General features: G+C 27.1%; 1 protein-coding gene across 1 annotated transcript; it reads left to right on the top strand.

Moving 5' to 3' along the window:
* The first annotated feature begins 11,681 nt into the window (after positions 1-11,681).
* Positions 11,682-44,841, top strand: LOC129956959 (SET and MYND domain-containing protein 4-like). The gene is made up of 19 exons (XM_056069018.1): positions 11,682-11,853; positions 12,328-12,469; positions 13,673-13,786; positions 16,741-16,864; positions 17,403-17,459; positions 18,033-18,087; positions 19,432-19,558; positions 20,797-20,921; positions 24,071-24,176; positions 31,561-31,621; positions 31,725-31,870; positions 33,792-34,207; positions 36,152-36,225; positions 36,308-36,426; positions 38,811-38,918; positions 39,008-39,074; positions 40,717-40,830; positions 42,400-42,571; positions 44,364-44,841. Exons 1-19 carry the CDS (start codon positions 11,714-11,716, stop codon positions 44,497-44,499), a joined length of 2,403 nt encoding a protein of 800 aa, XP_055924993.1. The 5' UTR covers positions 11,682-11,713; the 3' UTR covers positions 44,500-44,841.
* The last annotated feature ends 26,230 nt before the right edge of the window (positions 44,842-71,071 follow it).

The following is a 71,071-nucleotide window of genomic DNA, read 5'->3' as shown; positions in this document are numbered from 1 at the left end:
ATTGTAATATTTGTAATATACAGATCTATTAAAAAATACATATCATTTCTAGGCCAGATTTCAGAAGTACAACTAAAATGTACTCTTATTTTATTTTTAAGATTTAAATCTGTTCGGATATCATGACTTTTTTACTAGTTTCTTAATAAATATATTAAGTTTGAGTTACTTTCATTGTGTTGTTGAAAATATAAGTTTCTTAGTCAACATTTTTTTTTTTTTTTTAATTTTTCTCATAAATGTCGAATTAGTTGCTTTTTTCCCCCTTCAATGTTTACTTTTATTCTGTCATCTAACCAAGGCAAAAATGAAGACATTTTACTGATAAAAGGAACACTTTAACTAATGTTTCTGCCTCTAGTACAGTGAGCTGTGCAAAGTTATCAGAAAATTTAGCATTTTCTCAATGTCATTTTCATTCCCATGCTGGTTTTGATTTCACCATTTTTGGAGGTTTGTGGAATATATGTTTAAATTGCATCGCCTATCTTTGCTCATTGCACTGTGCCTTAAATATTTTCTTTTAAATAATGTAACATTTTACACAACTATAAATTAAAATTTATAGTCATCACAAATATGTATTTTTTATTGCTCTGTATATTTGCTAATAATTCAGTACTTTTGATAACTTATCTGCTCAATAAATTCCAGCATTTAATAATAATTGCATCAAACTGTAAATAAATTTTTAGATTTATGACTAACTTGTAGATTGTTCCAGATTTAGATGGCTTGATTAAACTGCTTCTTTAATTTTAAATAATGAACAGTTAAAAAGTTTTGTATTAATTTGATGAAGTTAAATTACCTTTTCACACCCATATTATTATTGGTTGTTAACCCTTCGTTAGTCGTGGACAGTTTCTCAGATTAGCTTGGGCATGTCCCCACCTCCTCTTTTTGCAAATTGAGTACCTGCTGTGCAGGCTCTTTTTGCTATCTTTATTTATCTTGCTCTAAAGTGGAGCTCAGACTGTATTTGTGTTCAGATTTCTATAACTGGGGTGGAGATGTCTTTTAAATACAGCCTTTGATAGATTGTCCTTCCTAATTAATGGAATAGAATGGATCTAAAAAGAGAAAAGATTATTTAAGTTTTAGCTTCAGTCTCCACCTCCTAAAGCCAAAAACCACAATTCTGATCTCCCAGATCTGCACCCTAAGTCATGATTCCCCTCCCCCAAGCACTTTTTTTATTATTTATATTTTTTAAGATGATTGCTATTATAATTACTTGTACAAATTTGATTTAATATAGTGAATGAATTCGCTTTTTAAATGGTGATTGTTTCTCTAAAATTCACATGATTCAGGCTGGTACTTTTTTCTGTAATTTTACAATATCATCTAAAAAAGTACAATCTTTGAATGAGACTTGTTTTAAAAAAATCTTAAAGCGGTTCTACCAGATTTTATGAATAAAATAATGCATAAAAATGTATATATTTAATGATAAAAGTTAAAGATTAAAACATTACATATGGAAAAAAAAATTATCTGAGATCAGCACATTTCATTTAAGACATATATTAGCCACGTCTGATGAAGGGTTAAAATAATTTTTTTTTAAATAAAAAAATGGAATCTTTTTGCCATTCCTTTTATTTTGAGGTTAATATCAATGTTCCCGTGTTTTGTACTGATTCATGTAAGTTTACGCCCTTTGGATAAGCTAGGTCGGTGTGGAAAATATATTCCTATGTTTTGATTTTGGGATCTAATAACTCTCTCTGAGCATTTAATAAAAATATTATATATTTTTAAACCAAAGTATATAAATTATATATTTCATTGCTTAAATCTAAAATAGTTATCTCATTTCTGCCTTTCATAGCATTGCATGTTTTGAAAGTGAAAATGTTTTGTATGAACAAATTAAAACACAGAATCTGAAGTATTAATAGTTTTCAAATAGCATATGGTATATACAGTTTAACCAATCTTATTACATAGTTTATCTGTATTTCTAAAAGATTGGAAATACTCATTGTAAATAGTTTATTCTTGCCTTAATCTTTTAGCTCTTGCCTTGATCATATCATTATGCTTCTTGTCTGTTAATTTTATAATAACTTTAAAACTGTTAAAATAATTCAGAGTATATAGAACTAGTACTAGTACCTGAAAAAATTTCGAACATAATGCTGTTTCTCTCTATCCTTAGATTATTGCAAATTAATATGTTGCAACATTCATATTTTGTATAATTACACATGTGAAAATAAATGAAAAGTTTGAGAAGCTTTTCCTCCTCTACGTGCTTTTTCAAAATCTTATCTAATAATTTATTGTTAAATATAAAACAATTCCAAGTGCTAGGGGATCTATGGCTTCTGTGATGTTATTGTGCTTGGTAGAATTTTGAGATTTCATTATGTATGTCAGAAAAAATATGGTATAAAATCATAGTGATATATAATTAAATTAAACAAAAGCAACATACCAAATAATGTCATGTTATGAATTTTCTAAGTATGCATAATACTCAAAATTACTATATTTTTCTGTAGAAATAAGTTAATAGATTCAACATTTACTGTATGGTCTTGAGTAATGTCCTGCAGTATAATTTTTACAATAATGCAATGATTTTTACACTAATGACTAAGTGTGCCCAACCCATTTTTATATGTTCATATACTTCAGCATTACACTGAACCCAATTATGCAATAAACTTGTTGGATTCTAGTATTATAATGCTTTAAGATCGTCTGAGATATTACTCAGATGTATTGTGGATTATTTCATGATCAGTTTTTACATTTAAATTCATAATTTCATAAATTTTTAATCTTTGTAATTACATTGTATATTTGTTTTATAATTGCTATTATTATTAATTAATTGTCTACAAAAAACGTATCTTATATTTTGTTTGAAAAAAATCAAACCCCTTTCTCCTTATTTTCTATGATTTATTCTTAAAGCTATTAAAAGCATTTCAAAAACAAAATTTTATGTACGATTATTGTAAGAGAACATAAAAATAAAATTTTTGCAGTGTCATCTCATTTAACTTTTAAACAAAACTTGCTATATGTCAAAATTTAGAAAATATTTGCAATGTAACTTGAAAAATTGCATAATAATCTTTGTTTCAAAATGAAAAGTAAGGAATTAAAATAATATTTATCGCAAGATGATTTAAAATCTTGATTGTCCCCTTTTCAATTTAGAGTTCCTGGTGCACAGCTGACTTTTAATTTACCCGTGATTACATTACAATTAAATTATGCGTCAGACTCCTCCCTGTGCACTTTCGAATGTAAATCTTATTTCCATTAATATCATATATCCATAAAAATTTAATTACTATACAACAGAGTTTCACAACCTTTTTAACTGTAAGCTTGTCCTGTCATCCTTGCTCCCCATATTCCCTGTCAAACAACATATTAATGCAATAATAATACTTAAATACTGAGAAATTTTTATTTTTACTGGTTATGCAAAAGTGGTGTTTCTTGCTAATTATACACAATCAGAATTAAATTTATGAATATATAGGCATATTTAAAGAGACTCTTGAGGGTGTTTGGTAACACTTAATAATTTAAAATTCAGATCGGAGGATGGCAAATACCTCTCAAGTCTGAACTTATTCTAAAAAAATCTGCTTCTTTCTTTATTTTTTTTTAAGTTAATGTAGGATGGAAGCAATCTTTACTATTATAATGCTTGTGAATTGTGTCAGAATAGTGTAATTTTCAATAGTTCCAAGATATTCTTTTTTTTATATTTCTTTTTATGATCAATGTATTAATCAGTGCCCAATACATATTTTTTTCTGTGTACCCATTGAGACCTTTTTATGTACTGCTGAAGATATGCATGCCACAGGTTCTATAATACTGTTGTATGCTAAATTTCTTTGCATATTTCTTAAGTTTCACTTCATAACATGGCATCATTAACTATTTTATACCATATTTATCTGAAATTTAGTCTTTAAATATTAGAGAAATCTCAAAAACTCTAACCTGTAGAATAATGTTTCTAAAATCATGATTCCATTTTCTTTTCAGTTGGTGAAGTTTTCTTTTCAGTATTTATTAATCTTGTGCCTGTTTGAAAAATTGATATTTAAAAAACAAACAAACTTCATAATGATGAAAGCAAAATCCTTTTTTTTTTTATGTATGTTTGAAAAGCTGAAATGGATTACTAATTTTTCTAGTAGTGCCAAATTCCATGTTTTGGTAATGTTTTCCTATAGCAATACATATGCAGCTAATTAGAAGAAAAGTGCTCTGTATATTTAAGAAGATATTACTATTCAAGTTCCTAAAAAATAAATGCCCTTCCATTTGATGTTCTGAATAAGTATTTGCCAATCTTCAGAGCTCTTTTCTTTATGTTAAATCCTGAATAATTTTCACAATTTGGTTTGAAACAATATCAATATAATATCTATGTCTATATGAAGTTTTATATGCAGAATGAAATGAAAAGTTATTTCAATTCAATTTCTTTTATTTCCTTATTCATTACTAAAGTTTAAAAAAGTGTTTATTAAACATAGTTCTCGCTGGCACAGATTTTATAGCTAAAAAAATGAATTGTATATCTGAAGTTTTGAAAAGCAATGTTTTTAATCTATTTTTTTCAATCAAGGTTTTCTTTATAAAAATATGGTTTGATAATCAGCAATCTTGGTGGCAGCTAATTTCTAAATTTTCTATTTAATTGTAGTTATTCTTATAACTTATAAATGTAATGGTTTTTGTGTTTTTCGAAACTATTAATTTTTAGTTAAAGGGTCTTTAAAAACAGTTTAGACTGAATTTTGATCCATTGCATTTAGAATGTGAAAATTTTGAAAAAAGATATTAAGGATGCAAGACAATTTCTTTCGATTCATATCAAACTTTCAAAATTCGTAACAAATGTTTTTATGCTTTTTACATAAATAACCATGATTAATTGTGTGGTTAAATGGGCTAATTAATTCCTTGACTGTGTTTTTTTCCTATCATCTAGTTATCTTATACTTTATATTCAGAGATGAGTTTGTTGTATTAATTCAGCTAAGATTTCATGAGACATTTTAGTTCCTTGTGAATTCCACATAATTTTTGTATTCAATTACAAATTTATGTTGTTAATATTTTCTTAATTAATTATTTGATGCAAGAGTGAAACTACCATAATTAAAGGCTACCATAATTAAAGTTTAATATTTGCTTATCCTTATTGTGTAATTAACTCATTCAGGGAAGATGTTTTATAAACTCAGCTTTAATTTATTATGAGAATTTATGGATCTGATTTATTTGAGTAATTTATAAATATATGTTTTGCAGTATCATAACTGGAGTTTTATCACCATTAAATTGTATATAGTGAATTTTTCTTAAAAGTGCAAATTCAGTTCATTGTAAATTTATTATAATTTCACGTAAAAGTTCAGTTATGAATTTTTATATGTATGTACAAAAGAAAAAACGTTGTTACATGATTTAAAATAAAATCCAACTATTTCTTTATGTATTAAATTATCCAGAGTGTGTCTTTTATAATATTTTTTTTTAAAGCTTTGGATATATGGTGCTTAAATTTTTGTTGTTCAGCTTTGTAAGATGCTTTGTTTGTGTTAAAAATCTTGGCAGCTTGTTTAAGGGGATTGAGGGAGTATTTTTTAAACTTTCCCTGGCCTTTTATTATTATTTTTTTTCATATATATTTTAACAATTTGTTAACGTTTAAAAATTATGTGTTGTATGAAACATTTTTTTTTCAGGAAATGAGTCTCGATTATGTATGCAGTTGTTTCTATAGAAATGATCTTACCAGTATTATACACTTATGTATTCTTATGTGTAAAATAATCAGTGTTAGTTGAAACTGTTATATTTTGGAAAATTGTTATAAATTTTTTTAGAACACAAAATATTGTGGTTTTATTTAAACATGAATCACACGTCATTCAGATAAAATTCACTTGAATCAAATAAGAGTAAAAAATTATAATTTTCATATTTTCTTGTGCATTGAATATCACTTACAATATAACAGATTTACCAACGATATATTTTAAAATAAAGAAAATCTGCATTTTACAGTTAACCTTTTATTTACTGAAATATTTCAAAATCATTGTTTTAATTTTAGTTTTGCAACATTTGTTATCTTTCGGTTCAAAATTAGCTCAGAAAAGAGGAAATTTTTTTAAATATAATTAATTAATTTATAATTAAATAATTTTAATTTCTGTCTTTCGCTGGTAGCTGCTTGTTATTAAAGCGACACGTGTTCTTTTGAATACTGCCATTAAAATTGTCACAATATTACGATATCAACCCGATTTAAATGGTACTGTGCAGGTTGAGGTTCGAACTCGCAACGTTAAGGTTCATAGCCGAGTAACAAAGCCACTAGACAAAAGTGTACACTCTTCTCCGGAAGTTGTTAACTGGCTTATAATGTTACCACCACAACAGTCCCCCACCAGTGAGTCGGTAGAGTTTATCGCGCCAGTTATGGCGAGCGACGAACGTTGTAATTGCGCCAAGTGTTATGGCGAGCGTGTGTGAGTGGTTGCTGCCGGTAGATGGAGCCACGACAACTGAATGAAGGATGCGATTGTTCAGAACCAGGGTCACCAATGTGCAGGTTGAGGTTCGAACTCGCAACGTTAGGGTTCGTAGCCGAGTAACAAAGCCACTAGACAAAAGTGTACACTCTTCTTCGGAAGTTGTTAACTGGCTTATAATGTTACCACCACAGTACTTAAAAATACCGTTGGTAAAGAAAGGTTTAAAATCAAAATCTTGTTTACGATTTATGGTTTTAGTTAATAAATTATTGCATAACAGTTTTAAAAAGTTCCTAAAGCACATATACTTACAAATTTTATGTGTGTAGAAACATATAATTGTGTTTGAAAAACGTGACCAAAATTGACGGCCACCGTTTCAAATCGCAACATTCGGCTTAATTTTTATAGTTTTAGTTATTAATTTTGGAAATTTTTAATTGTGTTTCATTTATTGGCGATTTGTTAACACCTCATATATTTAGGTTCTGACTTCTTTTATTCAAACTGTAATCTTCAGGTTTACTTGTGACGGTACATTTCTCCCCAATTTCTCATTATTGCATCAATGCAAGAACAGTGGCTGCTCGCTAAAGGAGGTGATTTCACTGTCACATAATGCATTTCAATTGCCTCGCCAGTATTATTTGGGACTCCAATTTTATATCTGGCTGGAGGACATTGCAGCCCAAAATTCTTTTCTAGTGAGTGACTTTTCACACTAGATGATCTTGAGTATAGTAGATGGAGACATCAAAGTTACGATCATACATATCCGGAAATTGAAATTCACGTTTATTATTTTTAATTGCTTTTTAGACATCATAATTTTTAATTAATTTTTAGACATCATTAATTGCTTTTTAGACTTTAAGCTTGTAATTTTACGATTTTTTCATTTCACTTTTGAGTTCGTTTGTATTTCTCGTTGTTGTGTTTGAAAGCAGGTCTTTTAATTGGAATGGATTCTAGAACCTTATATTACACTGAGACAGCTTTTCTTGTGATGATTTTGTATTTGGAGGAAAAAAAAAAAAAAAAAAAAAAACATGATTACAAAAATGGGACAGAAACATACTTACGCACATTAAAATGAATGGCTTCTAAATGCTACTTACTGCCCATTACCTTTATTACGCTGTTGTATAACATTTTTATGCATCTTTTCAGAATAAGGATTACAAAGAACCGAACTTTGTGGAATTAGGTAAGTTAAGACAGATTTTTTCCCCTTCCGAAAACCATTAGCGCCTTATTAAGGTTGCAAATATCATTACAAGAATTCACCTAGGAAAAAACTGGCTCTAAAATATGAATTGAAAAAGTTTAAGAATTAGATAAATGTTATCTAATCAATTCAGGAAAAAGCTTCCCGTGGCTTTTCAAAAATTACGATAAATCAATGTTTCAGGAAATATACACAGTTTGTGATTTATTTACTACAATGATGCATTTAAATTGTTATTGTTCTCGAATTGTTAAAAAAAATTATTTTTTCTATGCTGCTCATATTATAGCATAATTCTATTTTCTTAAAATGACTCAGACGATTAATGAAATTGGCTAATCTACGGGGATGGAAGTATTGTAAAATTAAGTTTTACCAGAGGAAGGTGGAAAGTCAAAGAGAAGGTTAAAAAATTCTAAAAAATATATATAACATGTAGCGAGAACATGCACAGCTTTGGTAATTCTGCCAGGAAAGTCGAATCACACAAGTAAAAGTTAAAAGATTTGTGAATAGCTTAGCATCCATTTCGGGTATAAATTCAGAATTGGCAATATATTCGATTTTCCTCACCAATCAATTATAAGTTTAGTCTTTGAGACTTGCGGGTTTTAAATACAGGTGAAACGGCAACTCCTTATCTGTCGTAGGGGCCGGCTGAAAGCTCTGTCTCTCTCTCTCGTCCTTTCTTTCGGAGATAGGAAACGGATTTCGAAAAGAAACTTGTTCTTTGATGAAGAAATATTTTGTGTGATATGAGGTCTTTAGACAGCACGCAATGAGATAACATAAGCAGTCATATTGACCTCGTCATTGTAAGGCGGGAGTCGTATAACGATGAGAGACAAGAGGATGTGTTTAGTCAGAGCCGGCCTTCTCTATAAATGGACCTGGGCACAAGAAACTATTTTGGGCCCTAAACTTTTTGTAAAGTAAAAAAAAAGTACAAACACGAACATATATTACTATTGCAAGTTTATTTAATGCGTGATTTTATTGTTGCTTTTAATTTTTTTCAGATTACAGTTCTTTTTTTCAATTTCCTTTTCGATGCTTCATATAACAAGTGCGTTTAAGCCTTCTGTACACGATGCTTGATCGAAGACAATTCTTTATTAATTTGCTGAAAGAGTGCTTAGCACTCTCTGTAATGAATGAAATAATTTATTTAGAAAAATATGAATTAATTTGAAATACTTTTAAATCTTTCTATTTGTGCTATAATGGTATCAATTATGCTGTTAAAAAAATACCGTCTAAATTCCTCAATCGGGTTTTCTAACTTTAACTTGCTATTTCGGAATATAATCTTTTTTTTCTTTTTCAGAAAAATGTTCTGAAATATTCAAATTACACACTATCACTTTCGCTTCGTCTACAAATGTATTAAATTTAGGAAGTTTTAATTTTATTAACTAAAATTAAATCAGTCAAGAACAACTGCTTTTGATCGAAATAATTTATTGATATTGATAAATTTGGACAATATTTCAAACCATACTATTAAACATAAAATAAATGGCACTTCTGGCATTGAATCCCACATACTTTTATTTTCGGGAGGGGCATTTGCATCAATAAATTCTTTTAGTACATTACAAATTTTTTAAAACTGTGTATACACTGTTTATACCGAATCTGTTTTGGTTTCCCAACGAGTGTCACAAAATGGTTGAAGAGTAATTTTTTGTAGAATTTCCCGCCGTTTGTAGTCACAGGAAACAAGCAATATAAATGTTGCAATATTTAAAAAAAAAAAAATTACAATATGCGTCACTGGAAGTGGCATCACATATTAATAAATTAAAAGAATGTAATTGGGAAGGCATATAAACTGCATTGGGTTCAGAGCAGTTATTCTAGATTGTATACCATATATTTTCCTTTTATGCTGTTACTGTTGTCGCATGCCTGGTCTCTACAATTCACAATATCTAAATCAAGCTTATTTAATCTTTTCAATAGAATTTTTTCAATCCTTCTCCAATCACATCAGTTATTTCTATAAACCCTGTAAACGACTCATTTATATCTTTTTCTTCAAAATTTGTATACCTAACAATGACTGAAAATTGTTCCTTATGGGAAATATCAGGAGTACCTTTAGATACTATAGTACGTGGATTCTTTTATACCGTCTAATTTTATTAATTCATTTCTTAACGCAGAAATAATTTGTTCTTGTGATATATGCGTTAAATGATGCGCAATTCTATTTTTTGAATCTTTTATTCTGTTTACATGATCCACTGGCACAGAATCGTATTTATTTAATAATTCGATAAATTAAAATAATTTCCATAATTAGGGCATTCCTATTATTTCTTAGGTTTCTAGAAGTGGAAGATATATATACAATATTAACTATTTTATAATATGAATTTTCAAACACTATATGCAGTCTTACTTAATAAGTGAGGTAAATTATTGCATTAGGTTTGTAATATGTTGTATACTTGCATTGGGCAATACAATACAATTGGGCAATACAATCCATATACAATAATATATTTTTAAAGTTAAATTACTTCTTCTCTTCTTTCCATTCCGCAATTATCAAAATATTTTAGTTTTTTATCATTTTGGGGCCCCTTAATCCCAGGACCCCGGTGCATAGCATCTCCGCATCCCCCGGTACTGTGGTTAGTGGTACAGTAGATGTAAATACTAAAGGTATTGTTGCTGACAGGTTTCAATTAAGAAATTCCCATTTGCAGAAAAATTTAAAGATATTTTTGATAATCATTGTGAAAGTAAAATAAATGTAATTCCCAATATACACTAGTTTGCAAAAAGTAAGTCAACGATTGCAAAAAGTAAAAGAACGTTTTTATAATGTAATGTTGTCTTGAAGCGTTTCATATCGATTCCGCTCATTCCATAAGAACCTTAAAGTATGTAAATAGGAGAAAAGCGAAAAAAAAAAAAATATTGAAAAGTTAATTGTAAACACAAATGATCAGAAGAAACTTCTGTATAAGCGGTGGCTGGCAAAAAAAGTCCAGTGTTTAGTTGGAAATATGACTATTTCATGTCTGCGTTGCGGGATTTAGTCCAAACTAAGAATGAAATTGCCATTGAACTGTTGAGGTATCTAGACCCATTCATTTTATACTGCCAATAATAGCTACGGAATTATTTCTAGAGGTTGATGATGTGCTTTCAAACATCCCCGAAGAATGTATCTTATGTTTTCGGTTGAATATAAATCTGTGGACTTTGCAAGCTAACCCATTTCTTGAATACAGGCATTCTCCAATTGTTTTGATCAGGCAATCTATGACAAGATAAAGATCAAAGAAAAAAGAATTGAGGACCAATACCAACCATACCTTTGAGGAAGGATAATTTTGCTAACAATTTGCTGGGACTTTTGAATCTCTATGGACAAAAAAGAGACCAGGATATCTATTATTCGATAGTTCCTACCGATTCATTTTAATGATGTTATATGAGTGTTTTTATGTTCCTTGCTCTGCAGAATGCACCTATGTTACAAATGGTTAATGTTTTTTTGTAAGGTCATTCCTTACTTTTAAGAAGCGAAAGTAAATCGAAAATAAAATGATAATAAGAGATACATTCTAGTATTTAGATACAGATTATCTAAATAATGATATCATGGCTGGCATGCTTATGTTGTAATGTTTCTATATCTTTCTTTTGACAGTAGACCAATATTGTTTTTATAAGATTAGTGTAAATGTAAAATTAGTGTAAAGATAAATGTAAAACTTTTAATAGAAAATTTTCAATAAATCATCTGGATTATATATCATATTCAATCTGTAAATGTCAATAGATTATGGCTACTGGCAAGCCTCTTGATTTTCAAGCTGGCCTAGCGGCAGAATTTTGAAAAAGCGTCGAAATCGAAACTTCTTTTTTCTTTAATTTCAAATGGAGTCCGAAAATTAGTAAACATAACAGTTTCTTAGTAACACGAATGGCGGCATACACATGTTGGCAAGATGTTCTTGACGACATTACGAACCGCTTGAAGAAAACAAAAACATTAACTCGGTTTTCTAAATTAAAAAACAACGAAGATCGTATTGAATATTGTTTAAGGGATGATTTTATCAGGTAAATTTAAATCTGACATTATCTGCTCTTCAATTTAAAATTTTAGTTCCATCGACAGAATGGTTATGCTGGTTTGAACAGTTTATTGATCTTTTGTAGTACAACATATGATTATTTGAAATGAATCTTATAAATACTTCTGTTGTTAACTGCTCTGCTCATAAAATTAGTTATTAATTTTCTTTAAGTTAAAAATACTTTACCCGTATTCTTTCTTTTTGGAATATATGGGTTTATATTATATTTATAAAACATAAAGATGCTAATTTTTTACTATATAAAAAATAATATATGATAATTATTTAACTTGTGTAATGTCTATAAACGAATCTTTATCATTTATGGGATGGCATTTTTTAAAATCCCAATTTATGTATTTAGAATCTAATTTTGTAACTTCTTATGCTATTATAATTGTTTTATTTTGCATCGAAATTTACTATTATATATACATATATATTTTCCTGTCTGAAGGAGCAAAGTACAGCAATGGCTCAATATCATGTGTTCATCCCGCCATAAAAAATATTGGGAAAAGGCATCTGAATTAAGAGCAGAAGGAAATTTATGTTTTCAAGAAAAGAAATATACCAAAGCTGTAGAATTTTATACACAGGTACCATTGTTATCTGGCTTTTAATGTTACCTACAAATGAATGTTTCTTTAAATATTTCTGTGAAATCTAATGAAAATTTTGATTATATTTGAAAATATGCTGCTGTCACATATCGGATTTGAAATATTTTTGCCAACCATTAGACTTTCATTGTATTGTTTTATAACAAATTTGGCTAGATATCACTTGAAAAATTCAAGTTTAGAGTTCCTGAATCCAACTAAAATTTTAATGCAGATAAAAATTTAAGATATAAATAAGTAGAACTAATGTTTAAATGTTTTAACTTTATATCAAATCTGACAAGTTATTACTGGAAAAAATTCAAATTTATTACTAGAACAATGTTTTCATGTCTAACCAAAATTTTAATGTCAATAAAAATTTAAGATATAAATCATAATGAATAATAATAAACATTTTAATCAGTTTTAAACTTGAATTTTTCTGCTATTTTCAGCGTAGTACTAATTAAATTTTTCCCTTTTAGCATCTACTTATTGCTGCTGCATCTAAAAAATTAATTTTTAAACTTAATAAACTAATTTTTTTATACAAAATTAATCAAATAATTAAATATGGAATTTTAAGGAAACTTACATGTAATAAAAATATAAATGAAAGATGTTTTTATCTTGGAAATCTTTTTTTAGTATTGCATGCAAATATGCTATGCAAAATAACATTGTTTTTATTTCTGACTTTTAAACTTTTTATTATTTAAAAATATTTTTTTTAAACCGTTTAAAAAAGGGAAATTTAATTTATAATGGCATTATTTTTCATTTATAAAAATTCTTATACTTAGCTAATTCATATTAAATTGTTATTAAATTCTTATTAATTTTATTCTTTAATTATTATTATTAAATTCATAAATGGGATGCCTGACAAATTAATTAAATTGTTCCCAATGCTGTACCACACTGAATGCTGTAAATATATATAATTCTATTTTTAGATTCCAGATGAAAATTTCTCAGATTTTAATGTCAGTATCAACTTTGCAATTCAATGTTATCATAACACATTGTAGAAATAGCATTCAAGCTTGACAATGGTTGGAACTTTGTTGAAATGTTTATTAAATGTTTATTAAAAAATTATATATATTTTAAAAGGTTTTAATGATATTGCTATTGACTTGCAATTTTTTTCAAGATGCTCTGTTTTAATTATAAATTTATTTATAATATTTCTAGAGTATTCTTGCTGCTCCTTTTCCAAAATCAGAAGATGCTGGTAATCATGCTGAAGAACTTTCTCTTGGTTTTGGAAACAGATCTGCAGCTTTATTTCATTTATTAAAAAATGAGGTATCAATTTTTAATCTATCTTTGCAACTATACAGTTTTTATGTGTCTCTCCACTTTTCTGTTTGTTTGATTGCAACTAAAATGTGCTGTAAATGTGACAAATACAGCAATTGTGTGGTGAAAGTGCAAATTTTTGCTGGCTTTGTAGAGTAAGTTTGCTGTACTTGTCATGTGTTTTGAGATCGTCATGCTAACTGAAAACTGCCGACCTTTCAATTTTATGTCAAACATTCTCTTATTTGGCAATAACTGTTTTTTATTTGATGTAACTTAATTACCTAATTTTGATTTAACTAAAAAAAATACCAGATTATTTTTATGTTTTTGTAATTCAGCTGCTTCAAATTTATATTGATTGAAATACTTTTAAAAATATATATTTAAAAATTATTTTATGGTTTTTAAAAAAATAAAGATTGTTTAGGTAATTAAGATTATTTAATGTGTTTATGATATGAGTAAGATGTCAAGATGAAGATTATAAATTAGAAAAAAAAAAAGGTTATAAGCTCTAGCCTCAGCTTATGTTTTTAATCTGTTCATGTTAATTATTTGCAATATTAGTTATTTATGTGCTTCAGCAATAAATTTATATCTGAAGTTATTTATATCTTTGGTTTCTTCCAAATGAAATACAAATGTGGGCTGATTTCCAGAGAATACATTAGAAAAGCATGCATTGTTAAGTTAAACTTCCATCTTTGATATATTAAGAGCACTTAGGCCAATCAAAGATGCAGCATTTCCCCTGTATCATGAACCATTGATTTATATCATTGGCTAAATCTGTTATCTGTTAATCCAAGTGGAATAGTAGGTATAAGGCAAGTATAGCTAGCACTATATATTCTTATATTTTAAATCTTATTTTCCTATTTATCACAATAATTTTCAAACATCTAATATAATTGTTACACTTATTGTTTAAACTTTCAGAACCTTAATTCAGGATAAACACCTTGTGTGGTGGTATGTAGATTATTATGATCTGTGCAGGAAGCAACAGGACAAATGTTGTTGGAAACATTTCTTTTAATAATCACATTCACACACTTAAACAAGCACAAACACAAAACATTCACGCACGCGGCCTTGCAGTTCAGCGTCACATCTCATTCTAATTACAATCGCAATGCACTATGGGATGACATATGGGATGGCCTAAACAGGCATCGCCATCTAGTATCCAAAAGGGAAGGTAAGAGTAATGCAACTGTTACATTTCTTTATCAAAATGCAATGATTTTGAGATAAAATATGATAGTTCAATGAAATGTTAAATTTCCTAAGTTAAAAAAAAATATTTCAGAAATCATTCTTGTGAACGTATTTAAGGTAACCAGTCTGAGTCTGTGATGAAAGTTTTTTTGATTAAATCAAGCCACCAGTTTTTATATAACCAAGAAGTAAGATTAAATCTTTCCATTTAAATTGTTTTCATGAAATCTATTTGAAAACGTGACAAGTGTATTAAAATATATATTTTTCATAGCATTTTGTATAACTAGAAGATTTTTTTTATTTAATTTCATCCATTTTGGTTTTTTATTTATATCATTCATTCTTATCTTTTTTGCTTCCAATGTCATATATACATATATAAAGGTAGATTTTTATATTTGTGACTGGCAACACAAATATATAATATATATATATATTTAAATGATAAACCAATTTAGAGGATTTTTTTCCTGAGTACTTGTTGGCAAATAAAAATTTGTTAATTAAATGTGATTTTGCTTTAGTATAAATATTTTTAAAATATAAATATTTCTTAAACAAAGTATTTTTAAATTTTGATAACTCGTACTGTTTTAGAAGCCTTATACCATTCTGTTCACTGTACTATACATTTTCCCAATTTTTTGTTATTTTTTCTAAAATTTGAATTTGAAACAAAAATGATTACATTTCAACTAATATGATAGCTTTGTTATTGAAATGTCTATTCATTTTAAATATAAAAATGAAATGTAGAATTCTTCAGCATTGAAATTTTATGTGTATTACAGAATATGTTTTGTAATTTGAATTGCATCTCAGAGGATTATTCAATGAAAATTTTTCAGATTTTCACCAAAAATCCATTGTGTTGTAATAAAAAAGCCATTTTCTAGTTATAAAAATGATAATATATTTAAATATAACAAGTTATGCTACAAGAATGAGCAGCAGTATTTAAAAATCGACAACTGATGAAAGAATTTTATCCTTTCTTGCTTCTGAAATCAAATCTTTACAGTATTAAATAAATCAGTAATATAATAACAACCAGTAAAATAATTAATACCCCAGTATTAAATAAAAGCATATGTTATAAAGCATATTTTAAACAAAATCCTACTTGTTACAGAAAAATGATGAATAGGTTTCATCGTCATCTTTAAAAATAGATGAAAATTCCAAGATAAAATATTTATAGCAACATTGAAAATGATTTGAGTTACATGACAATAGTGAAATATGCTGTAAAAAAACTTAAAAATATTTTTAAAAATTAATTTACAAAAGACAAAATCTGTACACATTTAAATTGGTGTCATTGAAAAGACAATTTTTGAATTTCAAATGACGTGAAAACCAATTTTACACAATAAATATTTTTGAGTGTTATTGTGAAAAAATGTTATAATCTCAATGACATTTTAGTTAAAATTTCAAGAAATCATTCCAAAGTGCACTTTCCAAATCTTCACGTTTTATTTCTGATAAATTTGATATCCAGACTTCTATCTCCAAGTCTATAATGAATTTTGTAGAGCACTATTATGCACATATATTCTCCTTTATTATTAATAGAAGTTTTTTGTTGTTGTTTGTTTCTGAAGTTTGTGAACTTCAATATGATTGTGCATAATAAAGCTCAAGTTATTATATGCTCTTTTAGTGCTTAGAAATTTATAATATTAATATCTTTTTATGTGGAAAATCATAAATATATTTGTACTTTAAAGGAATGTTTGAAAGATATTGATAAAGCAATTGAATATGATTATCCTCGAGATCTCAGATTCAAATTGCTGCAAAGGAAGGGACAATGTTTGATGAAACTTAATAAACCAGCTAAAGCTTTAGATGGTGAGTTTTACTCCTGTTGATATTATTGATGCAATTTCCATTGAGTTAGTTGATAATTATGTAGAAAAATATTTCAATACATCATATTGACTTTTCTGTTGAAAAATAATTTTTTAAAAACAAGATATTCATATTAATGCACATTTTTAAGTAATTACAGGGTGCACATTATTGTTCATAATATAAACCATTTATCTTAAATATCTGTATGAAGTATTTTTTTTTTCATAAGGCTTTGTTTGTTTGTTTTTTATAATTAAAAAAAATCTTAAGTTTCTCATAAGAATTATTTAGTATTTGGTTTTATAATTTATGCTTGAGAAAAACAAATTTTCATTAATTTTTTTTAAAAGATCCTTACTTTTGGAACAGTTTTATTTATAATATTATTAATGAATAATATATTTGCACTTTGGTCTTGCTTTTTATAGGTCTTGTGTTTAATAAAAAATAATTGTAATAAAATTATATATATATATATATATTGAGATTTATTTCCCGACTATTCTTTTTCACTTAAATGTTATATTTATTTCAGCTTTGCATGAATCCTTAAAGTTGTTAGAAGAAGCACGTTTGGACAGTAGAAGAATTGGTAATTTTTTTATATATATATAAAACCATATAATATGTCAGTTTGCTTTACATAATTTTTAACTGGTTTAATCTTAATTAATATAAAAGGCAGATTCAGTAAAAATAATTAATATCAGTAATTTTTTTTAATTACTTTTGTGTCAGTATTATAAATAAAATATGTTATAAAATTTATTTTTAAAAGTATTTTAAATTTTGACAAAATATGAAATCTAATTTTATTTTGAGTCTATCCTTATGATATGATTTTACTCTTTATTATAAGCCATTTATTATTTTAACAGTCTCATTTTGAATTATAATAATTGAACTATACATGTAATTTCATTGCAGCATTTATTTATTTCAAAAATGCTCTCTTGTATGAAGTTTTTTTAATTATACTGTGGAGGTCTGTAATTGATAATTAATAAATATATTTAAGAGTAACTATTGTTACTTTAAGAGTTCTTATTTAAGTATATTATTAGAGATTCAAAAGATATCAATAATGTAATGCATTACTAAATTTGTTGAAATATTTTCTAAGAACATGTCTTTTGCTATACTAATTCTTTATTTTTTACATTAGCACGGCAGCAGAAAGAAATAGAAATACTAATTAAGACAGCTGAAGAAATGGAACAGTATGTTCATGCTTTTGTCTTAAAATTTTACTTTTTTTATACTGTAGCCAAAAAGTAGCTGTACTGGCTTGTGCAATTTCTTATATTTTTATTTTGATGTTCCTGAATTTAAAGTAAATGATATCAATTGTTGTTGAAAAGAGAATATTTATAATTCTCTGAAGTATATCTGCAAAATAATTAGTTCATTTCTTTTAATGTTGCAATACTCTCTTTGTAGGATTTGTTAAATAAATAAAAAAAATTATTAATTATTTGAAATGTGTATGGAAGTGAAGGACTTTAAAAAGATAAGACCAAAATTTCTTTTTTTAAACCCTTGAACAAACACACTAGAAATCTTGTTCTCAATTAGTTACAGTGTACATAATGCTCATTTATTCAAACATTTCACTATAAAAATCTCTGAGAAAAATTCTTTATATGACATTTTTTTTACATGTAGTGAAATAAATATAATTTATATGCTTAGTAAATTCATTATTTAGATTTGAAGATAAAGTAAAAGATCATGATAATTTTGTTTAGTTACAACTTTTATAACATTTTAAAGTATGTCACAGCCATTATCAGTTTTAAATATGATTTAAATTGTGGCAATTCTATTGTCTTGTTTCATTTTAAAATGAAACACATTATTTTGTCATTACCTTTTTTTATTCAAAGGTTTATTTGGAGAGGCAATGGCAATCGCAGATCAAAATGAAATGATTAAAAAATGGGGTTTAAAAGATTATTATAAATGGTGTAGGGAGGCAGATTTTAGAAATTTGATTAAATGCAAAAAGTTTAGACCTTTCTAAAAATATCAGGCCTTGGAACTATTAAATGAATATAATCGGGTACTTCAAGTGTCAAAATATGAGCCATGGCATTTATTTTGACTGTAACTTTTGATGTAAAATCATGCAAAGCTGTTAAATAGAAGCTTTTACTTTCTGATCAATTTTAGAATTTATAACTTTAGTAAAGTGCATATTTCGGTTTAAATGGATATAAAAATAGTATAAAAATGGTTTTTGTTTCATAAGTCAAATGATTTTTTCTTTATAAAACAGTTATTCAATATTATTTTTAATGCTTATTTATGATTATATTATTTCCAGTATAATTTAAATGGTTATTTCTTTTGTAAACTTAAATATTCTTTGATAAATTTCGAACATTTCTTATACCTAAAAAGCCATTTTTGATAATAATTTTTTAAATGTTCTATTATTCAGTTTTTTTTTTTTTTTAACCTTCAAAATAAAATTCCATTTTGTGTATTTCACGTTTTTCCAATAAATGATTTGTTCCAAGTTACTTGAAAGGTAAACTTACTTTTAAAAAACTATTTTATAGGCCCAAGGAGGATGAAACGCATGAAGATCATATTTTACCATTAAGTTATGGTCCACATCCTTCAATAGAATCCGCTTCTGCTGGTATTGATGTAAAGTATGATAAATCTAAAGGCCGCTATATTGTAGTAAGTAGTTACATATTTATTGATAAAAGCTAAAAGAGAAGATTAACTTATTGTGAAAAACTAAATGCACATAGGAAAGTTTTCACTATATTCATAGTGTGATGTATTAATTAGTACAGTGGTTCTTAACCTTTTTAAGCCACGACCCAAATTTGAGAAAAAGTCAAAATTTTTTCATTGCTTTATTTTAGATCGTATTATTAAAAAATCTTCAATCCTACGATGATAATTTTTTTTAACTTACAAATTTTTTATTTATTTTTTTAATAATAAAGATAAACAAAAGTACTTTTCGATCCAAGGAAAATTTAATTGATAATCAAGTGTTTTTAATAATTTTTATTGACCAAATTAAAATAGACTTCTGTCCGTAATGATAATACTCTTTGAACAACTTTGCCCCGGGACAGCCATCTAACTTCAGAATAATATAATAAATGTTCGTATTCTGCACCAAATTCGAAACACAGTTCGCGGAAAATTCTACAGTTAAGAGCTTTTGATTTGATAAAATTGACTACCGCAACAATTTCATCCAAAATGATACATAATTCGGGTGATAATTTTTTTGAAGCAAGATTTTGTCTATGTAACAAACAATTAATCGATGTTTAGACTATTTTGCTAAATGCATATTCTATAAATTTGGTTCAATTTAACATAGAAATGAATATTTCTGTACAGAATTGCCATTATTAGGGTGATTACAATTTTTTTACAATTAATTACAATTCTTTACAATTACAATTTAGAAATGAGTTTTTGACAGAGAGCTTACTGAGTCTGCGCGCATGGAAAGCAATGGCATGCGTATTACCAACACCTCCTATACTCTGTTTCACCCCAACTTGGCAGTATTGTAAAAGGCAGAAAATGTGACGCTCTGTGCTGGGAAAGAGTTCCCCATCCATTTTGACTTTACAACTACTAAAATGCACTGAAATTTATCAAATTATATCATAAATTACAGATATCGTTTTTTTAGTCGTCATTTCTAAAATGTCTGAAATTTGGTGTATTACTAACTTTTTTGGTTTGACTCAGCGTGACCCAAGAAATATGCTTCGTGACCCAATTTTGGGTCGCGACCCATAGGTTGAGAACCGCTGAATTAGTACAACGAGAATATTTAGCCATTGGTATTTTATATTTGCTAATTTTTTACATTTTTGTATTTGGTAGTAAGAATAGCATATTTTTCTTTATATATTCTTAAGACATATTCTTTCTTCATATAGGCAAACAGAACTTTATCTCCTGGAGATACGCTTTTTGTTGAAGAGCCTTATGCTTCTGTTCTTTTACCTGTCCATTATCCTAGTCACTGCCATCACTGCTATACAAAAGCACTTGCTGTTGTCCCGTAAGAAGCTTCATAATTTTTTCACATTTTAAATTTATGTTGTTATTTAATCTACTTCATATGAGCTTCTCTGTGTTCATGCAATAAAACAAAATCAATTATTAAATTTCAGAAATAAGTTTCTTTGGTTTATACAGCATTTTGTAAGATATTCTTTTATATTATTAGTTTTTATTGTATCGTTTGAATGCATTTAAGAAGATGCCTAAAGTGGACAATATATAAAAACAATAATTGCAATAATTATAACAGTAAAAAAAGTGAGCTTTAATTGCCACTTAGTATTTTCATTTATTATGTCTTCAAATTTTGCAATTTAGTGATTATTTAATGTCATTACATAGATTAACCAGCTATTGTTTAAATTGCTTCCCAATGATCTAATATTATTTTAATACGAAAACTTGCAAAATGAGGTGTATAATTGAAATGCCAATTTCAGTATGGCCATGACTGAAATTCATGGTTCATATGCTAATACCATTTTGAAATATCATAAGTGGAATATCTACAAATAAAATTATGCTATCAAACTTTTGATTTTAAATTGTGATGCAGATTTGAGTTGTTTCAAATCACTCTCTTAATGACAATTTATTTTAATGGGGAAAAATATAACTTTCTTGAACAGACTTTAAACCCATGTTCATATTTTGCTGTTCCTTCAGCTGCAAATTTTAAAACTCATGTTCACATATTGCTGTTTCTTCAGCTGCAAATTTTAAAACTCATGTTCACATATTGTTATGGTTTAGTAATCTTGAAAATGTATTTGATTTTAATTAATAACTTTAAATAATAATATATTAATCTGTCATTTTATGCTCTGTAGTTTCAAAAATAAAACTGATCTTATTATGTATATTGAAAGAAGATTTTGTGGGCATTTATTTATCCCCCCCCCCATGAGAAATTACCAAAAAATTCAAATTGAAGTCAAAAACCATCTGGGAAAAATCTTGACATTTTTTGTATAACGAAGCATGATAAGAAAATTGCCAGGTAAACTCCTTATCTTGGCATAGTTTGAAAATCACCAATTAAAAAAAAATTAATTGCATTCTTTGGATGATTTATATTTCTGTTTAGAATCAACTATTACTTCATCAGTTTTTACTCTGTCAGCTCTATTGGGAATCCGAAATGAATGCACAGATTTCAATGTTTCATTGTGCAACAAGTAGTTTCTTTATTTATTTGAAAAATACATACTTCCAAAGGTAAAATATTCATGTATTGAAAGCTAGCATCATAGATGTTGAGTATGTTCTATTTTGGTTGCATTGTATATATGAAGTCTGTGATGGAATTATTGTCAAACCTTCGTAAGCGTATCGTAATTGCTTCAGAAGCAACTGTGATATGGACTTTCTGTGTGATGATTGTTGAACATGACACTACATATATAAACATATGATGGCTATTTAAATGTTCTAATTGCTATGCTAATTATTTTTGCCATCTGAGTGACCAATCTATATACTTATTATCGAGATAGTATCTTCATCTCTTATAAGTATTGTTGTTTTTGTAGCTAGTACCGCTACTACCATTGCCAGAATCAACCATCAGGTTGACAAAAACTGTATTATAAATGTATACCAAGTAATAAAGGGCTGAACATCTGGAATGCTTGCATTAAAAACTTGGAAGATATTACTTCATGAAGTATATGTGTTTTAATTAAACACAGAAACTGCCTGCTGCATAGTACTAAAACTTAGGGCATTAATTTTGACTTATCTTATATAAATTTTTATATTTTTATCAAATTTCTCTGAGCTGCATTTTGAATCATTCAGATGGAATTCAGCATATTTATCTAGTTATTGTTATGTACTATTAAAATCATGTATCAGAATTAATTTAGTGCTTAAATTTTCCTTGTTTAAATAAGCATAAATCAATAATAAAATTTATTTCTGTAGTGTTTCTTTTGTGAAAACTAATCAGAATAAGATTCATTTTTGCTCTATACATGACAAATCGTTGTTAAATCTCTATTAAATGTTGTTGCATTTTAGGTTGAAATATATTTTGTACGTTCTAAATAGCTGTTAATAATGAGCTGCCATGAAATTTTTGCATAATTTGTTTTAGTGAGTTTGACTGCATTTAATATCTCTTTGATGATACTAATATGTATAACAATATTTCATATCATATTACTTTGTTTATTCTAAACAATTGCTACTTGTTATAAACTCTATATTTTCTGAAACTCCCTTGTAGTAGCAATCCAAAAGCAGCTCAATTTTATATGTTGTCTCTGGAATAGTAACTTTCATAAGTGTATTCTTTCTATTTCTATTTATTGTTTACAAATTTATAAATAAAATCTTCAAATTGATGAAAATTCAACCATGAAATTTTATTATGAAACATGAAAATGAATGAAAACATCTCCCTAAAAACTGGTACAGTTAGAAGTACAGTTCCAGTTCCAAACTACAGTTAGAAGTTGAAACATTCAATGCTATCTGTATCCCAATCATGTATCTGTATATATCTGTATCTGTATCCCAATGAAGTAATATTGTAAAATTATGTAAGTAATTGTAAAGTTAGAAACATTTTAATTTTTCAAAACTTTTTGGTTTAATGCAATGTTAAGATTCTCTTAAGCTTTTTGAAAAATGTGAGGTAATTTAATAAAAAGCTTCATAAAAAAAAACAAAAAAAAACAACACACAGCTTGCTATTTTGGTGGAATTTTGTTTCTTAAATCATTAAATCAAAACATGCAATTTAGATCCAAATGAGTTTAAAGAACTATTTATATAATTTTATTCGAGTTTCTTAAAATTTTGATGCTATTAGGCCTTTTCTATCAAACACAAATTAAAGCATGAATTCAAAAATAAAAACTCAAACTGCTTAGTTTTGAGTTGGAATATTAATGTAACTAACATTTTGTGCTTAATTGTATTAGAAATAAAATCAGTAGAGTTTTTGATTACTGAGTAATGTAATTATCCTTGAAACAGTAAGAATTTTAGAAAATTTCATCAAAATAGCCTCTTGCACATGTACAACTAATCTTTCCATGTCTTCAGTAATTTTTTATTAAAGAGAATTAGTTAGAATTATGTATGATTTTGAATAAAGAATAATAATTTGTGATTTTATTCTTATTTTTATCCTTTCAGCTGCCATCAATGCTCCCAAGTCCGTTATTGTAGCCAGCAGTGTGTAGATGAATCTTGGGAAAAATATCATAAATGGGAATGTGGAAATTTAGATTCTTTACATTCTGTAAGTTGATTTCGTATAGCTTTTTAAAAATTGCTGTTTTATTAAAAAAAATATTGTAATGAATTTCAGATCTGATAATACTGGTTCAATTTATCATAGAAATGAATATTTCTGTGTAGAAAGAAATATTGACATTCATCTCATAGATGAGTCACTAATTTCTTAAAAAATTCCAATTATCTTTAAAATATCAAAACATACAGACTTTTCTAGATTAAAATTTCATCATTTTATAGCTGTACTAAAGTAATCGTAAGTTTAATTTCTTTTCCAACAATTTTGTTATTACGTAACTCAATAACTGAATTATTATATGTCCATTAAAGTATTTTAACTGGAATTTATTGCATTAAATTAGACTATTTTGCTAAATGCATATTCTATAAATTTGGTTCAATTTAACATAGAAAGGAATATTTCTGTACAGAAAGAAATATTGACATTCATCTCATAGATGAGTCACTAATTTCTTTAAAAATTCCAATTATCTTTAAAATATCAAAACATACAGACTTTTCTAGATTAAAATTTCATCATTTTATAGCTGTACTAAAGTAATAAGTTTCATTTCTTTTCCAACAGTTTTGTTATTACGTAACTCAATAGCAAAATTATTATATGTCCATTAAAGTATTTTAACTGGAATTTATTGCATTAAATTAGACTATTTTGCTAAATGCATATTCTATAAATTTGGTTCAATTTAACATAGAAAGGAATATTTCTGTACAGAAAGAAATATTGACATTCATCTCATAGATGAGTCACTAATTTCTTTAAAAATTCCAATTATCTTTAAAATATCAAAACATACAGACTTTTCTAGATTAAAATTTCATCATTTTATAGCTGTACTAAAGTAATAAGTTTCATTTCTTTTCCAACAGTTTTGTTATTACGTAACTCAATAACAGAATTATTATATGTCCATTAAAGTATTTTAACTGGAATTTATTGCATTAAATTAGACTATTTTGCTAAATGCATATTCTATAAATTTGGTTCAATTTAACATAGAAATGAATATTTCTGTACAGAAAGAAATATTGACATTCATCTCATAGATGAGTCACTAATTTCTTTAAAAATTCCAATTATCTTTAAAATATCAAAACATACAGACTTTTCTAGATTAAAATTTCATCATTTTATAGCTGTACTAGAGTAATAGTAAGTTTAATTTCTTTTCCAACAATTTTGTTATTACGTAACTCAATAACTGAATTATTATATGTCCATTAAAGTATTTTAACTGGAATTTATTGCATTAAATTAGACTATTTTGCTAAATGCATATTCTATAAATTTGGTTCAATTTAACATAGAAATGAATATTTCTGTACAGAAAGAAATATTGACATTCATCTCATAGATGAGTCACTAATTTCTTTAAAAATTCCAATTATCTTTAAAATATCAAAAAATACAGACTTTTCTAGATTAAAATTTCATCATTTTATAGCTGTACTAGAGTAATAAGTTTCATTCCTTTTCCAACAGTTTTGTTATTACATAACTCAATAACTGAATTATTATATGCCCATTAAAGTATTTTAACTGTATTTATTGCATTAAATTAGAAAATTTTGCTAAATCTAATTTGCAGAAAATATATGTACTTATTTACTTGTGTATTTCAAGCATTTTTTCTGAACAATGAGCAAAATTCACTTGCTATGAAATTCATATTTGCCATTTTGCAGTCCATTTTCATAGATCAATTATATTATTTAATATAGATGTATTTTTAAGATATTTAAATGAACAGCGAAAATGAAGACAAGCATTGTCGTTTTTGTTCAGTTTTTTACAAATAATTTCAGAAATAATAATGGCATGAAAATTATTTATATATTACTTATCTACATCTTTCCTTTATTTTAATTTGCCTGTATTTTCCCAATGAAATTAGCTTAAAATATCAACCAAAATTAGAAATAAATATTAAGTTAACAGCCAAAGAATCAAAAAGAAAGATTAAATTGAATCTGGCCCGAAGACTTTCTCAAGGGTCACCCTCAGGCAAGGATTCAAACCAGGGATTTTTTCTGTGAGGGGTCTGACTTTCGTCCAACAAACTGACCCCTCATGACCCGAAAATCCCAGAAAATTGAGGTTTTGGAGATAAATTAGTATCACAAGATTAAAACAAGTAAAAACACTAGCAAAAAAAAACAATCCAAATAAGACCACAGCAAATCAAACCACAAAATACATGAAAATAGAACCAAAAAACTAATATAAACACAAGGCAAAATACTTACAAAATGAAAGTACAATTCTGAAGAAAACTACTTGAGGTTAAAACGTGCTATTGTAGATGCACTTCGTTAAACTAAACTAAAATTTAATTTTTCCACGTTTAAAGCTATATCCGCCTACCACATTTCATCATAATGCATCGTCATCAAACTTGAAGCGTCATCTATTGAACTAAAACTCAAAGCTAACAAATGGGAGGAAGTCAGAAATTAAACAGACCCTCTCTTATCAAAACTTCTATATTGCAAAAGTTTTTGGGAAATTCGTTAATAGTTAAATTTTTAATGAGATTGTTTGTTGCTAAAATATAAGAGCTTTTATTATTGCAAATTTTTTTAATCCTGTTAAATTGTGAAAATATCAAATTTTTGAAAATTTTAGAGTTTAAATTAGAATGGTAGTTACTAAGTTTAATTATTTTAAAGTTAAATTCATCCCTTTTATCATAAATACTTATCAAAGTTTTTCCATTATCAATTTCTGTATTTAAATCTAAATAATTAGCTTTAAGTTGATTTTCGTTTGTTTGAGTTAAAACTAATTCTTTTGGGTAACAATTAATAATATCATTAGGATTATCCACATTTAACAAAATTAAGTCATCAATATATCTCCAGCCTATTATTAAGTTAAGTTTAATTATTTCTTTTTTATAATAATGTAGGAAAATATTGGCTAATGCACTTGAAAAAGCTGTTCCCATTGGAATTCCTTTTTCTTGTTTATAAAAATTTATTCCGTTAAAAACATAGTTTTCTTTAATATTAAATTTGCATAACTCTAACCAATTAGTTTTTGTAATAATATCTCTATTTAAATATTCCTCATATATATTAGTACATATTTTCATTTTGTAAGTATTTTGCCTTGTGTTTATATTAGTTTTCATTTGTGTTTTAGTTGTAGCAGCATTAGCGCTCTCTAAATACAATGTATATTTTATATTTTATTATATAGATTCAGAAAATTTATATAGGTGTTTTTGCACGTTGTTTATTTATGGATTGATAGTCTCTTATTCCTGCATCTGGTTGGAATTAAGCTGCATTTGCGCTTTTCCACTAAATGCATCCTTTAAAAATAAAAAATTCTCCCTTTTGGATTTGATTCGAGATTTCTGTATTATTGAGGCAAAGAGATTTTCTTTCTTTCAGGTACCATTAAAATAAAATTATGCAAAGGTCAATAAAAGATTTTCTCATAGCGCATGGCCCGTCGCGCACTTTACCAAGGGGCACTGTGGATAGCTTTCTGCTTGGAGCATCCATGGACAAAAAGTTACTTGCACAACTGTTTTGTTTAAAAAAATTTAAAAATACTAAAAAATATCGAATTTGTAATAACAAAAAATGTAAGACTTGTCCACTTGCTAATAAAGAACAAATTAATAACGAAATTTCAAATCTAGAATTGTTCTGTAAAAATAAAAATCTTATTTATTTATTAAATTGCAAAGAATGTAATTTGAATTACATAGGACAAACCAGTACTGAACTAAATAAACGAATAAATGGCCACAGATCTGCTATTAAAAACTTTAGTAAAAATGAGTCTTTTGATTATGAGCTACTACACTTCCAATGTCATAATTTTGATAACATTAATATTTACATTCTGGAAGATAATATTATTGATTTAAACAGAAGATTAGATTTGGAAAATATTTATATATGTAATTTAAAAACTTTGTTTCCTTATGGACTCAATAGCAAATTAAATGGAGAAGGTTACGGGGATTTGGATAACATTTGTATTTATAACAAACTTAATATCTTTAAAGACTTTCTAGATAATGAAAACAAAAGTAAAAGATTTAAGAGAGGAAAAGGTAGAGGTGGCATTTCTGATATAGTACCTGAGGAATTTCAGAATTTGTGTAATTTGGAACATAATAATGAAAATATTCTTAAAATTAAGAAATATCTATTTGGCTTTAGGAAAAATAAAATTAGATGGTTTATTAATAACAAATTTGAAGATTTAAAGTTTGAAAATTCATTCACTAAATTCATAATTCTAGATCTTATCAAATTCAAGCTTAATATAGGAAAAAAAAGATTTACTATTTAAAACTAAAAGTAATTTAAATAAAGAATGCTGTGTAGTGAGACTTTTGGATATTTGCTTCGAAAACCTAAAGTTATGCACAACAATAAAGAATTTTTTCCTTTAAAGGATAATGCAATAGCTTCAATAGCATTTAGTTATTCAGCAACTTTAAGAAAAAGAATCTGTAACTATAATTACTATAGCAAAAATTTAAATAAGATAGACAAGACAGACTGTAATTGTAACAAAGATATTTATAAAGATTATATAGATGCTGACAAAGGACATATTATAACAGGGAATTTGAAAATTATAGATTCTAACTCTTTAAGAGATTTAATGGAAAGGTGCACGAAATTAAGATTAAGAGAAAAAGTTAACATTAAAAAAATCTTAATTTCTATCGGACAAGATTTGGATATTTTTATTTCCAAATTATCTAGGATATACTATTGCCCTCAAGAAGGTTTCAGAGAATGGAAAGTAAAGATTTTAGAAGACATTAAAACAAAATTTAATGCAGACAATGTTAGAACTAAAGAACGAGGAATTTATTTCAACAAAGCTTTGAAAAAAGAAATAAAAAATTTAAAAGAGAGGTTTGTTATTACAGTAATAGATAAATCGGCAAATAATTTCGGTTTAATTTGTAAATATTATTATAAAGAACTTCTAACTAATGAATATAATTCTAATTCAACTTACAAATTAATTAGCACCGGGTAACAATTAATAATATCATTAGGATTATCCACATTTAACAAAATTAAGTCATCAATATATCTCCAGCCTATTATTAAGTTAAGTTTAATTATTTCTTTTTCATAATAATGTAGGAAAATATTGGCTAACGCACTTGAAAAAGCTGTTCCCATTGGAATTCCTTTTTCTTGTTTATAAAAATTTATTCCGTTAAAAACATAGTTTTCTTTAATATTAAATTTGCATAACTCTAACCAATTAGTTTTTGTAATAATATCTCTATTTAAATATTCCTCATATATATTAGTACATATTTTCATTTTGTAAGTATTTTGCCTTGTGTTTATATTAGTTTTTTGGTTCTATTTTCATGTTTTTTGTGGTTTGATTTGCTGTGGTCTTATTTGGATTGTTTTTTTTTTGCTAGTGTTTTTACTTGTTCTAATCTTGTGATACTAATTTATCTCCAAAACCTCAATTTTCTGGGATTTTCAGGTCACGAGGGGTCAGTTTGTTGGACGAAAGTCAGACCCCTCACAGAAAAAATCCCTGGTTTGAATCCTTGCCTGAGGGTGACCCTTGAGAAAGTCTTCGGACCGGATTCATTTAATCTTTCTTTTTGATTCTTTGGCTGTTAACTTAGTATTTATTTCTAATTTTGGTTAAGTTCATTTGTGTTTTAGTTGTAGCAGCATTAGCGCTCTCTAAATACAATGTATATTTTATATTTTATTATATAGATTCAGAAAATTTATATAGGTGTTTTTGCACATTGTTTATTTATGGATTGATAGTTTCTTAAAATATCAAAATATTTCACCATGTTTTTCAATTTTGCTCTGTTATTTTTCAACAATACTCATTTGTGTTTTAAGTTCATTTGAGGTTTCTGTGTTTGATTTTAACTGTAGGAAGAATTCTGTTGAGTGCAGTTATACCCCCCCCCCTCCACCAAAATTTTTTGTTGGGTTATAACAATAGAACTATGTTTTGAAGGAACGTCTGCTGTAGCTGTAGCAGTGTTAAGAGTTCCCAATCCAAAGAATTTCAAGGATTATTAAATTTGCAAATTATCCAGAATATTCAAAGTATAGAGACAGATAGAGGAAAAATTTCAAGTGGAAAGTAAGATTTATTCAAAGTATAGAGACAGATAGAGGATAAGTGTAGAGCTGGTTGTGTGTATTTAAGCCAAGGAAAGATGCTTTCTTGTCCTTTCTTATTTATTTTGCACACACACACATATAACAACACATGGACGATGACTTCACATATATAAGGTAACACATAATACTATATACAATTAAAGTAGAAATTGCCGCTAACAAAGAGCAAACAAATATTTCTTTTTGCCGCTAACAAAAGAGCGAGCGGTGCCTACTTGCACCAGTTTGACACCAACTCTCAGGGAGAAGTGTTTACAAAAACAGCTTAAGTGCGCTTCCCCCACATTCCAAACATACATATGGGTTAGCGCATACTGCGCCATCTATGTTCAGTATTAATCTTTACTGTATTAATACATATACAAAGAAATAAAAATACAAATAAAGTAATTAAATAAAAACAAAATATTATAAATAATAAAATCACATAAACAATAAGGGTTTAACTAGTGATCAAGAATCAAACAATATGGAGAATGTGACAAATTCTGGTATTTTCTAATTGAATTGGCATTTAAAAAGTAGTTTTATTTGATTTGAAAATTCAAAATGTTAAAATATGAAATGTTATATTAATTACTTCATTTGAAAGTATATAATTAAAATTGAACAGAAAAAAGAAACATTTTATTTGAAATTGATATTAATATATTATGATTGGGAATTTTATTTTCGACTAGACATATCAAACATCACTTGGGATGAAAATATTTGTATTCCTATTTTTTAAAAATGTGTATAATTTTTTTGTTCTAAAAACAATTTTATGTGAAATATAAACAACAAATTTCTCTTAAGGTTTGTAGCTTTATTTCTAAATAAAATGCAACTAACAGTTGCATCAGCCAAGTTTTGAATATCTGTAGACAATATAAATAAACAATGCTAAATCATACCTTTATAGAGTGAAATGAAATTTTATTGAACATTGTCGTTGGCAGTCAACCAAACAAATAAAATGCATTCTGATATTTTAATTTGATTGGAATGGCGACAGTAGAACTGAAATAATTTGAAAATTTTGTTTTTATTTAAAGAAAGTGAACTATTTTATTAATTGTATCAAAACCTTTACTAAAAACTTTTTTATGCTCAATTGTATTTATATAGCTTACAAATTATTTAGGAATTTTCACACAAACACATGGATCCACGCACACACATCAAGAGAGATTGCTATTATAATTTTATTTTTCTTTCTCTAGGTTGGTATTGCTCATCTCAGTTTTCGAGTAATTCTTGTTACAGCATTGAGTTTTATTCAGGGTAAGAAAGATGTTTTGCAATTTTTATTTTTATTTATTTATTTTTGCATGTAAACCTATGTCTTAATATCATACCACTTATTATCTTTATTCTTTTCCCTCAGAAAATAGAGAAGAACTAGTCAAATCATCCAATGCTGTTTATCCATTTGATTTTCCTGATGGAAAATACAGAAGTGATTATTTTGCAGTGTATCATTTAGTAGCTCATGATGATATGCCTGCAGAGGACACCTTTCAGTATGCACTGGTATGTTATTATCTTACCTGATTGCTAATCTTCTGGGTTTTCAGAATTCTCCTTTAAATAATACATCTGCAGCTTTGATGATAAGTACCAAATTTCACCCATCTAGCTTTTTGTGCTTTTAAGTTGCTGCGTTCATTTGCACAGACAGACAGATTGACTTCTCTTCAATGGATTTCATTCAAAATTTATTAGAAATCTGCTAATTTGGTGAAAATTTCACATACAAAATATCATATTTGTTCAGTGCATTTTTTTAATTATTGTTTTCACAAATGTTTAGGTGACTGACTAAATATTTATTTGGTAATTATAATGCCTTCTCTCTTATATTTTGTTCACAAACAAATAATAATAAGAAGAAGAATTAAAGATTGTTCAAATCTTAAAATAAATTATTTAAAATTACATCATCAAGAAATAATTATCTTTTGTAAGCATTTAATGTGACAAAATTTCATTTCAATGCACGGCCAGCAATTTTCATTGCCCATTTAAATGGTATTGTAAACCCCATTCTTGAGGGAGGAGGGAAATCAATGTAAGGGTAACCTAAACAAATTTCTCCACCTACTTACTATATCATGAAATCAACGTATTATTATTTTGAAACAATTTTTCTTTTTAATTTTTGCTTTGAAATATTAATTATTAGTTAGAAAATCATTTTTAAAACTATTTTTCTTTATTTATTGGTTTAAAACGTCTTCTTAAACTTTGAAATTTTAAAAAAACAACTCTTAAATCGATATGAAATTTTGATAAATTCCCATAGAAGATATATGTTGTATATTATTCTTTATAAGAAATGAAATCATTGCTATAAATAAGCTTCTTGTTTTATTCAGTTTCTAAATACCTTAATTTTGAAATGTGATACACTCTAAATTTTTAGTAAAACATTTCAATAATTAATCATAAAAAATAATTTTATCAATAACTACAAAATGATTGCAATTTAAATTATCTTTATTAATAAACAGATGATTAGTGACACATACCAAACAAATAAAAAGAATTCATTGCAATATATCATTGTCAAAAAATAATAAGTAATATTATTGTCATTATCAAATAATGTAATCAAATGATACCTTACCTATATGTTCAAACGCATGTGAAATTAAAAATAATACATTCCTTAAGGCCCTGCATTCTGCCTGTCAAAGTTTCCAAAACTTTTAAACATTATGACCTACTTTTTAGAAACTGAATCTATAACAACCTACTTTATTCTCAGTGCATTAAATTTTTCCAGACGTGAACAGCATGCGTTCTTTCCGAAGAAGGTATGGTTGGAAAGGAATATTTTTGAGCGAAAAACAAAAGCTTTTATTAAACATAATTGTACAAGAAAATATTTATAGTATGCAGTTTGATAAAGAAAGATATTAAGCCATCATCAAATTTTTGTAAATTGAATTGTAGGAAGATGAAATTTAAAATCTTGTCTCAATCCATAATTTGGCAATCTCTGTTTGGTAGGACAATTACATTTTATTTCTGTAACTAAACAATGAATTTTTCTTTACTTTTAAAAAAGTCAATACATGAACCGAAATTCCTAACTGTTAAGTTGTTTTCAATCAGCTTATAGTGCTCATTAACTGCAATTTAAAGTCAAAGTGCTCATTTTTTTTAAAAAAAAATTAAGTACTTTGGTATATTTTTGAAGGTAAGAATTTAAAATTAATTAGTTTCTAAAATTTTGATTAAGTTTCAAAAAATTTGCAACATAGCTATGCGCATTTTTACACGATTGTTTAATAATTAAAAATAAATTCTAATTTAATTTTACCGTCTCTTTGGCATTTTTCATACAATTTAAATAAGATTAAATAAAATCTTTGTTCTAAATTAAGTTAGGCATTAATATATTAATTTTATTTCATCTTTATTTGTGAATACTGCTGTTTACTTCCAGACTGCTCTCCTATTACTGATGTTGTTGGATAAACTCAACTATTTTGCCACTCTGGAGAGCCAGACATTACGAGAAAGACTCATTAGTTGCAATCTGAACAGTAAGGTGGGGTCAGCACCTTCCACACCAACACACAAATCCAGAAGTCCCGTCCATTCTCGACTGTCCGTCAATTCGGTCGAAGAAAGCGAGATGCCAACTGGCCCTGCTTCCTTAGAGATATTTGTTGGAGGCCTCTTGCTTCGTCATATCTTGCAGCTTATTTGCAATGCGAATGCAATCACTGAGCTGCAAGCTGCTCCTCAGGCTAATAATACAAGTTCAGTCCTCAATCAAAGACAAGTCAAAGTAGCTACTGGCATTTTCCCATCAGCGAGTCTGATGAACCATTCGTGCAATCCTACAGTTATATCAAGGTGATAATTTATATCCGTTCATTTTCTTTTAAAGTATTTCCTACATCCAACTTTAGTTGCCAAATTTATAATTTATCCCCCCAAAATAAGGAAAGGATTAAATAAAATTTAGGAAAACTTGGGTAAGGAGTATGTCTTTTTCTACTTTAGAGTATTCATGCAGCCATTAATTAAAAATAGGAAATTGCAATGATTTGAGCAAAAATTATGTACTTGGGTTTAATTGCAACCTTTAAGATAAATTCCCCCCCCCCCCCAAAAAAAAAATCAAACTGTCGCCAAACATATAATGAACATTAGTAATTTTGGTGTAATCTCAAAATTACCTTGTAAATCCATTATCTTGGCAAGCTTGGCTGACTTGAAAATCGCCAATTAAATCTGGGAAAGAAACCATTATATATATATATATAATATGAAGTTTGGCAATCTTTTGAAATTGCTAAATAAAGTTATTATCTTGATGATCTTGCTTAATCTGAAAATCGTCTTATAAACTTGGTAAAGCAAGCATTTTGGGACAGAGTTATATATGACAGAGTTAGGCAGTCTTAGCATAATGTGAAAATTCTCTGTATTTATTATGCAAATATAATTTAAAACAGAAAACTTTTAGTGTGATAAGATGCGGTTCATCACAGTTGATTGAGATTACATAATCAATGCTATTAATATGATGGATAAACAGTAGGAAGCGGTTAGTAATAATATAAAATAGAAGTATGAAACCAAGTAAAAAGAAAAGTATATTGATTTTTATGCTTATTTTTCTTCTTTACAGTAATATACGCAGATAGAAATTAAAAGTAATAAAGGAAAATAAAGATATATTTAAAAAAAAAAAAAAAATAGAAACTGAAATATGAAAGTTATTTCTAAAAATTATTTTATTAGCATTGTAAATTGTATTGAAATAGTATTCATAATTCTCAGAATGATTAGCAGGCTGTCTTCTTAAAATAGAATGATAGTTCATTTTAAGTTTATGAAATGTTTTTCCATTATTTTATATAATTACTATTATAAATAGTCTTATTCATTTTAAACTAAAGCTGACCAACAAAATGATTTCAAATTAAAGTTGCTGTACTAATAATTTTTTTTGTTGAAAAAAATGAAATTTAAGAATTATAAATGGGACATCTGTAAGTAAATATCTAAAGAAGGAATGCCATATGAAATTTAAAATTATTTCAAATGGATCAATAAACTTCAAAAGATAGTCCTGTATAGTATTTTAATGATTCGTATATATCCTTAATTAATCATGATTGAAAGAGATTTTTTTGCCTTATTAAAAGTGGAAACTTTGTCTACATTTAACTAAAAATGAATGAAAATAAAAACATTTCAGCCATTTTTGTTTAATGTTTAAGAAAGAAATGTTTAAATTAGTACTTCATTTTTTTTCTTTCTTAAATATAACAATATTAGAATGCTGGATAAAAAAATTTTAGTTTTCAAAATTTTTTTGAAAAAATTGACCAATGTTAAATTAAGTGAAAGGTTCAGAGCAAATTCATTAGAATGACAATTGTTTTTTCAATTCACTGGGTACAATTTTTTTTTTATATAAAATCCTTAGAAATAAAACCATGGTAAAAAAAAAAAATAGACCAGTATAAAATATTAAATACAAATTTATCTACATAAAAGTTTATTTTAATTTCAGACTCGGAGCTGCATTGAGTTTCTATTTAAATTATCAGTTTGCCAAATACCAAGGCTGTAAGTGTAATAGATTTATCTAGACATTGCAGACTCTGATATATATATATATATATATATATATATATATATATATATATATATATATATAAAGTACTTCTCTTTCTAAGTGTAAATTTGGCTTTATGTAAAAATTGACATAAAATTAATGTGAATTATTTATGTACTATTTATGCATGTTGATGAACATTATATTAAAAAATATTTTATTTATAGTTTCTGTAAAAATGTGCTGATAGTTCGTTCAATCACCGATGTTGAACCAGGGCATGAAGTTTTCAATTGTTATGGTAAAATTATTTTTTGTTACTTCATTAAAATAATTCAGAGCACATTTTGCAGGATTATTTTACACACCTATGAATATTTCAGGTCCACATTATCGTCGTATGCCTCGTGAGGACAGACAAAGAGCTTTACTGGAACAATATTTCTTTGTCTGTGAGTGTGATGCTTGTGTAAATGAGGATGAAAGGGAACAAAGATTTCAAGTGAGTTATGAATATTGATTTTTTTGTAATAAACCTTTGGTAACCAGATGGAAACATTTTTATATTTAATTTCAATGAAATATCTAATGCCTAATTTGATGTTTTTGATTTTCTCAATAAAGTATTTTTTTAGTATCAAATTTTGATAGTTAGTAAAGTCATGCTGTTTCAATAGCTTACACCTATTCTATTTATTACATACATGAATCTTTCTAATAGGATCTAATTCCATGTCTTATAGTGCCATTAAAAATGTAACTGCCCTATTGATCTAACTTCTAATATTATTATATTTTCAATTTTTTATCCCTTATGGAAGCTGCATAAAGAATAAACAAAAACTTTTCTTAATTTTCAATAATGGTAGAAAATCATGCATTTAAATATCTGTAGAAAAAATGAAAACTGTTTTATTTTCATTGCAACAATGAAAAGTATTTTTGTAAATTATGTTTAAAAATATTTTTTTTTAAAAAATCGTGAAAAGAAGAGAAAGATCCAAGATTACTGAAATGACATCATTAATAAATAATGCTTTAGAGTTTAAGATAATTTTCATGATCTTAAAATCAATTTTATCAAATCAAATGCTTTTTAAACAGAAAACAATTTTTGTTTATAAATGTTTATGGAAAGAAAGTATCGGCGAAAAATCTGAAATTTTATGTTATCAATTAAAAAGGAACTTGTTCCCCAAAGTATATCGTTTGGTGCCAAATTTGGCCCTTTAGATCCAATGGTCCTTTGAGTATCAAGCTATGCATAAAAATACATTTGCTTTTCTTATCTGTAGATATATTTTATTTTTAATTAAAGGCATAATTATTCTTAAGTACATAGCATCATTTAATAAAAAAATATTTTCATGCCTTTTATGAATAAAAAGTTAATTATTTAATTAAATGACATGAAAATATCAGTAAACTTTCATATGTTTCAGTATTTATATTGCGAATATTATTCATCAAAGTTTTATTAAAAATAATTATAAATGTTTTGACTCTTTCCTTCTCTTGCTTGAATGGATGCATGAAGAAATAAGATCTTTTTGTTTTGTAATTTAGAGAGAGAAAAAAATTAGAAAAAGGCATAGATACTTCTCAAATGATTATATAGGGAAAAAAAGAAAAAAGCTTTAAAATTTTATTAGAACCTTTGAACTATATCTATGACTTAACAGCTAAAATAAAAACCAGCTACTCAAATTTCAAGATCTCCTCATAATATGAAGATTTTTGCACAGAAAAGGAAAGTGCTTCCTCCCTTTTCAATTCATTTGAAAATGAGATTTTAGGTATTTTTAAATTATGTCTTGGATTACATATTCTTACTTTTCCTTATTTGATATAAAACTATCTATTAAGCATCTCATAATGTAATTAAATGTAGCATGATCTACAGAGTAATTGTAGAATGTAGCATGATCTACAGAGAACCAGCAGATTTCTGCAGTAAAGCAGAAATTTTAATCCTTAGTAGTTCAGGATATATACTTGATCTTATACAAAGATAAAAATACACATATGCATCATTTGTATTACCTGTAAGAAATATATTAAACAATATACTAAAAAAAAAAGAAAGAGAAATAAATAAATTCATTCAAAATCAATTATTAATACACTTACAAAATTATTATTTAGATTTGAATTTTATTTATTGTAAAGTCATTTTCCCTGCATTGCGAGACTCGAACACTCAGAACTACCAAATCCAAACACTGTTTAAAAATACCTGATATTTCATAAAATTTATTGTTTTAAATTTTATAATAATACTCAAGATAAGGTTGTGCTAGAAAGGCCCTGTGTCTAGGCAAGATTTATGACTCCCCTTTCACCTCCACAACTACCAAAATTTCATGTTTTTAATTTAATCTCTATATAAGTAGTTTTACATATCAAATATTGTGACAACATTAAATAACGAAACTTTCAACTGCAATCACCGACGAGAAAATTCATTTTGTTATCTCATGCATGGAAAGAAATAAATTTAGAAATAGTTTTAATTTAAATACTAAACAAATTATAAAGTTCTTATAATAATCTAAATACTCTTATGTGAAGTTAAATTGTGAGCTATTTAGCAATGTTGAACCATCTATTGATGAATTTAAAGATGTCAAAAACAAATAATATTGGAATATTTTCTTGAAATTTATGCAATACTTGATTTTAATGTAAATGAATTTGAATGTCTTATTTGTATAAATGAAAAATACAAAATTGGTAACAACAAGAAAAAAGTTCTCAAGGCCTTCATTTGCCTGTTGGATAATCTGTCCCTGTATTGTAATTTGCATACAACTTATTTTTATTTAATAGGGTTCTTTTGTACGATTTTATATTCAAACCGGTTTGCTTATTGCACTATTTTTCCAGGCATTAAAGTGTTCATACTGTAGTGGCCCTCTACGAGCCCCTGATAATACAAATAGGACTTCATGTTTAGATTGTGATAAAAGTCAGGATTGTGCTTCTCAGCTACAAGTAAGGTTCACTTCATGAACTTCTCAATATCCTTATTATTTTCTTATTTTTCTCCACTTATTTTTCTCAAAATGTCGCATTTCTTTTAGAAGGTTTTTACTGCACATGATATGTTTGTACAAGGACTACAGCTTGCTGCCAAAGGTAATTTTAAAGGTAAGCATGAAATAAATTGCTTCTGTTTGTGTAAAATTGCTTTTTAGTATTCAGATATGATCCATTTCTGTCAAAACATGGATTTCAGGGATTTTGGAATCAAGCTTTGTCATTATTGAAATCAATTAATTTTCTTTTATTTTCTTAGCTCTGTAGCATTTTTAATATTGCAGACACTTTTTGTATAAATTTGTTCATTTTATTATTAAGCTAAACATATTTATTTTACTTCTTGATATTTATGCTTGGCCCAATTCATTGTTTTAAGAAATTCCAGTTTTTTTTATAAGTCTGTATTTTGTCATCATTAGCAGGCTGACAAAATGCAAATAAAAATTTCCAATATGATTTTCTTTTTTTGATGAAGATAGTTTAGTTACCTTCCGGTTTTTAAACTTAATGGAATTTTGACGAGAAGAAAATTTCAACTTTCTATTATTTCTCCTCATCCCCTTTGAGCTAGGTAGCTTATGTATGAACTGGACAAGTGTTTCCACCTAGTCTACAACATATTTTTTGCCAGTTCAATTCCTATAAATAGTTATAATGTTTCAAAATAAAATGGCCTAAATATTATATAAATATATATAATATTATAGTCAGTGATTAACTGGCTGTTATTAACAATGACTGGTAATTATTAGTTATAACTGAATTCTTAAATAGATTATTATTAACTTGTGTCGCATCTAGTCGGGCTGCTATCGTATTAACAACATTTTGGATGTGATTGTTAAAGATTAGCTAACAAAAGCTGTTGTGGAAAGTCTTATTAAAAACAATTATTTGAAGTAACTTCAACGAGGTTTTTGATTTAATCATAAACTTCATTAAAAGTTTTATTTCTTTGCAATGGGATCTTCTCTATCCATTATGTTGATGGGCTCTCACTTCAAAACTAATCACGAAAATCAGTTTGAACATAAAATAATAAAAATTGCAATCTTTGCTGCAATCAAGCATAAAAAAATGAAAGATTTATGATTACATTTTTACTCATGTCTTTAGCTTAATTCACTTACCATTAATAAATCCATTTAAACATTACAATAAAAAAAAAAACCTGTTTTAATTTTCAGATGTGAAAACATGTTGGAATTTTGCATCCAATAATGATGCAAACTAAGAAGACAGAGATATTTTTAATTTTGCCCAGCATTACAGATAATGATGGACAATTATATATACTGATAATAATTATAATTAATATTAATAATAACCAAGTAATAAAACTGACTTTAACATGTAATTATAAAATATTAACTTTTAAATGAGATAGCTTTGAGTTCCAAAATTGTTGTTTTTGAAGATCTGCTGAAAATTTCTTGAATTTTTGCCTTGAGAATCTTTGCAATTGGTGCTATTCCTCTAAATTATGTATTTAAAAATGTGAAATCATGTTTTTACATCCAATGAATTGTAACAATAGATATTTAGAAATTTAAACGTGAATAATGTATGTTATACACATTTAAGAATGATTTGAGAGTCAAAATATATGATTAGCTCGAGGCATTTGTTTGAGAGTATTTACAAAATTTTCTGCCTGAAATTTCATTAAATTAAACTATACAATAAAACATAATATATTAATTAAAAATATGAAGAATTAAACAATTTTAATTGCTTTTATGCATTGTAGATGCTCTAGAAAGACTGAAGAAATGCCATAAAATCCGAGAAAAAGTTATGTACAAATATAATCGGCATCTTTCTGAGGTACAGGATCAACTAGCATGCTGCTATGCCTCATTAGGTATGACCTTTTTTTATCTGCTTATATAGAACAGTCATTTATGATATTTTTTGCCTTCCAATTTAAATTAAATATTAAAAAATTTGTAAATGAAAAAGATTTTATTTTTATTGGGATTTTTTTCTTGGATGTGATTCTTTCATAGATCTGCTGCTTTCCACTTTTTTTTTGGGGGGGGGAAAGGGGGTCTGTTTTTTTAGCAGATTTTTTTTTTTTTTTTTTTTTTTTTTTAGCAATTTAGTAATCTTTTACATTAGAGAGAGTGTAAAAATTCTTCTTTTCTTGCTGCACATCCCTCCACTCCGTAGCTGACAAAGCTGTTAAATTGCTGAAAAATATTCATTTGAAAATATGAGATCCAGAGTATCAAAAATTTCTTCCATGTATAAATCTTGTCAACAAAATGAAGCTTCTTATTTTATCAATGTGACTGATGCTCTAAAGTAAACTTTGAAACTTCTAATTGATTCATACCTTGTAAAAGATCTGTAAAAGAAAACTGTTAATGTGTTTTAGATATGCCACAAATGTCCATTGACTATTGATGAAATGTTTGCTAAAATGTGCTATATTTCTAGTGATCTATTGGATTTCCCATCATGTTTACAGTCTTACATATATGAATATAATATAATGATATTTTAAACTCTAATTTCAAATCTACTTAATTTCCAATGTTTTATCATAATTCAGTCCATATTAACTTTATTCTAAAATATTCTCTTATTTCTCGATCTCATTCCACTTTTTTTATTTAATTAATTCAACAGAAGCTTTGTAAAATTGCTGAATCGGATAAGAGGCTACAAGTTCCCACACTCCGAGTGAAGTAATAAAATATTGCTGATCTAAACAAATTCTTCTAAAAGATCCCTTAAAGGTTCCTTCTAAAAGATTCCCTTACCTGTGATTGACAAATGTTGGAAATCCCTATTAAAATGTCACAGTATATATTCACATTGGTAAAATTTTCATTAGCTTTTCCTCATTTTGTTTTGTGTTGTTCTGTGTTATGCTTGTTGCGTCTGCTTGTACATAATGCCTACCACCCAAGGTGCAATAAAGTGAACTTAATAATTCTAAGTCTTCGGCCATGACTCTGCTTTAAAATCATATGCTTATATATATAAATTTGTCTTTAATATAGACATCTAAAAGTGCCTTTGGTCAAATCTTATGCTATTTATTTCTAATTTTTATAAATATTTTGAAATGACTATAAAAGCCAATTGGGCTGTCGTTTTGATAATATTAACTGTATAATTTCATTAAATATTTAATTCATACTTTTTGAATGTATTTTCTTCATGTGTTGTTTTTTGTGAATTTTTGGGCTTCCTCTTTTTTGCATTTTAGTCAATCACATCTCTGAGTTTTGATCTGACAATAGTATTAAAGTCATATATTTTGGCAGAAATACAGGTTTTGTTTCATATTATAATTAGATTTTTTTTTTTCAGTATTTAGAATTAAATTAATAAGTAAGTTAACGATATAATGCTGTTTGGGCTTAATAAAGTATTATGAAGTTTCTCTGATCTTGGATATTCTATTTGTGCTTGTACATAGACAAAATGATGCTTGCTGTGGAATATTTGCGACCAACTCTAGTCATCACTGAGCACATCTATGGAAAGAATAGTATTGAATATGGCAATGAACTGCAGAAGTTTTCTGATCTTCTAATCAATGCCATTCATCAAGCCACCCATGAACATGCTCCTCAAGATCAAGAATTCAGGTAGCTATGGATACTTTATTCCATTAAATCCAAGTGTTTGTTTAATGACCAAATTAGTTGAAATAATTCCTGATTTAAATAAGCAATTTTGCAATTCAAATACTCCTTTTATCTGATTAATTTACTTCTTATATAAGATGGTCTTATTTATGGTAAATATACCAATAATGGGTATACATTATACTATATGTGATGTTACAATTTTTTAACGAAGTTAACTGAATGTAAAATGACATCTTATTTAACATAGTGTTTTAATCTTTTATTATTCATATATATATATATATATATATATATATATATATATATATATATATATATATATATATATATATATATATATATATATATATATATGTAATGGATTTTTAATCCTGTCGGCTAAATAATATGTAACATATTTTGATTGAAGTAGAATGCAGGTTCGAAACAGTGAAGAGACTTGGTATTTTTAATTTTGTTTTATTCTATTCCGAGTAGTAAGCATGATTATATACAAGAAAACGCAGCGCGGCACACACAGAAGTAAGAAAAGAGAAAAAAGGGCCAAACAGATGATCACTAGCCTTATATAACATTGGATTTCTGGCCAGGCGCCAATTCAATACACGTGTGACCTTTGACATCTTTTGAAGGGTAAAAGTATCACTTTCATTTAATACATAGTACTGATGGCGCATTATTTTTACAAAGGGATTAATGAAACCAAAAGTGGAATTGGATCACAAAATAAGAGAATATTTTAGAATGAAGTTACGATGGGCTAAATTAAGATAAAATCTTGGAAATTAATTAAATTGAAATTAGAATTAAAATATCATTACATATATATATATAATATAGGTGGGGATGCAATTCAACACTTAATTAATTAAAATCATATATTTGCTTATTTACCAAAGATTAGAGATAATATAAATATTTACATATGGGGCTTGTCTAGAATTCTAAAGTGTTTAAGAGTATTGGAATCTGTCACCCTGATTTTTAGAATACAGTATGAAAGTCTTGAGCATGTCACACTTTGTTACAATTCAAGCATGTCTTGAAGAGTGACTAGTCTTATCTTCTCCAACAACTAGAGGGCATTTTTTTTTTTTTTTTTTTTTTAAATGAGAAATTGGGTTTGCGAGGCAGTCCCATATTTCATGCTTTTTTGTGTTCCTTCAACTAAATTAGAGGCATGAAAAACAAAGTTCTTACATCAGAAGAATTTCCCTTAGAAAACAATCTGTGACTGATTGAGCAAGTAATTGAAGAAATAGATAACTATTTCTTTGTGACTTATTAGTCTTTGTTCCTACTATTTAAAAAATATATTAAAGGAAAATTAGATAAGAAACACATCTCTCAACTGCTTACTATGCTAAATTATTTTCTAGTTTAGGAAAAGCACCAGCTTTGAGATATTTTAAGTGACAAAAATTTCATGAATGATTGCAAAACAACAAACTTTGTGCAGTCACAAACACTTGTGGCTATTGGAGGTTTCCCTCTAATCAAAACATAAATGTAGACCAGTTTCCCTTGAAAATTTTTCAGACAGGCAACATTTTCCTGTTTATTATAGTTGAAGTTAATTCATATCTAGTTTCTCTAATGTTATAAGACCAATAGAAGATGCCATACTTCATTTTTATTATGAGTCTTCGACTAATGGACTTAGTTAATTACAAAGTAAGATTAATCTCAACAACAAACTTTTTATTATATATATATATATATTTGCTTATTATATGATTAATGAGATATTACTTAATTCAGCTTATTAATTTATTAAATTTATTTTCAGGAATTTGTTGGATGAAGCAAAATCTGTCCTTGAGAAGTCATGTAACATCTTCTCCATCCACTATGGGCCACACCATGAATCTCTGAAAGAAATTCATCAGAAGCAGAAGCAACTAGAAATGTTCTTAGAGCAGTAATTCATTCCATTGCTACTCTTCAAACTTGCAGCCTTGCTTGAAATTCTGGTGCTGCTAATGCTCTGCTCAGTCATGCTAGGCATGCAGGATTTTTGGCCAAAGGGAATTTTTGTCAGGTATCTTTTTACTAAGTCTTTGTCCACAGCAGGGTGTTCGAGGGCATAATCCTTTCAGTGTTTAAGTAAAGGGTAAAATATCAAAATAAGCTATGTAAATAAAGGATGTCCACTTAAAGAATGTATTCACACTTTGAATAATTGTATATGAAGGATTAACAACATACATTTAAGTTTTATAAAATTATTTTGTAGCTATGTCGATTTTTTTTAAAAATTATTGGCTGTTATTGTTTAAGCACTACTGATATGTGATTTGACATATTAGTAGTATAGTAATTCAATAAAAATAATGAAAACATTGGCATGAAAATTTATGAAACATTCTAAAATTATTTTCTGAAAAAAACTGTTGAAATTTTTATATTTTAATTTCCAGAAATTGCAAAAGTTTTGTTGCATAGCTCCTATATTTGGTTGATAATAATGATTTTGTTATTGTGTTTTTACCTCATTTTCATAAATAAGCTTTGAATAAATATGTTATAATAAAATAAACCAGTCTATAAAATTTTCTATTATTAATGAAGTAAATAATCAACAACTTTATTCTAAATATGTATTGGACATATTATTGTATGTAAAAGCTGCTGGCATTAAAATAAATTAAAAAATTATTAGATCATTAGTTGAATAAAGAAGATGATGCTGTTCCTTATTATAACTAATTTTGAATTGTAAATTTTAAATTTCATTTGCCCTTTCTTGTCTTTTATCTGAAATAAGTTAATGGTGTGTATGAAGGATTGATTTCTATTTATTCATAACGAAAAGAATTAATACATTTATTCCTTTGGTAATGTGTTAATTGAATCATGAAACTAATGTATTTTATTAGTTTTTTATGTAATAATCAAAGTTTGTATGCATTTCATGGGACATCCTTATTGAGAAATATTTTCTGTTCCTTAAATGTTGGCATTTGATTTTTAAATACAAATCAATCTCTTATATATAACGTGAATAACAAGAATTTATCTTCAGGTTATGAATTTAAATTTATAAAATATATACCATAGATGTTAATACTAAATTGTGTGCAATAAAACTTTCTGAAATAAACAATGAAATTGGATTAAAAATTTATCTTTTCAAAAATATTACCGTAAAAATACTTTTTTTTTTTTTTTTTTGTAAGTGGAAATAATTATGAGATTTTAGAAAATATTAATGTAGTTGCAACAAAAATAAAATTTTAACTGAAAATGCAACTTTTCATTTCTCTCTCTGTCTCTTTCTTTCTTTTTTCTCTTTTCTTTTCTTTATTATATCTCTTTTGTTAACAAATATTTATATTGATCAGTTTTTGAATTCAATAAATAATACATTATGTAAAGTATATAAAAATTTTAATGCAATTTTTAAATATTTTTAATATCTAAAATGAAAACAAAAATTTAACATATACTTCTTATATGGTTGAAATGGCATTAAAATTTTTATATTTCATGAATGAAAAAAAAAATGGTACAAATTTTGTAATTTTTTAAATGTAAACATATTTATACTTTTTCTAGAAATTTGAAAAATAAATAATTATCAGAATTATGTATTTTTCATGAAAGAACTTTTGGTGTTTTTGAGAAACTTAAGTTTGTATCCTCATATTCCAAAATTTATTTTATTATGAATTCTAGTTCCATTCTATCACCACTACAGTTAAAACTCAAAAATTATGTAGAAAATTGTAAAAGATAATTATGTTTGTGAAAAAATTATTTAGAAGGTTTTATTGCAAACATGCTTTAAAACAAAAATTCCCTTTAATGTATAAAAATGCAAAAATATGATTTTCTTTATATGCTCAACAATTAATAGAAGTATTTTTAAGGTGATTTGAGTAATAAGACCCACTTTAAAATGATCTTGCCTGTCATATAACATATTTAGAATTTAACTTTAGATATTTAATGCAATTAAATTTATAAATTGTAAAATTTCTTTTTTTTAATTTATTACTTTTTCTGGTGTATATTTGCTTTGCGGATAACTTAAAATACTGGCATGAATAAATATATGATATTTAATTTTTATTAATATATTTTTTCATTTCTCCTTTAATAATATTTTTTTTTCATTCTTTGCATAATCTTATTTTTTTCCCCATTGTTTGCATAATCTTAATTTTTTCAGTAATTAAATATAACTATATTGACTTTTTCATGATATATTTTTATAAAATCATTCTAACATAAAAGATTGTGTCAATTTTAAAAATAAACTCTAAATCAGAACATTGTAAAAATTTTTCAGTTGTAGTTCAGTATTGGTTTAAAATTTATTTCTTTGAATTTCATCGATAAATCAAAGATAAGTTTTTGACACTGAATGCAAAGAAAGAAAACATCGCTAGAAAATGATGTATTAATTAATGATGAAGAATCTTAAATAATCATATATTTAAAAACAATTATATTTATTTGCAATGCTCTAACAAAAAGAAAAAATTAAATCAAAATGGCTTTTTAAATTATTTTTTTGTAATTTGCCTTGAAGAAACTGCTGTAAATACTTGACATGTGACCCCCCACTTAAGATCATAATAGTTTGAAAAGTGCTGGTTTTGAGTTGCCTTTCTAACACCTTGCTTGACAAAGCTGAACATTAAACTACCATTATAAATCTTCTGCTGTTAACAAGATACCATTCTCCACACTGAATGAATCATAGTTATTTCATGTTCCATCTCATATATCTGTATATTTTTGTACAGTTATTAATGTTACAAATCTTTGTGATATGTTGACACAGCTGAAATTATTATCCACAAATTGCTTATTTGATTTTTCTTGCTTCCGGAATAGTTATTTTCTTGCATTTGAAACTGAACTGTTGGATTTTGGAAAGGCATTGAAGGATTAAAGCATATCATATTATGTGATACTTTCAGGAACTTTGAAATATTTTTGCTCAAATAATTGTGTGGTTTAATATTGTAAAGTCTTCAATTGATGTTGTATAGGATTGTCTAAGTTTATCTTCAATAACGTTATGATTGAAGTATTTAATAATATTATATGTTATATTTGTTTAATTTGCTATGAAATAAATATTTGCTGTTACAATATAATATAAAAAATCTTACAGCATGGCTATAAAAGTAACTTTAAAAAAATTTCAGAAATTTAAAAATAAATAAAATAAAATTAAAATTTTTATTTATATATTTTCCAATAAATGCATAATCTATAATGTGAAGTAAATTAAATGCAAATTGTATGTTAATTCCAAATTTTGATTGAATTTATGAATATTTTAACTTATAGTTGTTGTTTCTCAATAACTCTCATCTAATTATTTCTTTTCAATTCTTGACTGTTTGAACATAAATCTATATTAAAAATAAATATTATTTTTGTAATATCGATAAATATCCACTTTAACTAATATGTGCATAAGTATTCCTCAATAATAATAAAAAAAATTTTAAAAAAATCTTTTAAAATGTCTAAAAAAATTTTACCCCTGTTATATGTTTTTTTTTTTTTTTTTTTTTTTTTTTTAATGCGAGATGAAATGCTCAACAAATGCTTTGGAAATACAAGCAGCAAATATTTATTACATGTTCCTATTTTTTTAAATTTTTTTTTACTCAAAAAAAGTTTTTGAAGTATTTTTTTTTAAATCTTTTTGTCAGTTTTTGTGTCTCAAATTCTAATTTCTCATGTTAAGCAATTTACTCCGCATATAAACATCATCAACTAAAATAAGTTGCCAATGTTTTGTATATAATGTGGCCTTTTAGCTATGCTGTTTATTAAGATGCAAGAAAAGTAAACTATTTTAGGCGAGTTATCTTATTCCATGCAGCAGTTTGTGGATACTTGTTTCAAATTTGCATTCTTTGAAGAAATTTGTGTTTTCCTGAAGTTTTATTTCATTATGTCTTGAGACTGAGACAATCTAAATCTGTTTTAAATGTGCTTGATGTTACCTGAATTACCTGAGATCTTTTTTATCAGTTCTTTTCTGCAGACATCAGTTTTCAACTGTCTATCTTCTATGTGACAAAATGTGAATGAAAGAAAATATTTTGTTGTATGGTTGTTAATGTAACATTCGCTTTTTCGGTACATTATTTTTTTTCTCTTAAATTTAATTTTGCTATATATTTCTATTTTGTAACTTGACTATTTAACTTCATCTTCTCTGTCATTCCTCCTTTATTATTTCTGGAAAATAGAATTATCAGTTATGCTGTCCATAGAATTTATTGCAGTTATGATATATTAAACCCTGTGCCTCAAAAAAAAGAATAAAAAAATCAGTGCAATGACTTGGAAACATCGTGACAATTTAACTTGTACTCTAAGATAAGCAGTTTTGAAGATATTGTTGCATTTTATGAATGCATTAGTGGTAAACTATTACAATGATTTTTATATCATTTAGCACCATGTCAAAAGCATATTAGAAAATGAAAAAAAAAAAAAAAAAAAAAAAACCTCTCTTTGTCCTTTGAATTTTCAGATTGGGGACAAATATGAATTGGGGGGCCCTAATAAAAGTCTATAATTTTTAAAACAAGCAGGGAATGCATACTGCATTTATACTTATCTAAATTGTAATGTTTAATTTACAATTTATTATATTAACATGAACGAAGAACAAAAAAATAACTTCATTTCCTTTGCTTTAACTGCAGAAATGTATTTATTATCTCGCATAAATTTGTCTTTATAAAATTAATTTTTATGGTAAACATTAAAGTGGATAGGTTTTCTTTTTTTTTTTTATTAGTATTATTATTATTTTTTTCCTTATCTAAAGTTTTTTTTTTTTATGAGTTTGAGAATACAAGAACAATTAGATTTTATAAATTTATAACAATTTCTGATCTATGCATCAGACAAATAATGTAACTACATTATAAAGCAAGCACAATATGGGACCCTGCTAGCCTTTGTGGTTTTAAGCATGTGTCTATTGAACCACTTCAGAAATCACACCTTGATTCTATATTTCCATGGCTGACCTAGGTTTTTAAGGCGCCCTAAAAAATGGCTATTCATTTTTTTCCCAGTAAACTTTTCCTTTCAATTTTTTTTGAGTCAAAATTATTGAGGAATTTCTGTTTCATTTTTAATAAAAAAACGAAGATTTTTTTTATAATATGTAGCAATAATTTAAAGCTTTTTTTAATAATTTTTAAATTCATGCTTATAAAATATGTAGCACTCTTTCTTAAGACAAGATTTCAAGTCTTGGAAAATTTTTGAGATTTTCATAATCTAAAAGAAATTAACTAAACATTTTTTTTTCTTTTCAAAAACAGTTGGAAACTGGTGTCTTATGAGTTATTACTTTAAAAGTGAGAGCATTTTTGTAAGCAACTTTTGTCGTTATTAATGTGTCATAACTGTAACTGTCATTTTTATTGAATGATGTCCAATATTCCGTCCTTTTGTCCAAATACCATTATTCAGGTGCTTTTGCGTCTTCAATGTTTATATTTCATTTCAAAACTGATTTTTTTTTATCGATAAACAATTATTTTTTAATTGAAGATTATTTGAGTTTTGCACCTTCTTTCATATAAAGATTATAAAATTAATGAATTAATTCAATTCTTTCATGATATAATGACAATAGGAATTTCCAATAATGAAATATAATTATTTAAAGCATTGAAGTAATTGTGCTTTTTATACTTATTTGGAAATTTATTGCTTTTTAAAATACATTTACACAACAAATTTAGTCAAGTTTTGCTGAGTTTGGTTACCTATTTGTTAGCTCATATGGAAGGATAAAGTATTAAAGAAACTGAAGGAAATTGTGGGATTTTTTTTTTATAACAAAAATTTCAGTGAGGAAAAATCAAACTTTTTGGAAATTGACGATTCAATAGGTAAAAAAACGGGGTATTGCCACATTTTATGTTATTAGTACATCAAATGCATTTTTGTCTTTTAAATAAAATTAATTGAAATTTTAAACAATATTTGAAATTGTTAAAACTGAGCATTACTGAACTTCATGAATCATATTTTTCTTTCACTAAAAACTATAAATTATAATCACATTTTGAATAATCGTCAATTCACTCTTTATAAATCACATTAAAAAAATTCATGCATATACAGGGATGGCAAAATGTTTTTTTTTTTTTTTTTTTTTTTTTTGTAAATGTGTTTGAGAAGATATACCACTTTGACTCAAACTATTATAATTCAAAATAGATTGTAAAACAAATAGAAATTAAGACAGATTTTTTTTCATTTTATTTGCTTTTGCATTTGGCATGAAAAGATTCATTTTCTGAAATTTTATGTATCTTATTTTCATTATTATTTTTTACATAGTTTTTTACAGACATATTTTCATAAGAAATTCCTTCTTAATGTTTCATATAAATGACAAAACCTCATTTTATATCAAAAATACTATTATTTAAAAAAATTACTACATTTGTTTCTTTAAAATTAAGATATATGTTTTTTTCAAATTCCTAAAAAAAAAAAATTGCTGTTGTTTGATTTGTTTCTTCAGGCCTACTTTCAAATTTGTTTTTACACACACTTCTTAATGAGACAAAATTTTGTAAACTTGTATGTTCTTAAAGGCAGAGCACCATTTAAAATTTTCAGAATTATAACTTTAAATTAATTAATCATTTTAATTAAATTTTGATCCTATGCATGCACTTAAAATTAAATACCACTTGATATTTAATTTTAAGAGAAGTGCATTACAAAACAATAATGTCTATATTAATGAACTATAAATTATTCACTGCAAAGTAGGAAATACTTAAAATAAAAATCGATTCTAGTTTTTGGTAAACAATATTTTTAAAACTGTTTTATTTCATTCAAATTCAAAAGTAAAAAAAAAAAAAAATAGTATTTAGAATGAATACATTTTTATTTTATTAATTTTAAAAACATAAATTATAAATAATTTTTATATATTTATTGATCCATTGGTCATAAACTGTCAAAACATTTATTGTTATATTTTTGTTTTTGCTATGTTTTAGAAAAGTGGGGGAAATGGGTTTTTTTTTATAAAAATTTATTCCAGAATCAATTGAAATTTCACATGATATCACCTATAATTATGTGCCAATTAACTGTCTCCTCTGATCAAAGCATTGCCATCTCTGTCAAAAATGATCTGTAACATTAATTTTTTTCATTTTTTTAACAGCACTGTACATAATATTGCTTCGGCTGCATTTTCTTCATAAAATCTTCAGATCTTTTATACAGATTGCTGCATTTTGTCATTTTGTTACTGCCTTTAGATAATTCATAATCTACACTGATGAAATTTTTACTCAAACTGATTCACTGGCCATAATTCTTGAAATTTTGCAAATTTGAACTTTTGCTTTTTATTGCAAATAAGTAGGATTTTAAGAGAGAAACAACTTAGGTAGCCATCTATTGTAAATCTAGACTACCTTGTTAAATCTAACGACTCTAGATAAGTTGATTTTACTAGTTTAGCTTATTAAAGCCATATTGCATAAATTAATCAGATTTTCAAAAATGAGATTATATAGAACGTATTTTAGAATTCTTTAAAATTTTAGCCTTTGACTTCAATTTCTGCACTCTTATTAAATAGTTAGAATAACTTTAGTGTAATATTGGAGAATTATATTTGATCCAAAAACTTAAATATTGGAATTTCTGGTTCAGAATGAATTGCATATTTATCTTTAAGTAAATGAAATGTGTTACTAATTTCCCGTTCAGACATTCTCCTCTAATTATACAAAATCATATTCTTGTTATAATTCTTCTTGTTATAAAAAATAATCTATTCTGCTTGAATATTCAATTTCAAAATTTGTACTCTATTTTGATTAGATAATGAATTGGCGCTTGGTGCTGTTGATGAAGAGATAACAGATCATGAATGTAATATATTAAATATAAATGATTGAATGGCTATCAAGTTTTTTTTTTTAATTATCGTACGAATTTTATTAAATTTTACATTATTGTTCAGATATGGATCCTTTTATAGTTATGAAAATTAATTAATTATCACTGTGATGATAGCTGATTCTTAACTTCAAATTGTTATGATTATATTATTGTGTAAAAGTGATTCGTTTTATGTCTTTATTTATAGAAATCAGAATTTATTTTTACTTTTTTTAGAACTCCTTAAACTCAATGAATCTGTTAAACGATGTGTTTGATAATTACCAATTTTTGGTTAAAGATTTCACTTTTGGTGTATGGTTGTATTATTTTATTTTAATCCTTAAGCAGTGAAAACATATAAATATATTAAATATGAATATTATTTGTTTACATATCTGCTAACTAATTATGGTAAAAAATCAAAAAAAAAAAAAAAATGATATAATTCTGGAAACATTCAAAATATTTTGAGAATTAATTCTGTGTTAAAGATTTATAATAATTTAACATTCATTAAAATTTTTTAACAATAAAACCATTAACTTGAAAAAAGAATTAAAAAGATTATTGTTGATAAGAATATTTATGGTATATTTTGAGTTTAATTATGGGGGAAATGAGGTTCCCCCCATAGCATTAAATATTTGCATTTAAAATAGTATACATTTTATAAAACGATTTTTTTAAGCTTAAAAAAAGGAAAAGAAAATCGTCTGCTTTTTCTGTTCCTGTATATGGCTTCTTATAATTCTAAAAGTTATCTTAGTTGAAGATTTTATATGCAATATTTATAAATTATCAATTACTACTGCTGACCATCAATTACTGATAAGAATATTTATGGTATATTTTGAGTTTAATTATGGGGGAAATGAGGTTCCCCCCCATAGAATTAAATATTTGTATTTAAAATAATATACATTTTATAAAACGATTTTTTTAAGCATAAAAAAAAAGGAAGAAAAAATCGTCTGCTTTTTTTGTTCCTGTATATGGCTTCTTATAATTAATTCTAAAAGTTATCTTAGTTGAAGATTTTATATGCAATATTTATAAATCATCAGTTACTAAATATCTACATTTATCTATGGAATTAGATTTTGAAACTCGTTTAAGTATTTAGAAAAGTTGAATTTTTTTAAGTATATAATTTTCATATCCTCATTATTGAAGAATATTATGGAGTATTAAAGTATAATCATGAAACAGAATGGATTCTTTTTGTGAAAGTTGGCAGATATGTATTAAATGTATTTGTATTTAATTATACATCATTTGCTAAATGTATTCATTATTATAAATGTTTCATTTGTAAAACTATTTTATATATAAATCCGAAATTGGCTCATTAATTATTTACAGTTATTATTAAGTTCTTTTTCTCATTTCTGGTCATTGTATGAGCATTTAAAATGTTATCAATATAAATATTTTTTTAATTAATTTAAACTCACATTATTTTTTATTGTAAGTACATGAATTTATGAACTAACCATGCTGTCTTAAATATATTGTACATTTTCAACATGTAATTTACAATGTTATATTGTAATATGCATTAATGCGTTAGAATTAGAAAACAGTGCATAGTATTTAGTTCAATTTTTTAGTCAAATTTGAAGCGGAAAGTACGTCAGAAATGTATTTTTGTACCTTATGAAGAAAGGAAAAGTATCGTAAGTTTTTTAATCGGAAAAGTAGGATGATATAGAAGTAAATGCGGAAGAGAATTCTAACAAAAAAATGCCTACACCAATGACGTTTATTTTTTTATTATTATTATTTTTTTAATTTAGAAAGGAGCTGGGTTACAAAAAGTATGCAGGAAGGAAAAAAAAAGTGCCTTTTAACTTTTATTAAGTCTAAGATTTTAAATTGAATGCTGGTATTAAATTCTCTGCTTTTTAAAAGTGTTTAAAAAGCAGAATTAATATCAACATAAAAGTTATAAATATTATCCCAAGTCTTAAAACTATTCTTGGTTTATTTACCTGTCTATGTTTATTTGAATGATTGATTTATAATAAAATAAGGATTTTTTTTAATGTCTAATAAGCATGAAATCTTTTCATTCTCCAAATATTATTTTATTAAATTGTTGAAAGGGAAAATAAAGAAAGAAAAAAATGAAGAGAAAAGATATTTGAAAGAGTAACTATTTCTGATTTTCCCTGTCATCAAGGATGAATTGCAGGGAATTGCAACATCAATAGGAATATAGAACGCCATTTTTCCTACTTGCCTATTATTTCGATATGCGTATCGAACGATTTTCAGCACGAATCGGAGATTATTTTGAGTTAAATAATAATGAATATTACATAAAATGAAATTCATTAAAAAATTTTATGTTATGAAAAATAGGATATGAACATTTTTTTAAAAAATAATTGCCTGTTTCTGCTGCAGCTCAGCATCTCTAATAAAACGAGACGTCATTGGTTGAGAGCATTTTCTAGAAATCCTTCCGATTTAATTGTGACGTCATTGAATATGTGTGATGTACTTAAATACAGATGAGCTGTGCTACAACTATATTTTCTTTTTAGGCTTGTCATGTCTTGGTTTCATATTTCATTTAAAAATGTTATTTCTTTCTGCTTTTTTTTTATATTTCTCAGAACTTGTATTTGTTTATAAAGTTTTCTTATTCAATTAATTCGTATTTGTTATAAAATTTTTCGGGTTTGATGCTAAATGAGATCCAGGACATTTACCCAACGAACTCAAATATTTTATCAATATAAAAAGAATTACCTTCTTTGAATTATATATATATATATATATATATATATATATATACACGAGAGAGATTTTATGAAAGAAATCTAATATCTATATCTAGCATCTATTGTTCAAATATTATCGGTAACTTAAATGAAATTCAGTACAAAGTTTACCTCTTCATAGTCATAGTATTCTTTTTCAATAAAGCTAAAAGTGAAGAAAGTGTTAAAATTTATTAAAATATTTATTCGATAGCATTGTAGCTATTTTTTTTTTTTTTAAATTAGAGTTGCCCAATCGAAGTGGGGGGATTTTATTCGTAACTCGAATTGGAAGTACTAAATGAATGTACTTGACAGAATGATTGAAAAAAAAAAAAAAAAAAAAAAAAAAAGAATATTGGAATTTGACTGTTTTACCAAGTTGAAATATTAAATTATATATAACATTGATTAATTTTTACTTGTATAACTAAGTGAATACTATAAATTTTATAAAAACATTTTATGAAAATCCTTACATAAATTAAAGTTTTTTTAAAAACTGAACTTCAAATATTTTTGTCATTTTACGGTTGTAATCCCATTTTAAAATTAAATATCACTTTATATATGCCTTTATTTAAAAATTAAAATCTTATTTTTTTATAATTAATGACATTCAGAATTAATTAATCTAAACTCCAATAAGAATCACTGAAAAAAATTACAATGTAAGAATAAGTTAGTGAGTATTTAAAATTATTTATCATATATTTCATTGGGCTAATGTCCTGTGCTCCACCGAACAGTTAAATTTTCAAGATCTTTTAGTAGGTTTTATGCTGGAAATATTTATTATAAGTATTTGAAACTTGGTTTATACAGCATTTGAATGTTTCGAAACTTATTTCACGTTTTTTTTTTTTTTTACTTATTTAAACTAAATTAAAACTATTCTCATCCTTTTCTTCAATTTTAAAATGAAGTTTTCTGTCAATGAACATGAGTCGCAAATTAAGCTTAGAAGATGAAGATTTTTAACTGGGAGTAAATAAAAGGGTTAGAGGTGTTAGAAAAGTATTGGGTATGGATGGACAGGTCAGTATTTTGTCCAGGGCTTGGCAACATACGATTATAACTCAAATTAACATGCTTATTGCCCCGATTCTCGCCTGATAATCTGACTATCTATCTAATTAGATGGTCTCCCTTTATCTCTTAACTATTATAAGAGGAGAGGTCATCTAATTAGATAGATGGTTCGGTATTATGAAATAGATGTAATTCATGCGGAAATCAACATGTTAAGCTCATTAAGAGTATTTAATGTTGAAATTTAAAAAAAAAATCCTTTTTGCTCGGCAATTATAATATTATACAAATCAAAAGATTCTTTTAATTTTATCTTAATAGTATTTGTATACCATTGCGACATGTGATAAGTCAGCCATCTAACTCTCCGACCCGCCACGAAGGCACACGGATTTAAACCATAAAAACTGAACGACCGGACCGCCGCAACAGCAACATTGGCGGGAACTGTGGTTGATTCCTAAGGGCCGTCACCGGCCACGGTACAACCCTCCCCGAAGGAAGTGCGACATGTGGTAAAAAGAATCGCACTTTTTAGTAATTTTTTAAGCATGTACGAAAGAAAAATCTTATTTATACTTTTAGTAAATATTTCCAGTGCTGCAATTTAAAGTTTTTTTTTTTTTTGTTACTAAATTTATGTGATGGTCTAAGTCATATGAGCCACCATATCGATAAGTTTTGAATGATCTCAATACTAAAACAGGAGTTGGCAATATGTGCGATTACGTTTATGCATGCTTGTGCATCGAATAATAAACAATATGTTTATTTAAAAAAAAAGAATTCGATCTGGCATTTTCGAATAGTACACATTTAAAAATAATTTAAGATCTTAATGGCCTGGTTGTTGAGTCTTTAATTGAGAACCAGAAGATCACGAATTCGACATCTGATTTCATCACAGTCACCATGTTGACTGTGGTGAATCCTTCTGATAGTGTAGCTTGGAAATTTTGTGTGGGTACTGTTATGAAATTGCGAAATCCCCTGACCAAAATAACGAACTTCCTCTCAAAATAGCATTCCTGTTTTGTTTTTTTTGTTTTTTTTTTCTTCAAAGCGAGACGTTAATTTAACAAACTTTAATTGCAATTAAATAGCTCGAGCACTTCCATTGAAATTGCTATTATGCATTTCGCGGAACCATTGATTACAGGAAATGGGGAGGAAATATTAACTATTTTTTTATTTATTTAGTAAAGTTTTTAAGAGCATTCTACAATAAGCTTACATAAATTAAAAACAAAATTACAAATTCATAAATTCCAAAGTAAGAATTCATTAATTAAATATTGGTGTATTGTTGTCAACTCCTGTCTGTTTAGATGGTTAATCGTTCATTTAAATAAATAATGCATGGACTAACTAGCACGATAAATGGTAATTTAGCGCACAAATAATAATTTATACTAAAATGTCTCTGGAAGTCATCTGTATTTGGTAGCATTTAACTTTATTGTGAATAATTTATTATTCTTTTATAAATAGCACTATTTAAAATAATTTACTATTGAATTTAACCAAGCCTACTTGATGTTTCCAGAGTTAGGATGGGAAAAAAATGACTGTGAATTTTATTGGATGTATTGTGTATATTATGACGTTGTATTTGTTGCTGTATAAAGAAGTGTACATTTTTATACTGAAAACAGTCAATCATCTGCTGCTACCGTTATGCTTTTCTACGGGTTTGATATTCTGCGTGTGCTATTTGACATGCTGATGATGTAAATTTTGTTTGTATTTCGCATTCATGGCTCTTTTTTTTTTTTTTAAGTTTGTTTAAATGTCTCCTTTTTTTCATATTCGTAGCTTCTTAGAATCGCTGTTTAATTGTTGATGTTAAATGTTGCATTTGTTGATAGTATTTACTGAATTAAGTTGCTGCAAAATTAATTATTGTATTTAAGTCAAAAGAAGAAAAAAAAGAGATTGTGCCTTTAGCTTTGAATTGTTGAAATGCTTCAACTTCAAAGTAGTTTCCATGAAGAAGCATTATGACCAAAGGTGATTATGCGAAGTACAGAGTGTTTCAAAAATTCGGAACTTCAAAAAAATCATTATCTTCTGAGCAAATGAAAATAGATAGGTACTTTTTGCCTTGAAAGGATAAAAACGAAATCGGATTTTTGAAAATCACGACATCAGAATTTGTTTGCCGCTTTTATAGTTCCCAATTTATAGGATTTAAAAAAAAAATCCATGGGTGTAACCTCTTACAATTGTTCAATGTATCGTCCTCCATTTAGGAACTTAGTAGTCAGACGAGAAATCACAGATTTTTAGCAGCATTTCTGTTGTTATATTCTGCAAAGCCATCAGAAATGGTGCTTTATAACATTAAAATTATGATTTCTCATCTGACAACTAAATTCTTGAATGGAAGATGATACATTGAACAACTGTAAGTTGTTACTTAGACTGATTTTTTATCATATACAATGCATTATTCTATTAATTACAAAATGTTTTGGTGTTATAAGTTGGGAAATAAATACAATCAATAAATTTTGACTTTGTGTTCATTTTTTCGTAGCAAAAGGCGTTTCACTATTTTTATTTGTTTGGAAATTATTGATTTTTGAAATTGCTCTGAATTTATCAAATATCCTTCATATTGTTTGCTTAAATATACTGGTGTCCATAAATTAAAAGGCAGCTACATTTTTAAAGAAAGGATAATGTGGGCTAGTTTTATGTTAATAAATACATAAACATAAAATCAAATAAGTAAAAAAAAAAAAAAAAAAAAAAAAAAAGGTAATACTATGAATATAAAAATCGATGGAAATATTCAGGACACATTTTTTTTTTCTTTTTTTACTAATTTGTGTTTTTAGAGACAGATAAAAGAATCGCCAGAATTTTATTACAATTTCTTTAAGGAACCTTTGTAAGTATGTGCCTATCTCTCACTGTAATACATGCATAGCATCAATTGCACATTATTCTGACCAGGTTATCTTGGAGAAATAGAAATTAATTCTGCAACTCTTGTTTAAGCCTCGCAGCATGATCTTTTTTACTAATGGTTACGGATTGAGCTTTACCATGCGTAACGGCACAATTTAGTCCCAAATATCTTATCTTCAACCGATTTTGGGTTTTTATTAAATCCCAAACTTCACCTGAAAATTTCAATACCCAAAGATTATATTCCTGAACCTGACCCACCTCCCACAAATGTTAATATGTATCCGCTCTTGATTATATCATGGAAATTGTGTTCTTAAAGCATTTTATTAACTGAACATTTTATTATCTAAAGCATTTTATTTTATGAACAATATATTACTCTATAGTTATCTGTTCAATATGACATTTTACGACATAATTAATATCTTTTCTTTTTATTGGAAATTCTTAATGGAATGTTTTCAGTTAAATAAAACAGCACATTTGAACCTCCTCAGTATCAACTGAATGTGTTATTTTGGACGGCAAGCTTGTCTATAACCTTTATACCAATTTGACCTATGCATCTTTTGAGTGTTATTTCTATAATAGCGATTCTTATTTGCAGTCACTTTTGCTGTTTAACCGGAATTATTATTTCTAATAGCTATTCTATTTTATGAAATCTTTTTCACTGTCATCCAATAACGTTTTTGGAAATCCTGGATTCATTGCCAATATTTCTGATCGAATGAGTTTCTTTTTCTCACTAATTTAGTCAATTTCTTCTATTTGTAAAATCGTTTGCATATGTTCTTCAGTTCACTTCTCGCTTTATGTGTTATCCACTTTTATTTATTTGCGTGCCTGACATGGGCTTCAAAACTTTTGCTTAATCACTAACCAATTAATAACACATATTTCCCATCTATTTGCTTTCGTTCAATGGTTTTAATTTTTTCAGACACTCTCAAATTATTTTTTTGTACAAAATATTAGCATTCTACGTTTGTCCTTTAATATATGGACACCAGTATAAAATTTAACATAATTGATATTTAACATTACTAATAATTTCCGTAATTTTGCATTTGTTTCAAATCCGTACCCATGGTAACAAAAAAAATCTTCACTGTTCAATTGCAACTAATGCAAAAAAAAAAAAAAAAAAGCAACTTATTGTATCTCGTTCTTGTGTTCTGTGCTTACTTCTTGAAATTGTCATGCAATTTATTGTATTCGATTTTTCCTTACCGAATTCAGTCTTTCAAACTTGTGACTAGTGCATAATCTTACTGCAAAACAATTGTTACGTCACTATATTATTAAAAATCTGTCTTTCACTGCTCAATAAAATGAACAACTGAAATTCTCGCCTTGTGTATTGATTTCAAATATCTCTTTTTTTGCATGCTTTAATTTATATTAATTCTTTTAATATTTTCAATTTTTTAAAAATGGAATTTTGGAATCCATTTTTCACTTTCTTCTTGATGTGTTAAAGAGTTTTTTTAAAAAAATTATGCAGTTATATATTCCTGACGACTGTAAAATTTCTAAAATTCAATTAGATTTACCATTAGTTTATTGCTTCGATTTGAATCAAAGATAAAGGAATTGTGCAGACATTTTTCAGAAAGCAGCTGTAAGTTATTTTGATAACAAGAGAGAAAAAAAAAATTCTTCAAAGAAAAATGAAAATTTCTCCTGTTACTGAGCAATGTTAACCTTTTCCAGTAAAAAGACGGGCCGTGATGGCCTGGTGGTAAGGTCTCGGCTTGTGAGCTGTAGAGTTTCAGGTTCGAGACCCGATTCCACCGAAGAACCGCCGTGTAAGGAGATCTGTTGCACGATAAATCCGTCAGGGCCAAACGTTCTCTCGTTAGTGTGGTATGGTGTGGAGAGGGGGTGCCAGTTCAGGCGTCGTCCTCGTCATCTGACCACGGTTCAAAATGACGAGGTCCGTCCCAAAAATAGCCCCAGTGTTGCTTTACAACGGGACGTTTATATAACTAAATTAAACTAAATCCAGTAAAAAGACGAGTACAGCTCGTCATTGAATTTGCATGCCATACAGCACGATGTCGGGCTGCACTCATCATGCGACTAAAATTATTGTTGAATATGATAATAAATTTGGTTTAAAATTCTAATGTACTGAGTTTGGCAGCACTTTTATTACTTCTTTTGATATCATAGATCTCTGTCACATATTGTTTATTGTTAGAATTTCTTGGTACAAGTCACGGCCAAATTGTTGTTAGTCAGTGGGATTTCATTCTTATCAACATTTGGTGAAAAGATCGGTCAGGCTAATATATATTTTTACTAAAGGAAAAAGCATGTTGTGAAATAAACACCGTAATGGATAGTGACTGAAGGGATTCTGAAGAATAAGAAGAAATAAGCAAGTATTTACGCCATACTGATAATGAAACTCATGATAGTGAAATATTACTAATAAGACGAAAACATTCTAGGCGGCTAATAAGTGATTCTAGCGAATATTCTGGATTCGTAGACACACCATCAGAAGAATGGAAGAAAATAGATAAATGTGCCTGAAATAAAAGAAATTTACGGGAGTGCCTAATGTAAACTATGTGCTTATCCCAAATCATTAGAGGTTTTTGGCAAAGTGTTGAATATGAACTTACGAATTGCAGTTATATCCATAATATAGTTTTAACTAACACGATGTAAGAATTATAAAATGAAACGTTTTTTAAATAAAAATTAAATGGTTATTTCTTGCACAATTTTTCATTATTAATTCTTACTGGAAGGGGTTAAGAAATTAAAAATGTTTTATGAAAGTATGAATTAATTTAAAAAAAAAATTAAGTCTTTAAATATTTACTCGCAGGAATTGCGGAATATTATAAGAAAGTATAAATTAGAAAGAAATAATTAGAATATTTTCTCTTAAGAATATTGCAAAAAGGTATGAATTTGGAAACTAAAGTAAAGACAGTCAATGTAGGAAAGGTAATGGAATTGGTAACAAAAAGTGTCTAGCAATTCACATTGATATCTTTGTGCAAAAAATGACAAAAAAAAAAAAAACTTTAATTGCACAATTTAGTTACTTTCGAAGAAAAGCTAATTAACCAGATCCTATTTTTATTAATTCTCCAATAATAAAACTTTTAGTGATTTTGTTTTTTAAACTCTAGTATTTAGAAGCGATCTAAAAAATCGATAGAGAGGTCTCGTGATGTTTGTTTCAAACCGGTTTAAACTGGTGAATGACTTAAATGAATTAAGACAAATAATGACTTAAAAATAATAATATTCTCACATGATAACTTGGAATTTGGATTCTAACCAAGAATCTCTGTGGCTCGCAAGTCTGATGAAATAAAAAACAAAAAGGTTCAATGTTTAATTTGCAAAAATATGGCATTATAATATGTGCAATAGTAAACAATCTGTCGGTTGCTTGCATTAACTGTAATTATGATGTAGACTGACTTTTATATTGATATCATTTGTTATCATTATGCTAATAATTATATGTAATAATAATTATCAAATATCTTAAGCACTTAAATTAATAAAATAATGGTTATGAGAAAATTATTTTGAATATTGTTGTTTCTATTATTACAAATGCCAAGTAATCCGGGATAAATTTTCAAAAAATATTGTTGGCGCTAAAATCAACTAAAATTTTGATTTTTTTTTATGCGTTTTGTGAAGGAATAGTTTATCTATATTAATATAATCAAGGAATTGCAATACATTAAAAAAAAGTAATTTTCCATAAACTTTTACAACTTGCCCCAATCATCCCTAAAGATTAACGTGCATGTTGGCTCTTTACAGCCCGGGTAGCCTGGTGGTAGGGTCTCGGCTCGTGAGCCGGAGGGTTTCAAGTTCGATACCCGATTCCACCGAAGAACCCTCTGTAAGAGGGTCTGTTGCACGTTAAATCCGTCAGGGCCAAACGTTTTCCCGCTGGTGTAGCGTGGTATGGAGAGGGGAGGGGTGCCAGCTCAGGTGTCGTCCTCGTCATCTGACCGCAGTTCAAAAGTACGAGGTCCATCCCCAAATAGCCCTAGTGTTGCTTAAAACGGAACATTAATATAACTAAAAAAAAAAATTACAGTCCATATCGTTTGATGTAGACCTAACATGGTATATATACTTTAAAAATTGGGAATAAGTACTTCGGAACGATTTTAAAAAAAAAATTAATTAAGATTTTAAGTAATTGAAAAATGATCAAAATGTTGACTTTTTTTTCTTTTATAACGTCCAAATATATTATTGCACAAAAATGGGTTTTACATCATCTTAAAGTTTGAAAAATTATCTTTTCAGTAATACTAATTTGATTTTAGTGCAATTTTTTTTCTGAATTTTGACCATTTTTTAAAAATATTTTTTGCTTAATTTCTAACATTAGATTACATTGTTGCTTTGAAATTCAAATCATTTCTTTGTTTCATTCAATAATTAATTGATTTTCTTCCATTGTTGAAAGCTAAAGAAGAAGGATTCTGCTTAATATCTGTGTAATTTACTAAACGAATGAAAAAAGTAAAGTTACAATATCTTAAAATTTAAAAGATGGATGAACCGTACTTTTATGCTTTTAATAGCGCTATGAAATCATTGGATTGATATCCATTAAAAAGATCCATGCACAGAAGAAACAGAACGTATGTAAGACAAATGGCAATTTGACGGAATTATGAATATGAAATTATGACTATATGGTCAAAATGGTGCCAATATCTGGGGCGAACCGCTAGTCGCCAAAGACCATTAGTGAAAATTATAAAGGAAATTTGAAATTTGGAACTGTATGATATTATTTTAAGTTTAAACCGTCTATGTTTATATTATTTAAAAAAATTACTTTAAATTATATAATGGCACAAAATATGCATTTAATATCGTCGCAAAGTCTCTCTGTGTAAATGTATTAAATAAAATAATGAAAAGTGTTGTTTTAAGATTTACTTGGAAGTAATTTGAAAAAAATAATAAAAATAGAAAGAAAATGCTTGGGAAGAAGATGAGTATGCCGTAAACATATTTTTTGAATTCTAAAGTAATGTAAAAACGATTTTGGGGGTCTATGCTCTGAAATTAATTTGAAGGAATCTTTAAAATATCGATTAATTTTTAATTGAAAATCCAAAAAAAATGTTGAAAAATTATTTTGTAACGAATACCTATTATACAGAAAGTATAAAATAATCAGGAAAGTATAAAATAATATAAAATAATCAGGAAAGCTAAAGAATCTGACTTCAGCCCCAACCACTGGTCCGATTTTGCCATTTGATGTTTCATATGAAATTTCTTGATCTCTAGATATATCATTAAGGTAATGTGGAAAGGAAGCTCAAAAACATTACTTCACTATTTTTTATGCCGAAACACCCTTCAAGAGTTCTCAACCCTAACACTGTAACGATTTCGTTATTTTTTTTTTTTTTTTTTTTTTTTTCTAGAATAACTTATGACTTTAGATAGAATGACTTCATCAACTCCACCCCTATCCTAGATTTGCGAGAGATACTGCAGAATTAAACTTTTACTGAGCCCCCAACCTTAAAAACTGGGTCGATTTCGCCTATTATGTTTGCCACTTTGCATGCACAGGTAACTAATAAATAGCAATGTTTATTGTGCAGATACAATTTGTAATGGCACTTTCTTTTGTTGTGATATGATAGTTGAATTGATAAAAGTTGGTTGATGTTACTAAATTAATGCTCTTAATATGGTGGGCAAAGAAACATATTTCGAGTTCGAATTTTTTTGATCATTACAATACTTTCTTTTTGTATCTTTCGTATACAAGAAAATAAAGAATAAATAGGTCACTAAAATCTTAATTTATTTTACAGATTTAAGATGATTAAGGAGACACATTTTAAACCGAAATTCATATGGAATTAAATCACCCTTTAGAAAACTAGCCATTTTGCTAGTTACAATGTTTTTTTTTGTGTATATATATTTCAATTAGTAAATTGAATTTTCTGTGGAAATACGTAAAGCAAATAACACTAAATCACCAGCAAGCAAATACTGAATAAAGAAAAAAAAGTTCCAATACACACTCACAAAAATAAAAGACGGGAAGAAAAGAAATGTCGTGAAACTTATTAAGTTATTTGTAACTGATCGTATGGAAGATAATTTTTTTTTTCTTTTCTTTGTCCTATTTACATTCTTTTTGCTTTTTTTTTTCCATTTCTTATTGCTTTTATTCATTTTTTTTATGTTGCACCTTCGTTTTCAAAAAAATATGTGAAATACTGCGGTTGCTAGCAATGATATTTGAGAAGTTTCATTTGATTAAGTTTTTGTTGAACTCTTTTAATGATATCGATTCGCCTTTTTTCTCTCCCCTTTTCTCTTTTTCTTTAAGGGATCATGTATTAAATTTCGGAATAAAGAAGAAAGATTATTAGCGAAAGAAAAATGAATAAGTATTTCTGTTTTGTTTTTTTTATCATGTGAGAACATGATGTTATTTTAGTTATGGGGTTTGAAGCTCGAAATCGTAAAGGAATAGGCAATGAATAACGCATAAATGGCAATTTTCATCATCGTCTTTCAATCGCATATATTTTTTTACCTGCTTTTACCACTATTGCATTATTATTATGTTTGCTTCTTTGAATGCAAATGCGTTTTTAAAAGGCTGACCTGCTTTTACCAGTATTGCTTTATTATTACACATGCTTCTTTGAAAGCAGATGCGTTTTTAAAAGGTTGACATAGAACTATGGCATCATAGCTGTTATTTCATCTCAAAATCGGTCGAGCTCCAAAACTTTGTTTGCCAATTAGGAGAAATGGAAAATGAAAGTTTAAAAAAATTATCATTATATATATATATATAGAGAGAGAGAGAGGGAGGGATAGAGACCGATAGAGAAGTCACGTGATTGTTTCAAACCGGTTTAAACTGGTTAAAGACTTTAATTAATTAAGACAAATAATGATTTAAAAATAACTTGAAATTTGCGATCGTAGATTTCATTTTCCCCCAGTTTTGTATATTATATATATATAATATATAATGATATTTTAAACTCTTAATTTAATCCAAATTAATTTTCAATTGCTTTAGCTTAATTTAGCCCATAATAATTTCATTCCCTTATTTCCTGATCCAATTCCACTTTCTCAATTAATTCAAGGGAAACTTTATAAAATTGCTGAATCGGCTAAACGCCGACGCTTTCACACGCTCTGCGTGAAGGGACAAAATACGGCTAACTTTACAAATTCTTCTAAAAGATCTCTGTGTTTCCCTTGCTTTTTGATTGACATGCCATGAAAATCCCTATTAAAACATCACAGAATATAAGACAGGGATAATTTGTTTCGCTCTTTTTTTACGTTACTTCTTGACTAATCTATTGCTTGGATCGGACGGGCTTGTCCACACCGCTTGTATATAAACATGCCTGCCTGCCTGCCTCCCAGGAAAGAAAATAAAGCGAACTTTGAAACTTCAATGAGTTTTTTCTGTCCTCGAAACTGCATTCTGCTTCAAATAAAATAATGCTTACACAATTTTCAGTTTCTTAAGTACAAAGTATCAAAAGAAAATATTCCAAAAAAATATACCATTTTTACTTTCTCGTATATCAAGTATAAAAAAAGTATAGTAATCGTCAAAAAATTCGGATCAGCACGTTTTTAGACCTCAGTGAGTTCGAAAAACATGTTTTTGGGGTTATGATTATTTGTCTGTGACAAATACAACTCTATGAAAGTATAAGTAGATCAGATTTTCTTAATAAAATCTATATACTTTGATTCAACCTTGTTAAGTCTGTTACTTGAAAAGCGGTCATTTGTAGGGGAAAAAGAAAACTGATTTGTAACCATATTTTAAGAAATGGAAAGAAAAAAAAATCTTAAAAATAATGTTCGGACATTTAAGCGATATTCTATTTTCATTTGAGTTAATTTTGAAAATATGTCTTTTGTAAATAGAATGAAAGCATAAAATTAAATTACCCTAAAAGTACCGAAAAAAATCAAGTAAAATGAAATAAAATACCCAAACTTTTCCCAAAGAGTTGGAACAGTAAGTTATTGCTTTTTCATTATCTGGGCTGCTTTGCCATAGTATAATTAAATATAATTGCAAAGATATAACTATTATCAAGGTCGAAGCTTAGAGGGCTCCAATTTAAAACAGAAGAATATATCTATTTTTTTTTTTATTAGAGATTTGATTTTTTTTAAAAAATTGAAAAGTTAAACTTCACTAGCGATTTTATGTGTTTACTTTCCATCCAAAAAAAGTATCTAATTAGAATTAAAGTTTTTTAAAATTAAAAGTCCTAGTACATTTCCTTAAAATAAATACTCCCGTAATCGGAATCTAAAAATAATGTATGCTGAATAATTTGCTAGTAAACATTTAATTAATTAACAATTAAAATTATATTGGATATCATATTCCGTTCAACTTAACAGGGACAAAAACTTATATTGAAAGATTCTGTGGAAAATTTTCTTAGCGACTTTATTGCATAAATTATTATATAAATTAAAAAGGGGATCAATCATAACTAGAAAAAGAAATATGGTTACATTTGGGAGAAAAAAAAATAAAAAGGGGGAAGCGGGTTTATTATGATGTTATACCCGTAGAAAATTAACAATCACAATCAGGGCGTACTATAAAATATACATTAAATATTTATATTAATCTAGCCGTCTTTGGCGACCAGCCGGTTCGCCAATCTTAATGTTCGTTAAAATTTTAATAATTAAATATTTTATGCAATTCCTACTTTAATAGCTTCTTCATCAAAATATTTTAAAACTTCAAATTTTTATAGTCATATAATTCACTCATAATATTATAAACGTAACTGCAGTCATAACGTAATATGTATCTCTCTCATTTTTTGTTAGTTCCCGTAGAATTTATACTATAAATTAAAGTGGAAAGGATTAATCTGCTTTTAATATATTAATATTTTTTACTGAAACAAAGTTTTTTTTTTTTTTTTTTTTTTTTTTTTTTTTGTAATATGATTACTGAAAAGAGTCACTGAGCGTTTAAACTTTATGGGCACTAAAGAATATCTTTCTTAATTTATGTAATATCTGAAGAATTTGTCAACAAAATATTCTTAGATTCATCATGAACAGATCGATTCATTAACAATGTTTCATTTTAAATGCATTAAACACTAAGAAAATAAAATGAATCGTTTAAAATAATCGGTCGAAAACAGGTTTAAAAAAACTACTTAAAAAACGATGTACTTAAAACTATAAGCGTATACAAAAAAAAATATATAACTAACATAAATACAATTTAATTACAAAAACATGCAACTAACCTAAAAATAATTTAAATCATCCGTTGATAATAGTTGTCATGTCAACAATCAGAACACAATGCGCATGCGTGAATTTCCAATGCCAGTTACGGCAACGCAAAGACGTGAGTTTTTCTACGCCAGTTGGAGTAACGCTAGGCAGATTACAAATTTTTAATTTCCTTTATTCTGTTTTATTTTAATTCAAAAGTACTTAAGAATGAATCTGAAAGATCGATTCATTAACAATGTTTAATTTTAAATGCATCAAACATTAAGAAAATAAATAGAATCGTTTCAAATAATCAGCCGAAAAATCTTAAGCTTAGCCTCATGACTGTTGGGGAAAAAAACTGAAGCCGTACTCATTTGGCGGTGGGGAAAATGAAAAGATTTTTTTGGCGGGAAAGTAAATTTTCAATTAATAATTAAAATTCTAATTGAAAATTAAAAAAAAAAACGGTTATCCTATCTTTTAAGTTAGATCAAACTGCACACGGTGTGCAAATTTGATTAAAATCGGTTAAGTAGTTTAAGAGTCCATCGCGGACAAACAACGTGACACGTAATTTATATGTATTAAGATTTCAAAATTTGTATTGAATCCATCGTGCGTCATCTGCAATAGCTGAAAAAGCTATTGTAAATGTTATATGATGCCCATGTCATGGCATTATTTCTGCATTTCTACATACTATTTTATTTCAAATAATTATATAAATGCATTAATATTTTTTTTCCCTTGTAGAGCTCTTCTCTGATTGGCTTTTGGGCGGCTATCCCTTTACTCTCCAAACCACTCCGCCTCTGTCCTAGAGCGGCCAACCTTGGAAATTTAATTTCCAACAACCATAGTGAAGCTTCTATCATTAGAGAGACAATTTTATATTAACTTTCATCCATATATGTATAAATCAACATACTACGAAAGTAGACAATTTTGCTCTCTGTTACTGGATCTGCGTTTCATTTAATGCAGTAAGTTAACTAGATCCCCTATCCTTAAATCAGCAAACTAATTTTCTTTGCCCGAGGGGGTCTATCGATTCTATCAAGACACTACCAAAATAGGTGACCGGATCTGAAAGCAAGTTCTGACCGTATTGTTTGAAAACAAGGCGCCACAATTTGCTGCCGGATGAAACACTTCTGTAGCGAGGGAACGATCCCAGCATTCCACTCTTCGATCCATCCCAAATGAAGTGAAAAGAAGCCTTTTCCCCCCAAAAGGAAACTCCAGGAAATTAACTCAATTATCCGATTGAATAGGCAGCCTGAGTAACCGTGACGGTCACGTGACAAGCGGGACGTCCCTGGCCTGAATACCTTGTGATTAAGGGCCTGCCAAAGTGATCAAAGACCAGTGCCACCTCAATTCAGAACACCAAATCTATTTAGCGCGGGAAAAGCAAACAGAACACTTCGCTCATTCCGGTAGAACATTCTCTTCGCTTCGAGTTTTGCTGTTTTTTTTCTCCCCCTTCGCTTCTTCTGCGTTTATTATTATGATTATTTTCCGTTTTCCGGCGTGACTTTGTCATGTAATCCAGCTGCCTTTTGAATGGCGTTGTTTATTTTCTTTTCGACACGAGAGGGAATTTGAATGCCAGCGATGGCAATAGTGGCTGATTGAATTTAGTTGGCGCGACTTGGTTATTCAAATGCGTTTCCTTTTCCCGGAGAGAGAGAGGACTCGATATTATTTTGCCAGCAGCATACCAAAATGAACATGGGCTGTCTCTCGACGTGATTGAAAATTGAAGCAGTTGCTCCAAGTTTTTGAAAAGAATGCGTTGCCGAGCTGTTTCAATGCGATGAATGGTTAAATCAACTCGGAAATTATTTGACAAGGGTTCGTTCTGTGGCATCGCTTGATAGTCATAAAATATGCAGGAAGAGAACGAATTCAAATTAAGCAAGGAATTTCTGTTTGTGATTGAATTAAAGAACAAACAATTGACGAATATTTAAATGATATGTTGATTAAATGAATTCGAGAATTTATTTAGAAAAGAAACTGTAATAAAAGCTTCATTCAACTTGCATTAACTCTCAAACTAAATACAAAAACAATAGTTTTAAGTTCTCACTTATATAAGTTTCAAGATTTGTATAGAATTAATGAATTTAACTCTGTTATATTTAATAAATTAATAGTAGAATATATAATATTTGCAAATTTTTTTTTACAGCTTTTTGTATGTCCATATTAAAGGGATTTTTTTTTTAGATTTGTTAATTTTTGATACTATGATTACATATTTATTTTATTATATCCGTAATCATAATCTAAATCTGTATTCTTAAATATAAATCAATTCATATTCTTAAATACAAAATTCTTTTATACAAATCAAGCAATATTTTTAAATGAACATGCTATATTATCCTTATCTCATTCTACATTGTTATATAATTAGACAGCAAACTAGAACATTCAAATTTCTTTTTCCTGTTTTCGTGTCTGTAGGTAAATTCTGATTACTGCATGAGATTTTTTTTAAGAATAAACTTAATGCCATCTCGATTAAGAACATTGATTCTTTTTAAAA

Source organism: Argiope bruennichi, chromosome 11 (genome assembly GCF_947563725.1).
Source record: "Argiope bruennichi chromosome 11, qqArgBrue1.1, whole genome shotgun sequence".
Classification (NCBI taxonomy): domain Eukaryota; kingdom Metazoa; phylum Arthropoda; class Arachnida; order Araneae; family Araneidae; genus Argiope; species Argiope bruennichi.
The sequence above is the reverse complement of the archived record's forward strand: the minus strand, read 5'-3'. Positions and strand labels throughout refer to the sequence as shown.

What these genes read in the sequence shown, in the direction of transcription:
- LOC129956959 (XM_056069018.1), top strand. Translation starts at nt 11,714, where the DNA reads ATGGCGGCATACACATGTTGGCAAGATGTTCTTGACGACATTACGAAC. An exon ending in TTAAGGGATGATTTTATCAG is followed by an intron (nt 11,854 to 12,327) that starts GTAAATTTAAAT and finishes TCCTGTCTGAAG; the next exon opens with GAGCAAAGTACAGCAATGGC. An exon ending in ACACCTTTCAGTATGCACTG is followed by an intron (nt 31,871 to 33,791) that starts GTATGTTATTAT and finishes GTTTACTTCCAG; the next exon opens with ACTGCTCTCCTATTACTGAT.